Source organism: Hevea brasiliensis, unplaced genomic scaffold (genome assembly GCF_030052815.1).
Source record: "Hevea brasiliensis isolate MT/VB/25A 57/8 unplaced genomic scaffold, ASM3005281v1 Scaf1, whole genome shotgun sequence".
Classification (NCBI taxonomy): domain Eukaryota; kingdom Viridiplantae; phylum Streptophyta; class Magnoliopsida; order Malpighiales; family Euphorbiaceae; genus Hevea; species Hevea brasiliensis.
In genome coordinates this window covers 2740876-2812964 of record NW_026614585.1, presented here as the reverse complement: position 1 = coordinate 2812964, position 72089 = coordinate 2740876, and the positions used below count along the sequence as shown (strand labels likewise).

The following is a 72089-nucleotide window of genomic DNA, read 5'->3' as shown; positions in this document are numbered from 1 at the left end:
TCCATTCTGGCACTGGTAGTGGATGTAACAACCCATTTGGTACTTGATGCTCTGCCTTTACTTGCAGACAAGTCAGGCATTTGGATACAAACTCTGCCACATCTCTTTTTAAACCCATCCACCAGTAATGCTCCTTTAGCCCTCTATACATTTTTGCACCACCAGGATGCATAGCAAAAGGACACTCATGTGCTTCCTTCAAAATGATTTGCCTCAAATCAACATTATTAGGAACACATATTATACCCTGGTGTAGCAGTAGACCATCATTTCTGATTGAGAACTCTAGTTTCTTGCCCTGCCGGACTTCTTCCAATAGCTTATGATACCTTTCATTATTCTGAGCAGCCATTCTGATCTGATCAATTAACACTGGTTGTACATGCCATGCAACTGCTGTCTGTCCTTCATCATTAATCTCTAAACTAGCATGTAATGATCTCAACTCATGTACCAAAGACAAAGGAGTAACCTGTAGACTTTCCATAGTCTTGCGATTTAGGGCGTCAGCCACAACATTAGCTTTCCCTGGCTGATAGTCTATTTGACAATCATAGTCTTTTATCAACTCTAACCATCTCCTCAGTCTCAAATTTAACTCTTTCTGGGTGCCCAAATACTTCAAACTCTTATGATCTGTGTAGATGTAACACTTCTCCCCATACAAATAATGTCTCCAGATCTTAAGAGCAAACACAATAGCTGCAAGCTCCAAATCATGTGTTGGATAGTTCCTCACATGCGGTTTTAGCTGGCGTGATGCATAGGCAATAACATTTCGATCTTGCATCAACACACAACCTAACCCATTGTGAGAAGCATCGCTGTAAATTGTATATTCTTTACCCGGTGTAGGTAAAGTCAGGACTGGAGCCTCAGTCAAACATCTTTTCAATTCATCAAAACTTTGCTGGCATTTGTCCGTCCATTGAAATTTCACATCCTTTCTAAGTAGCTTGGTCAATGGAGATGCCAACATGGAGAATCCCTTCACAAATTAACGGTAGTATCCAGCTAACCCCAGAAAACTGCGAATCTCTGTGACATTTCTCGGTGGCTTTCAATTAAGGACAGCTTCAATCTTGCTAAGATCTACTTTAATACCCTCTGTTGATACTATGTGCCCCAAAAAGGATATCTCCTTCAGCCAAAATTCACACTTCGACAGTTTGGCATAAAGCTGTTTCTCCCTCAAAGTCTGTAGTACAATCCGTAGATGTCTATCATGCTCTTCTGCATTCCTCGAATAGACTAATATATCATTAATAAATACCACAACAAACTGGTCGAGGTATGTTCTAAAGATAGTGTTCATCAGATCTATAAAAGCAGCCGGAGCATTAGTTAACCCGAATGGCATAACCAACAACTCATAATGGCCATAGAGGGTTCTGAAGGCAGTTTTAGGAATACTATGCTCTTGTACTCTCAACTGATAATAACCTGATCTCAGGTCAATTTTGGAGAACACAGTTGCACCTCTCAACTGATCAAATAAGTCATCAATGCGGGGCAATGGGTATCTGTTCTTTATTGTCACCTTATTCAGCTGCCGATAGTCAATGCATAACCAGAGAGTGCCATCCTTCTTCTTTACAAACAACACCGGCGCTCCCCAAGGTGAAACACTAGGGCGAATGAAGCCCTTATCAAGCAGCTCTTGCAACTGTATTTTCAATTCTTTTAGTTCTGCTGGTGCCATTCTGTATGGTGTTATGGAGATTGGGTCCACACCAGGCATAACATCAATTTCAAATTTCACTTCTCTTTCTGGAGGTAATCCTGGCAATTCATCAGGAAACACATCCGGAAAGTCACATACAGTAGGAATGTCCCTCAGTGCTGGACTCCCCACTTGGGTGTCTATCACATGTGCCAAGTAAGCCTTACACCCTTTCTTAATCATTTTCTTGGCCAGTGCAGCTGAAATGATATTTGAAGGTAATAATTGTCTCTCTCCATGTATTACTACATCACCATACTGAGGAAGACCAAAAGTGATTGTCTTCAGTCTACAGTCAATCATCGCATGATGCCTGGCTAACCAATCCATGCCCAAGATAATGTTATAATCTCTGAAGGTCATTTCAATTAAATCAGATAGAAAAGTATGTCCTTGGATCACTAAAGGACAGTCCCTATATAGCCTATTTACCCTGACCTTCTGGCCTAATGGACTAGTTACTAGCACATCATAATCCATTGGTACACGCTGAATAGCAGTAGAACACATCACACTAGCACTAACATACGAATGTGGGGAGCCAGGATCAAAAAACACATGTACATCTTGGTCAAGGATGGAAAAATTACCAGTTACAACATTTGATGTTTCAGCCTCCTCCCTCTGACGCATGGTATACACTCTGGCCCAGTGCGCCCAGTGCTGGCTGGTTAACAGTGCTTTGTCTTCCAGGAGTGTTACCAGGACCCCTACCTCTGCCTCTACCTCTAGCAGCTGACTGTGACCCTCTAGGTGCAGAGACTTGGGCTGATCCTTCAGATGTAGCAAAAGATCCAGACTAGCGCGGACTAGTGCAATCTTTAGCGAAATGTCCGCTCCCTCCACAGTTAAAACATGCACTGGTGGCCTTGAAACAAACCCCACCATGAGTTCTACCACAAGTTTCACACTGCAGGACTGATAGAGCTCCTCGGGGTGTCTGGTCTGTGACCGGGCCAGGGGTGGTCGTTGGCCAGAAAATCTACCTCTGCCAGATCTACGGAGCTAGATCCCCCAAACTGTTTCCTCTTTCCAGAACCACTCTCAGATGCTTGTCCCATAGTCTTTTCAGTCTTCTCTTTTTATTGTGTACCCTTCTTCACTGCCCCTTCTGATTCTATCCTTTCCAGTTCTGGGGCCTGTGAGATCAATTCAGCAAAATTCTGATGTCGAAAACCCACGACTTGCATTCTCAAATTCAGCCTTAATCCAGACTCAAACCTCTTACATCTGTCTCTGGGGGTGGAGACTAAACTTCCAGCATAGTGGCTTAGCCTTGAGAAGTTTCTCTCATATTCTGCCATGGTTCTGTCCCCTTGTTTCAAACTCAAGAATTCTTGTAATTTCATATCTACATATGCATCACGAACCCATTTCTGCCTGAATTCCCTCAGGAAGTCTGTCTATGTCAGCACAGGTGGTTCAACCAGGCTATGGGGGATGGTCTTCCACCATTCATATGCATCACCTTGTAACAAGGAAACAGAATACTCGAACTTCATCTCTTTCGTACACTGCAGTTTTCTGAAAACTCGTTCCATTCTTTCCAACCAACATTACGCCTCCGGTGGATCCACGGTGCCTTTAAACTCGGTGGCCCCAAATTTCATCAATTTTTCATATTCTTTGGTGAGAAATTTTGTGGTTGTGCTCTGTCTTGGCATTTGAGCTTGGGGTGGCACATTACCCACCATTTGCTGGAAAAACGCAGCCATCTGCTGTACAAATTGAGCAGGGAACTATGGTGCTGGAGCAGGAGCTGGAATGGCTGACCCACTCACGTTCTGGAGTGCTAGGGCTTCCCCTTGAACCTCAGCCTCAACAGATTGTTCTTCGGAATGATCTCCTCCTTCCATTCCGTTTTCCAAAATTTTCTACTTCCTGAGATCAAACACAAGGAGGTTGACCTCCGTTAGTGCATATTCATGATGTAAATATGTCATATGTATCAATTAAAGACACTTGAATAGTTGTACTTATCAATAAAATGTTCATACACATAGTCAAAATTTATTGAAAAACCATGCTTTGATACCACTAAAACATGTCACACCTTACCCCTATGTAAGGCATAACATGATCCCGTAGAATACTTAATGAACTACCGAACTTCACCTACCGATAACTCATTAAGTACCCTACAAGGGATTTTAAAACGATTTTCTTACATTTTGGAAGTGGTGAGCATTTTGGTAGGAATTAAAGCCATTTATTCAAAGTTTAAATACTAGCAAAATTTTTTGTCCATTTTAATTTTACCGCAAATTTTATAAAAATTTTAACAGAGTTCCGTTTGTATTTGGAGAAAACCGTTCTTCAAATACCTAAAAAAAAAAACACTTCCAAAAATTTTCCACAACTCCCATCCTCCAATAAATCTCAATCAACTCCATTCAAATCACTTCAAGGTAATTTCACAATCCAAATCAAAATTTATGATCTCAAAATATTTAACAACTCCATTCACAAGGCATAAAGTATGAAATTCACATGTACAATTATTAATTTACAGAAGGAAATCCAAAAATAATATGATTACAATTTATTTACAACTGCTCAACTTACATTGATACATACAACATTACTATATTTACATGAAAATTAACTACAAGGGTATAAAATAATACTCGTACAAAAAGATCAGTGGAGGCCTCAATTCAATAGCAGCTCACTCTGCTGCTTTCTCCTTGCCCTTATCTGCGACAGCAAAATAAGCTATCGCCGAGTATAAAATACTCAGTGGTGCACAATAAAAATTTAAAATGCAATACATAAATCGTTCATTGATGAAACACAATTTGAATACTTCCCAATCACATTTCACAAATATCAAAGCTCATAATAACACCATTTAGTCAAATAATTTATTAAACACAGTGTTGCCAAAATCATATACACTTAAGCCATGACACAAAATTTCTGATCAATGCCGTGTTGTACATCACGACAAAGCAATCTACAACCCCATTAATCGAAATCAATGAGGGAGGTGGCTAGCTAGCTAATGAGTACTCATCCAATCTCAACCTCAATTGGCAAGCCAGAGAGGGAGGAAAATAAATGATCTCAATCTCATAAATAGAGGAGAAATAATGTGATACTGTCATGCTAAGTGTGAACATAAAATCAATTCAAAACAATTTATTCAAATAATTTATTGAAAATCTGGTAAATTTTCAAAGTCATATTCACAATCATAAATGGCAACACAATTCGTAGTTAACTCAAGAAAAATCAAATTTTCAAGAATCATATATTTAAATAATAATTACTGTGCACAGACCTGACGTGAGTCGTCTCTAGGCCTTGACTCAGTCTCTCAGAGCTTCCAAGTCATTTTCAGCTGAAACACACAATTTCACAGTGTTTCAGTACCATAACTTAGCATAAATCCAAAAATAAATTTCACTTCATTTTTACCTAGCTTTAATATGCTAATTTCGACGTTCTCGAAGTTTTTGTGTTTCGGGTTACTATTTACTACACTATTCAAGTCAAATTGTTGACTTTTTAAGGCTTAATAGGTATGGGAACTCCAACTTCACCCACATACCACATTTTGGTCATTAAATTTGTTGGTTTTGGTCATTTTCTCAAAGCTCAAGTCATTTTGGCAAAATTGTCAAATTTTCAGTTTTGGTGTCCCTAATTGCACTGTTCCATTGGTCAACCTACTGTTGGAATTTGATAAAACTTTCTTCATAGAAAATGTTCCTTATTGTCTTAAGTTTATTCTCATTTTTGGATCACCCCAATTGGAGTTTTGTAGCTCAAGTTATGGCCATTTGAACCAGGGCTGCCGGGTTAGACACAACCCAGATTTTCTGGGCAAATTTTGGTGCTGGCAGTTTTGGGTCACCAACTTGGGGTGGCCAAATGGCTTGGTTGCTGGCAGAATTTGGACTTGTGTTCTTCATAAAAGTTTTAGGTCTATATCTCATCTAACCACTGGTAAAATTTCAGGTCATTTGGACCTGCCTAGCTCGAGTTATGACCAAATGAACAAACACTGTTCATTTGGTCAGTTTTTACAGTGGCAGACTGCACTTATCCAACTTTGGTCAATTTGTTCACTAGGTTTTGGTCACTTTTTGGGCATGGTAACTAAATGAAAATTGTGTCATTTTATGTCTATTTTCATCCCCAATTGGTGCCATATCAATTGGACTTGTAAAATTTCATTTGTGGTTCTTCAAAGTTGACTTGGTCATGCTGCCAGCAGCATGACTATACACCCTCCGAATTTAACTTAATTTCCAACCATTCCCACACAACTCATTTGGTCACAATTGACCATTTTTCACTTCACAACAGGTCAAACACATCATTTACTCATTTCTCCAAATTTTTGCCTCAAAACCCTAGGCCTCCAAACCCTAATCACACTAAATTGTTGCATTTAATCACATTTAAGCATTTCAATCTTACTGCCATTCTCATACAAGTTTACTAACACTTTTAATTCATTCAAAACACATCATACCCTCATACATCCATGGCTGGCCAAAATTTCAGTTTGGTCCTCCCCACATATTTTTATTTCATTTCATTAATTTCTAAGTTCATCTAAGTAACTAATTATGCATTTAAAAAAAAAAAATGAAAGTTAGCATACTAACCTTTCTTAAAACTTCAAATCTCTATCTTTTGTTCTTCTTTCTTCTTTGAATCTTCTTCTTAAGTTGAGATTACAAGCTCTAGTAAGGTTTTTAGGGGGGTTATGAAGGTTGAGTGAAGAAATTTAAGCTTGAGTATAAGCTTAAATGAAGAAACTTTCATGGAGGAATTAGGGTGAGAGTGAGACGGCAAAGGGAGAAAGAAGATGACTATTTGATTTTTTTTTTCTTTTCATTTATCTATTTTGGCTTATGGAAGACCACAAAAAAAAATCTAATTATTTAATTTATTAATTATACACTTATGGCATCATGCATAATGTCATGCATGATGTCATCACCTTTACTTTTTCATTTTCCCCTTTTTTTTTTCTATTAGTTCTTTAATTTAATTCTCGATTCCGAAATTTTCTTTTCTTCGATTTTATTTGACAGTTAGGTCAGGAGTCAGCTCTCGGGGTCAATTGACCAAATTGCCCCTCGCCGGTTCATCCCGGTTTGCAAATAATTCCATATTTCTTAGGCTCCACGACCTAATTATTTGGTAGCTTAACGATTCTTTTTCGTGATTTTCTCTTTTCCACTGTGTTCATAAGGGTCCTAAGGACCGCAGTGTCACATTTTACAGTTCGAAATTTGAGTTTAAAATGACTTCGCAGTCGTTCTCTAGGAGGTCACCCATCGCTGTGACTCTCGGCTCGTTTAACTTCTTATGTTCCGTTTTTCTTATTTATACTTAACTAATTGAACATTACTAATTATTTGTGTTTATGGTTTCTCTAGTTGTCTTAAGTATGGTTCTAATCCCCTTAATTGTCCGGACCGAAACCGGTCACCGGAACAGTGAAATATACCAGGCTATACAAATAGGGGTGTTACAATTCTCCCCCCCTTAAATAAATTTCGTCTCGAAATTTTACTTGGTGTCAATCTCTGAACAGCTGTGGGTGTTGTCTCCTATTGTCCTCCTCTCATTCCCAAGTAGCCTCCTGGCCTGAATGATGGTTCCACAGCACTTTTACCAATGGTATCTGCTTGTTCCGTAGCTGCTTCACCTCATAAGCTAGAATCTTTATGGGTTCTTCTTCATATGTGAGGTTTGGATTCACTTCAATTTCTTCTACTGGTAGAACATGAGATGGGTCTGATCGATACTCCTCAACATAGACACATGGAAGACGTTATGTATCTTCTCCAACTCTGGAGGTAGTGCCAAATGATAAGCCAAAGGACCCACTCTTTCCAATACCTCATATGGCCCGAAAAAACGAGGACTTAGTTTCCCCTTCCTGCCGAATCTCATAATCCTCTTCCAAGGAGAAACCTTGAGGAAAACTTTCTCACCCACTGCATACTCAATATCCCTTCTTTTCGAATCAATATAGGACTTTTGACAGTCTGATGCAGCTTTAAGTCGATCTTTAATCACCCTAATTTTCTCTTCAGTCTGTTAAACAATTTCAAGTCCAATCATTTTTCTTTCACCCACGTCATCCCAACAAAACGGGGTTCTACATTTTCTGCCATACAAAGCTTCATATGGAGGCATCCCAATGCTTGATTGGTAGCTGTTGTTGTAAGCAAACTCAATCAAAGGCAAGTGTGTATCCCAACTACCCTCAAACTCAATCACACAAGCCCGTAGCATGTCCTCCAATATCTGAATTACCCTCTCGGGTGGCCATGCATGCGTGGGTGGAATGCGATCTTGAAGTTCAATCTAGTTCCTAGGGCTCTCTGAAGACTACCCCAGAATCTAGAAGTGAACCTAGGATCTTTGTCTGATACAATGGATGCTGGCACTCCATGAAGTCTCACAATCTCGTCAATGTACAACCTGGCCAATCTGTCCAAACTGTAGTCCATTCGAATTGGCAGAAAATGAGCAGACTTAGTCAGTCTATCGACAATGACCCATACTACATCATGACTCTTCTGTGTCTTTGGAAGTCCCATTACAAAATCCATTGTTATTCTCTCCCATTTCCATTCTGGCACTGGTAGTGGATGTAACAACCCAGTTGGTACTTGATGCTCTACCTTTACTTGCTGACAAGTCAGGCATTTGGATACAAACTCTGCTACATCTCTTTTTAAACCCATCCACCAGTAATGCTCCTTTAGCCCTCTATACATTTTTGTACCACCAGGGTGCATAGCAAAAGGAGACTCATGTGCTTCCTTTAAAATGATCTGCCTTAAATCAACATTATTAGGAACACATATTCTACCCTGGTGTAGTAGTAGACCATCATTTCTGATTGAGAACTCTGGTTTCTTGCCCTGCCGGACTTCTTCCAACAGCTTATGATACCTTTCATCATTACGGCGACCATTACGATCTGAACAATTAACTGCTTGTGTACATACCATGCTACTCTGGCATGCGCCCCTCACCATTAATCTCTAAACTGGCATGTAATGATCTCAACTCATGTACCAAAGACAAAGGAGTAACCTGTAGACTTGCCATAGTCTTGCGATTTAGGGCATCAGCCACAACATTAGCTTTCCCTGGCTGATAGTCTATTCGGCAATCATAGTCTTTTATCAACTCTAACCATCTCCTCTGTCTCAAATTCAACTCTTTTTGGGTGCCCAAATACTTCAAACTCTTATTATCTGTGTAGATGTAACACTTCTCCCCATACAAATAATGTCTCCAGATCTTAAGAGCAAACACAATAGCTGCAAGCTCCAAATCATGTGTTGGATAATTCCTCTCATGCGGTTTTAGCTGGCGTGATGCATAGGCAATAACATTTTGATCTTGCATCAACACACAACCTAACCCATTGTGAGAAGCATAGCTGTAAATTGTATATTCTTTACCCGGTGTAGGTAAAGTCAGGACTGGAGCCTCAGTCAAACATCTTTTCAATTCACCAAAACTTTGCTGGCATTTGTCCGTCCACTGAAATTTCACATCCTTTCTAAGTAGCTTGGTCAATGGAGATGCCAACATGGAGAATCCCTTCACAAATCGATGGTAGTATCCATTAACTTGAACTGCGAATCTTTGTGACATTTCTGGGTGGCTTCCAATTAAGGACAGCTTCAATCTTGCTAGGATCTACCTTAATACCCTCTGTTGATACTATGTGCCCTAAAAAGGATATCTCCTTCAGCCAAAATTCACACTTCGAAAGTTTGGCATATAGCTGTTTCTCCCTTAAAGTCTGTAGTACAATCCGCAGATGTCTATCATGCTCTTCTGCATTCCTCAAATTGACCAATATATCATCAATAAATACGACAACAAACTGCTCGAGGTATGGTCTGAAGATAGTGTTCATCAGATCCATAAAAGCAGCCGGAGCATTAGTTAACCCGAATGGCATAACCAAGAACTCACAATGGCCATAGCAGGTTCTGAAGGCAGTTTTAGGAATACTCTGCTCTTGTACTCTCAATTGATAATAACCTGATCTCAGGTCAATTTTGGAGAACACAGTTGCACCTCTCAACTGATCAAATAAGTCATCAATGCGGGGCAATGGGTATCTGTTCTTTATTGTCACCTTATTCAGCTGCCGATAGTCAATGCATAACCGGAGAGTGCCATCCTTCTTCTTTACAAACAACACCAGCGCTCCCCAAGGTGTAACACTAGGGCGAATGAAGCCCTTATCAAGCAGCTCTTGCAACTGTATTTTCAATTCTTTTAGTTCTGCTGGTGCCATTCTGTATGGTGTTATGGAGATTAGGTCCACACCAGGCATAACATCAATTTCAAATTGCACTTCTCTTTCTGGAGGTAGTCCTGGCAATTCATCAGGAAACACATCCGGAAAGTCACATCTGATAGGAATGTCCTCGATCTTTGGACTCCCCACTTGGGTGTCTATCACATGTGCCAAGTACGCCTCACACCCTTTCTTAATCATTTTCTTGGCCAATGCAGCTGAAATGATGTTTGAAGGTAATAACTGTCTCTCTCCATGTATTACTACATCACCATACTGAGGAAGACCAAAAGTGACTGTCTTCAGTCTACAGTCAATCATCGCATGATGCCTAGCTAACCAATCCATGCCCAAGATAATGTCATAATCTCTGAAGGTCATTTCAATTAAATCAGATAGAAAAGTATGTCCTTGGATCACCAAAGAATAGTCCCTATATAGCCTATTTACTCTGACCTCCTGGCTTAATGGACTAGTTACTAGCACATCATAGTCCATTGGTACACGCTGAATAGCAGTAGAACACATCACACTAGCACTAACATACGAATGTGTGGAGCCAGGATCAAATAACACATGTACATCTTGGTCAAGGATGGAAAATTTACCAGTTACAACATTTGATGTTTCAGCCTCCTCCCTCTGACGCATGGTATACACTCTAACTGGTGCGCCACTGGGTACTGGCTGGTTAATAGTGCTTTGACTTTCAGGAGTGTTACCAGGACCCCTACCTCTGCCTCTACCTCTAGCAGCTGACTGTGACCCTCTAGGTGCAGAGACTTGGGCTGATCCTTCAGATGTAGCAAAAGATCCAGACCGACGCGGGCTAGTGCAATCTTTAGCGAAATGTCCGCTCCCTCCACAGTTAAAACATGCACCGGTGGCCTTAAAACAAACCCCACCATGAGTTCTACCATAAGTTTCACACTGCCGGACTGATAGAGCTCCTCGGGGTGTCTGCTGGGTCTGCTGACCAGACCGGGGTGGTCGTTGGCCAGAAAATCTGCCGCAGCCAGATCTACGGGAGCTGGATCTCCCAAACTGTTTCCTCTTTCCAGAACCACTCTTAGATGCTTGTCCCATAGTCTTTTCAGTCTTCTCTTTTTCTTGTGTACCCTTCTTCACTGCCCTTTCTGATTCTATCCTTTCCAGTTCCAGGGCCTGTGAGATCAATTCAGCAAAATTCTGATGTCGAAAGCCCATGACTTGCATTCTCAAATTCGGCCTTAATCCGGACTCAAACCTCTTACATCTGTCTCTGGGGGTGGAGAATAATCTTCCAGCATAGTGGCTTAACCTTAAGAAGTTTCTCTCATATTCTGCTATGGTTCTGTCCCCTTGTTTCAAACTCAAGAATTCTTGTAATTTCATATCTACATATGCATCAGGAACCCATTTCTGCCTGAATTCCCTCAGGAAGTCTGTCTATGTCAGCACAGGTGGCTTAACCAGGCTGTGGGGGATGGTCTTCCACCATTCATATGCATCCCCTTGTAAAAAGGAAACAGAATAGTCGAACTTCATCTCTTCCGTACACTGCAGTTTTCTAAAAACTCGTTCCATTCTTTCCAACCACTGTTTTGCCTCCAGTGGATCCACAGTGCCTTTAAACTCGGTGGCCCCAAATTTCATCAATTTTTCATATTGCCGAGCAGAGGGCTGTGGTTGCGCTACAGGTACTGGCATTTGAGCTTGGGGTGGCACATTACCCGCCATTTGCTGGAAAAATGTAGCCATCTGCTGTACAAATTGAGCAGGGAACTGTGGTGCTGGAGCAGGAGTTGGAGTGGCTGACCCACTCACGTTCTGGAGTGCTGGGGCTTCCACTTGAACCTCAGCCTCTACAGATTGTTCTTCGGAATAATCTCCTCCTTCCATTCCGTTTTCCAAAATTTTCTACTTCCTGAGATCAAACACAAGGAGGTTGACCTCCGTTAGTGCATATTCATGATGTAAATATGTCATATGTATCAATTAAATACACTTGAGCAGTTGTACTTATCAATAAAATGTTCATACACATAGTCAAAATTTATTGAAAAACCATGCTCTGATACCACTAAAACATGTCACACCTTACCCCTATGTAAGGCATAACATGATCCCGTAGAATACTTAATGAACTTCCGAACTTCACTTACCGATAACTCATTAAGTACCCTACAAGGGATTTTAAAACGATTTTCTTACATTTTGGAAGTGGTGAGCATTTTGGTAGGAATTAAAACCATTTATTCAAAGTTTAAATACTAGTAAAAATTTTTGTCCATTTTAATTTTGCCGCAAATTTTATAAAAATTTTGACAGAGTTCCGTTTGTATTTGGAGAAAACCGTTCTTCAAATACCTAAAAAAAAAACACTTCCAAAACTTTTTCACAACTCCCATCCTCCAATAAATCTCAATCAACTCAATTCAAATCACTTCAAGGTAATTCCACAATCCAAATCAAAATTTATGATTTCAAAATATTTAACAACTCCATTCACAAGGCATAAAATATGAAATTTACATGTACAATTATTAATTTACAGAAGGAAATCCAAAAATAATATGATTACAATTTATTTACAACTGCTCAACTTACATTGATACATACAACATTACTATATTTACATGAAAATTAACTACAAGGGTATAAAATAATACCCGTACAAAAAGATCAGTGGAGGCCTCAATTCAATAGCAGCTCACTCTGCTGCTTTCTCCTTGCTCTTATCTGCGACAGCAAAATAAGCTATCGCCGAGTATAAAATACTCAGTGGTGCACAATAAAAATTTAAAATGCAATACATAAATCGTTCATTGATGAAACACAATTTGAATACTTCCCAATCATATTTCACAAATATCAAAGCTCATAATAACACCATTTAGTCAAATAATTTATTAAACACAGTGTTGCCAAAATCATATACACTTAAGCCATGACACAAAATTTCCGATCAATGCCGTGTTGTACACCACGACAAAGCAATCTACAACCCCATTAATCGAAATCAATGAGGGAGGTGGCTAGCTAGCTAATGAGTACTCATCCGATCTCATCCTCAACTGGCAAGCCAGAGAGGGAGGAAAATAAACGATCTCAACCCCATAAATGGAGGAGGAATAATGTGATATTGTCATGCTAAGTGTGAACATAAAATCAATTCAAAACAATTTATTCAAATAATTTATTGAAAATCTGGTAAATTTTCAAAGTCATATTCACAATCATAAATGGCAACACAATTCGTAATTAACTCAAGAAAAATCAAATTTTCAAGAATCATATATTTAAACAACAATTACTGTGCACAGACTTGACGTGAGTCGCCTCTAGGCCTTGACTCAGTCTCTCAGAGCTTCCAAGTCTTTTTCTGCTAAAACACACAATTTCACAGTGTTTCAGTACCATAACTTAGCATAAATCCAAAAATAAATTTCACTTCATTTTTACCTAGCTTTAATGTGCTAATTTCGACGTTCTCAAAGTTTTTGTGTTTCGAGTTACTATTCACTACACTATTCAAGTCAAATTGTTGACTTTTTAAGGCTTAATAGGTATGGGAACTCCAACTTCACCCACATACCACATTTTGGTCATTAAATTTGTTGGTTTTGGTCATTTTCTCAAAGCTTAAGTCCTTTTGGCAAAATTGTCAAATTTTCAGTTTTGGTGTCCCTAATTGCACTATTCCATTGGTCAATCTACTGTTGGAATTTGACAAAACTTTATTCATAGAAAATGTTCCTTATTGTCTTAAGTTTATTCTCATTTTTGGATCACCCCAATTGGAGTTTTGTAGCTTAAGTTATGGCCATTTGAACCAGGGTTGCCGGGTTAGACACAACCCAGATTTTCTGGGCAAATTTTGGTGCTGGCAGTTTTGGGTCACCAACTTGGGGTGGCCAAATGGCTTGGTTGCTGGCAGAATGTGGACTTGTGTTCTTCATGAAAGTTTTAGGTCTATATCTCATCTAACCACTGGTAAAATTTCAGGTCATTTGGACCTGCCTAGCTCGAGTTATGACCAAATGAACAGACACTGTTCATTTGGTCAGTTTTTACAGTGGTAGACTGCACTTATCCAACTTTGGTCAATTTGTTCACTAGGTTTTGGTCACTTTTTGGGCATGGTTACTAAACGAAAATTGTGTCATTTTATGTCTATTTTCATCCCCAATTGGTGCCATATCAATTGGACTTGTAAAATTTCATTTTTGGTCCTTCAAAGTTGACTTGGTCATGCTGCCAGCAGCATGACTATACACCCTCCGAATTTAACTTAATTTCCAACCATTCCCACACAACTCATTTGGTCACAATTGACCATTTTTCACTTAACAACAGGTCAAACACATCATTTACTCATTTCTCCAAATTTTTGCCTCAAAACCCTAGGCCTCCAAACCCTAATCACACTAAATTGTTGCATTTAATCACATTTAAGTATTTCAATCTTACTGCCATTCTCATACAAGTTTACTAACACTTTTAATTCATTCAAAACACATCATACCCTCATACATCCATGGCTGGCCAAAATTTCAGTTTGGTCCTCCCCACATATTTTTATTTCATTTCATTAATTTCTAAGTTCATCTAAGTAACTAATTATGCATTAAAGAAAAAAAATGAAAGTTAGCATACTAACCTTTCTTAAAACTTCAAATCTCTATCTTTTGTTCTTCTTTCTTCTTTCAATATTCTTCTTAAGTTGAGATTACAAGCTCTAGTAAGGTTTTTAGGGGGGTTATGAAGGTTGAGTGAAGAAATTTAAGCTTGAGTATAAGCTTAAATGAAGAAACTTTCATGGAGGAATTAGGGAGAGAGTGAGATGGCAAAGGGAGAAAGAAGATGACTATTTGATTTTTTTTTCTTTTCGTTTATCTATTTTGGCTTATGGAAGACCACAAAAGAAATCTAATTAATTAATTTATTAATTATACACTTATGGCATCATGCATGATGTCATCACCTTTACTTTTTCATTTTCCCCTTTTTTTTTCTATTTGTTCTTTAATTTAATTCTCGATTCCAAAATTTTCTTTTCTCCGATTTTATTTGACAGTTAGGTCAGGAGTCAGCTCTCGGGGTCAATTGATCAAATTGTCCCTCGCCGGTTCATCCCGGTTTGCAAATAATTCCATATTTCTTCCGGCTCCCTGACCTAATTATTTGACTGGCTTAACAGTTCTTTTTCGTGATTTTCTATTTTCCACTGTGTTTATAAGGGTCTTAAGGACCGTAGCGTCACATTTTACGGTTCGAAATTTGAGTTTAAAATGACTTCGCAGTCGTTCCCGAGGAGGCCACCCATCGTTGTGACTTTCGGCTCGTTTAACTTTTTATGTTCTATTTTTCTTATTTATACTTAACTAATTGAACATTACTAATTATTTGTATTTATGGTTTCTCTAGTTGTCTTAAGTATGGTTCTAATCCCCTTAATTGTCTGGACCGACACCGGTCACCGGAATAGTGAAATATACCAGGCTATACAAATAGGGGTGTTACAGAACTCTTCAGGGTAGAAACTTGGGCTCATCCTTCTGACGTGGTAGATGATCCATAACGGCATGGACTTACACAATCCTTAGCAAAATGACCAGTCCCTCCACAATTAAAATAGGCTCCTGTTGCTCGATAGCATTCTCCCCCTATGAATCTTGCCACAAGTCTCACAGGGGCGGGGAGGTTGTGAACCCCTGCTTGATTGCTGACCAGACCTAAGGGGTCTCTGCCCAAAGAATCTGACCCTTCCAAACCTTCCACTGAAGGAACGGAAGCGTGAAAAACACAAGATTATACCATTGAATTCAAAAATTTTCACCTAGGGTCACATGCACCATGCAAGATTTATTTTTATCTATTTGATTTCAATAATAAACAACATATTAAAACTCTTTTAATATGTTTTTGGATCTGTATTTGCCATTTAAGATTTTAAAATTAATCAGATTAATTTTAGAACCCTAGATTAAATCAAGAACGATTACACTAACCTCTTGAAGTCTTTGCGGCGTGTCTGCGCCTTTGAAAGTCGTCTTGAGGACACGGATGTTGTCCCTCTAGCTTGTCCACACCAAGAACACCTATGGAAGCCCTTGAACAGCTTCTAAAGCCTTTTCTATTAATTAGAAATTCAAGTTCGCCTTTTAAGAGATTAGAGATGTAAGCAGGACACTAGAAACAATTTCTAGTGTTCTTAATTCAAGAGATTGATGGCTAATCTCTTTGAATTGATGAGAGATGAAGAGAAATAGCTGGAGGCTCAAAGTGGCGTGACATATGAGAGGAGAGGCTGCTGGTTGTGTTTTCTTTTCATAACCCCACTTAAATAGCTAGGTTAACACATTAAACCCTAGCCACATGTCACCTTTTGATTAGCTCTAGGTTTAAGTGACCCAATCACATTGTGCCAAGTGTCACACCTCTATTTAATCATGATTTTAATCATCTTACATGATTAAAAATATTTTGCAAGCTTATGTGTTATGCCATGTGTCACCATCTCATGGTGCCACGTGTCCTGTACAAAATGACCAAAATGCCCTGTGTCTTAATTTTGAGTTCTTAACCCAAAATAATTATTTTCTTCTTCTAATTAATTTATATCAAATATAAATTAATTAATTAATCTCTATTAATTAATTTCTCATCAATTAAATTCATATTTAAACACTTTAAATATAAATTTTATTTATACTACATCGATAATCTAGATTTGGTTTCAAGTCATGCTAGGGACTTTGCAATTTTATTGCAAACCAAATCTATTTAATTAATCAATTAAACTCTTTAATTAATTAATTAAATCATATTTAATTAGGTGATTACTTGTGTATGTGTGTGACTTAATTGTCTCATCTCTAATTGTCAATGAGTCATGATATCAACTCTTAATATCATGATAACTCTTTCTTTCCATAAATGATTTCTCTAAATCTTTTTATGATCCCCATAGTCCATGGTTAACACCTAGCATAGCATGCCATGGCCACCCAATTAGTAATAAGATTTACCTTAAATGAACCTATAATCATATGTTACCATGCACTAGAATCTCTCTGTTACAAAATCCCAACTCAAGTGAGTCATGGTTTATGTCAAACTCCATTTGCTATGAATATTATGTTCTCTTTTAATTCCAGTTCTTGATTAAAAGATTTTCTCATCGAAACTCTTTTACGAATAAATCTATCTGTCTGGCAGGAACTTGAAACATCAAGAACAATTAAATGAACATAGGATTTTATCTCTATTTACTTAGAGAACATATTCCATCTTGATCAACACCTACCTCCATATATAACTAGCGAGCCAACACATGCCCATATACCCATACATAGTACAAGTATGAAAGCGATATCAAACTCAAACTACCTATATACAAGATAAGCATGCTATCTCAGTCTAAAGATTATATGCCGATATGATTTATGACAAAACATTGACAAGAGTAAACTCCATGTGCTTGTCATAAGTGTCACAGTTCGCCTACTTATCATGTATAAGTGCCTATCATGTTTGTTATATGGCATGAGACTCACCATTCCATCTTATTTATATCTCATATAAATAACTTGGGAACAAACATGAATACAATCTTTCGGATAAGTCATGTCCTTATTATGAAGTATCCTCGATTGTGAACCGCTGGATCATACATTGTGCTAGAAATATTGTCACTCATATTCTTAACAACTTAAGCATAATATTTCTAACAAAATATCAATGGACCTTTTCTATTACACATAAATATATTATGTAATCGAAAAAGTGGAAATGCCTTTTATTAATTAAATTATGTACAAGATACATACTAAATGATATGCTCTAGGCATACTACTAACAATCTCCCACTAGCACTAGAGCCATTCATTACAATACCTTAGACCCATCTTCTCAAGATGTCGGTGTTAGTAGTATGCCCTAGAGCATATCATTTAGTATGTATCTTGTACATATTTTTATTAATAAAAGGCATTTCCACTTTTCCGTTACATAATATATTTATGTGTAATATAAAAGGTCCATTGATATTTTGTTAGAAATATTATTCTTAAGTTGTTAAGAATATGAGTGACAGTATTTCTAGCACAAAGTATCATAAATAGGTTCACAATCGAGGATACTTCATAATAAGGACATGACTTATCCAGAAAGATTGTATTCATGTTTGTTCCCAAGTTATTTATATGAGATATAAATAAGATGGAATGGTCAGTCTCATGCCATATAACAAACATGATAGGCACTTATAAATGATAAGTAGGCGAACTGGACACTTATGACAAGCACATGGAGTTTACTCTTGTCAATGTTTTGTCATAAATCATATCGATGGATATAATCTTTGACCTGAGATAGCACGCTTATCTTGTATATAGGTAGTTTGAGTTTGATAACTTTGCATACTTGTACTATGTATGGTATATGGGCATGTGTTGGCTCTACTAGTTATATATGGAGGTAGGTGTTGATCAAGATGGAATCTGCTCTCTAAGTAAATAGAGATAAAATCTATGTTCATTTAATTGTTCTTGATGTTTCAAGTTCTGCCAGACAGATAGATTTATTCGAAAGAGTTTTCGATGAGAAAATCTTTTAATCAAGAACTGAATTAAAAGAGAACATAATATTCATAGCAAATGGAGTTTGACATAAACCATGACTCCTTTGAGTTGGATTTTGTAACAGAGAGATTCTAGTGCATGGTAACATATGATTATAGGTTCATTTAAGGTAAATCTTATTACTAATTGGGTGGCCATGGCATGCTATGCTAGGTGTTAACCATGGTCTATGAGGTTCATAAAATGATTTAGAGAAATCATTTAAGGTAAGAAAGAGTTCGATGATATTAAGAGTTGATATCATGTCTCATTGCCAATTAGTGATGAGACTAGTTAGTCACACACATACACAAGTTATCAACTATTTAAATATGATTTAATTAATTAATTAAAGAGTTTAATTGATTAATTAAATAGATTTGGTTTGCAATTAAATTGCAAAGTCCCTAGCATGACTTGAAACCAAATCTAGATTATCGATGTGTAGTATAAATTAAATTTATATTTAAAGTGTTTAAATATGAATTTAATTGATGAGAAATTAATTAATAGAGATTAATTAATTAATTTATATTTGATATAAATTAATTAGAAGAAGAAAATAATTATTTTGGGTTAAGAACTCAAAATTAAGACATTGGGCATTTTGGTCATTTTTGCGTGACACGTGGCACCATGAGATGGTGACACATGGCATAACACATAAGCTTGCCAAATATTTTTAATCATGTAAGATGATTAAAATCAAGATTAAATATAGGTTTGACACTTGGCACAATGTGATTGGGTCACTTAAACCTAGAGCTAATCAAAGGTGACATGTGGCTAGGGTTTAATGTGTTAACCTAGCTATTTAAGTGTGGTTATGAAAGAAAACAGAACCAGCAGCCTCTCCTCATATGTCACGCCACTTTGAGCCTCTCCAGCTATTTCTCTTCATCTCTCATCAATTCAAAGAGATTAGCCATCAATCTCTTGAATTAAGAACACTAGAAATTGTTTCTAGTGTCCTGTTGCATCTCTAATCTCTTAAAAGGCAGAACTTGAATTTCTAATTAATAGAAAAGGTTTTAGAAGCTGTTCAAGGGCTGCCATAGGTGTTCTTGGTGTGGACAAGCTAGAGGGACAACATCCGTGTCCTCAAGACGATCTCAAAGGCGCAGACACGCCATGACATCAAGAGGTTAGTGTAATCGTTCTTGATTTAATCTAGGGTTCTAAAATTAATCTGATTAATTTTAAAATCTTAAATGGCAAATACAGATCCAAAAACATATTAAAAGAGTTTTAATATGTTGTTTATCATTGAAATCAAATAGATAAAAATAAATCTTGCATGGTGCTTGTGACCCTAGGTGAAAATTTTTAAATTCAATGGTATAATCTTGTGTTTTTCACGCCTGCCTTCAATTGGTATCAGAGCCACTATATTTGCCATTTAGATTGTTGATTATATAATTTAAATGTGTGTTTGATCATGAGATCAAGAGATTCATTGCTGGTTGGATCATGAGATGTGGCGTCACACATGGTGAAGCCACCATTGGTGGCGGCAACAATGGTTCCTTGGGTGGTTCAAGATTTGGCTTTTAATTCTGCAATTGTTGTATGATCTAAGGCCTATTCTTTGACTAATTAAAGTGTTTAATTAGTTGTTTTAATCACACAATTAAATTATGATTCAAATCAGAATTTTAAAAATTGTTTGAATGTGATTCAAATCTGAATTTTAAATGTTGATTGAATGTGATTCAAATCTGAATTTTTAAAGTTGTTTGAATCATATTTAAATCTGATTTTTTAAAATTGATTCAATAAAATTCAGATCTGATTTTTTAAAAAATATTTGAATGAGATTCAAATCTGATTTTTTAAAAAATGTTTGAATGTGATTCAAATCTGAATTTTTGAAGTTGTTTGAATGTGATTCAAATCTGAATTTTTAAATTTGTTTGAATGAGATTCAAATCTGAATTTTTAAATTTATTTGAATCATATTCAAATCTGGATTTTTAAGTTGAATATGAGATATTCAATTTAATTTAAGTATGTATGTTTTATTTAATTGTTAAATAGTGATATGCATGATGGATGATCATGGACTATAAAAGACCAATGTGATTGGATTTATTTCTTTTATGTTTCTTTGGGATTGTAAATTAATTAATTTATTTTAATTTATTATGGGCATGTATTATTAAGTTTGTAATATTTTTTGGGTTGTAATTTCATTTATTTAAGTTCTTGTAAATTCGCCTTGGTATGCCAAGGATTACTCTGTAATATTGGATTGCAAGAAGTTCAAGGAGGTCAAGAGCATTGGTGGGACCAGTGGGAGGAATTCAATATCAAGTGTTGATTATGTACTCCTTCAGCAACTCTTGTAAAATGAATGAATGAAATGCACCTAGGAATGCCCTGATTCAATTCTTGGTGTCTCAGAATTGAATCCCTTAGAAAGTCCATGATCATACCATATTTACTGCTTATCCATGAATGCATGAGATGTATGGGAATGTATGCAATTATATGATATATGCATGCTAAATGGATAATGTGCAAAGTGAGACCTTAATAGTAATTAGGATGGCTATAAAATCTTCCAAACAAATGATTAAGTTGGAAATGCTATAATTAAAGTAATTATAACATAAGCCCTCCATTGGGGCAATTATTTTAAGAAATTTTAAATAGTTGCATGAGATGCAATTAATTTAAGAGATTTTCTTAAGAATAATTGTTAAGCATGAGATGTTGTAAATATGTAAATGGTTTGGTGGCCAATATTGGATGTACCTGAGGACATTAAAATTATTTGCATAATTATCGCTCAATGTGATCAACTTAACTAATGCAAGATAAGTCAATATTGGATGTACCTGAGATTTTGAGCATTAGGGGCTAGTAAAAGGATTGAACCTCACATGAGATGTGATGGGCAAGGAGTTGCTAACTTATAGTTTATTGTAATTCCAATAATGGATGTACCTGAGGATGATCAATAGAATTATAAGAATTCAATCTCCCACTAGAAATCCATCCAACTAGGATTTCGCTTACTTTGGAAGTGTAGGATTCGCTAAGTTAGTGGGAGGACCAATTTGATTAAAAGACCATAATCATTTTGGTTAATTACATGATACATTTACTAATTAATCTGGTTATTTTCTGCAGCTTAATTTTCTCGATAAAATGAGCACAAAACAACCACCACCATCCAATATCCTTGCAAGCATACTTGATCACAACAGGTTGACAGGACCTAATCTGTCTGATTGGCTAAGAAATTTGAAACTTGTCCTGAACCTTGAACATATAGGATATGTTCTCTATTCAAATGTTCCTGGTCCCTTACCTCCAGAGGCCACACAAGAGGAACATGAAACTTTGGACAAGTGGAAGGAGCATGATATGAGAGCTAAGTGTTGCATGCTTGCTTCAATGAGTAATGAGTTACAGAAGAAACATGAGAACATGAAGAGTGCTAGTGAGATCCTCCTTCACCTACAAGAGTTGTATGGTGAGCACAAAGAGAATGCTAGGTATGAGATATCTAAACAGTTATTCCGTATGAGGATGTCCGAGGGATGTAATGTTGGGGATCATGTCCACAAGATGATTGGTGATTGAGCAGCTTGGAACATCTTGACTTCAACATGGATTTCCAACTACAAACGGATTTGATCCTTCATCCCATCCTCGAGTCTTTGGGAATTTTGTGACAAATTTCCATATGACTAAACAGGAATGCACCTTAGCTGAATTACTCAACATGCTGGTTATTGCCCAAAAGAATATGCCAGGCAATAAAGGAAAAGAGGTAGCTTTGGTTGCATCTTCTTCCACTGGAAAGTCCAACAAGAAGAAGGCAATAAGAAAAAGAAACTTCAGATTCCTGGTCCTTCCAAGAAAATAGCTAAACAGAAAGGGAAGACCAAAGCTGACAAAGGCAAAGGAAAGTGTTTCCACTGCCAACAGGAAAGTGTTTCCATTGCTAACAGGAAAGTGTTTCTATTGCCAGTAAGAAAGTGTTTCCACTAGCCAGAGTATAGCAATCTAAATGAATGCAATGCCATGGTGAAAACCAACTCAAGTTCAAAATATATTTGGCACTTAAGGTTATGTCATTTTGTAGAAGATAGGATTACAAAATTGGAGAAAATGGGGATTTTATCCTCATTGGGCTCTAAGCCTACTCCAACTTGTGAATCTTGCCTTCAGGGCAAAATGACTAGATCACCCTTTGTTGGACAAGGGCTAAGAGCTGAAAATATTTTGGAGCTAATACGTAGTGATGTATGTGGTCCATTTAAAGAAATGGCTAGAGGGGGCTCTCATTATTTTATTACCTTTACTGATGATAAATCAAGATTTGGGTATTTGTATTTGATGAAATACAAACATGAATCCTTTGAAAAGTTCAAAGAATTTAAATCTGAAGTAGAAAATCAAACAGGAAAAAATATTAAAGCTCTTCGATCAGATCGTGGAGGTGAATATTTGAGTCTCGAATTTGATGAATACTTGAGAGAGTATGGCATTGTTTCTTAGTCGACTCCTCCAGGAACGCCACAACTGAATGGTGTATCTGAAAGGAGAAATCGTACCCTATTGGATATGGTACGTAGTATGATGAGCTATACTGATATGCCAATCTCCTTTTGGGGATTTGCATTAGAATCAGCTTTATATATTCTGAATAGGATTCCATCAAAATCAGTTTCTTCCACACCTTATGAGATATGGCATGGAAGAAAACCAAGTCTTAAGCATGTTAAGATTTGGGGTTGTCCAGCTTATATCAAAAAGTCAACACCGATAAATTGGAGACCAGATCGTAAAAGGTCGATTTGTTGGATATCCGAAAGATAGTTTTGGATATTATTTTTATTTGCCTACTTCACAAAAGGTTGTGATAAGTAGAGATGCCACATTTCTTGAACAACAGTTTGTTCAAGAAGGAGGCAAAGGAAGGCAAACAGAGTTAGAATTGGAGAATTCTGACCAACCAACAGATCAGATGGATATAAATCCATCTAGTGAACCTATACCCATTGATGAAACATCTACAGCTATTCCTCGTAGAACAACCACGGTATCTCACCCACCAGTGAGATATGGTTTTCTTCATGAAGAAGAACAAGAGTTGTCTACTCATGAAGAAGTAGATCATGGAGATGATCCACTTACCTATGAAGAAGCTATATCAGATATAGACTCTTCAAAATGGATTGATGCTATGAAATCCGAGATTGATTCCATGTATAAGAATCAAGTTTGGGATCTTGTTGACCCACCTGAAGGTATTGTACCTATAGGGAACAAATGGGTTTTCAAGAAGAAAATTGGTTCTGATGGAAAGGTAGAGACCTATAAGGCAAGGCTAGTAGCGAAAGGGTTTCGCCAAAGGCAAGGAATAGACTATGAGGAGACTTTCTACTTTGTTGCCATGCTTAAATCAATTAGGATTTTATTAGCAATAGCTGCATACTATGATTATGAGATTTGGCAGATGGATGTCAAAACAGCTTTTCTCAATGGATACATTGAAGAAAACATTTTCATGAAACAACCTAGGGGATTTGAATCCCAAGATGGTTCCAAGGTATGCAAGCTAAAGCGATCCATTTATGGGTTGAAACAAGCTTCGAGGAGTTGGAAAATCCGTTTTGATGAAGCCATTAAATCCTTTGGTTTTATCAAAAATGAGGATGAGCCATGTGTATATAAGAAGGTTAGTGACAGAGCTATCACTTTCCTTGTCTTATATGTGGATGACATACTGTTGATAGGTGATGACACAGGTATGTTGACAACTATAAAGGTATGGTTGTCAAATACATTCTCCATGAAAGACTTAGGGGAGGCAACCTATATTCTTGGGATTCGCATCTATAGAGATAGAGCGAAAAGAATAATTGGTATATCCCAAAGTCTATACTTGGAAAAGGTGTTAAAGAGGTTTAACATGCTTGATTCCAAGAGAGGATTGTTACCAGTGAGACATGGTATCCACCTTTCTAAAGAGATGTCTCCAAAGACACCTGAAGAAAGAGATAAGATGGCCAGGATTCCATATGCTTCGGCTATTGGAAGTTTAATGTATGCAATGTTGTGTACTAGGCCGGATATCGCATATGCTGTTAGTTTGACTAGCAGGTATCAATCCAATCCAAGTTTGGAACATCGATAGTCACAAGAATATTCTTTAGTAATTAAGAAGAACTAAGGATTTATTCGTGTTTTATGGAGGTGGAGACTTGCTATTGGTTGGTTATACTGATTCTGATTTCCAATCAGATATCGATGATAGAAAGTCTACCTCTGGATATTTGTTCATTTGTAATGGTTGTGCAATCGGTTGGAAGAGTTCCAAACAGAGCACGATCGCAGATTCCACTCATCGAGGTGAGTATATTGTTGCATCGATGTCGCAAAGGAAGTCGCTTTGGATAAAGAAGTTCGTGATGTAACTTACAGAGTTCCTTCCATTGAGTCGCCAGCTCCACTACACCGTGACAACAATGGAGCAATCATACAAAGCTAAGGAACTAAGGTCTCACCCAAAATCCAAACACATAGAAAGGCACTACCACATTATCGGACATATAGTTGGGCAAAGGCGATATAGTCATGCGAGAATAACATCACCGAAAAATTCATGATCCATGTACTAAGCCTTTGTCACAAGCTCGCTTAGACCGACATCTTGAGAAGATGGGTCTAAGGTATTGTAATGAATGGCTCTAGTGCTAGTGGGAGATTGTTAGTAGTATGCCCTAGAGCATATCATTTAGTATGTATCTTGTACATATTTTTATTAATAAAAGGCATTTCCACTTTTCCGCTTACATAATATATTTATGTGTAATAGAAAAGGTCCATTGATATTTTGTTAGGAATATTATTCTTAAGTTGTTAAGAATATGAGTGACAATATTTCTAGCACAAAGTATCATAAATAGGTTCACAATCGAGGATACTTCATAATAAGGACATGACTTATCCGTAAAGATTGTATTCATGTTTGTTCCCAAGTTATTTATATGAGATATAAATAAGATGGAATGGTGAGTCTCATGCCATATAACAAACATGATAGGCACTTATAAATGATAAGTAGGTCGAACCAGTGACACTTATGACACGCACATGGAGTTTACTCTTGTCAATGTTTTGTCATAAATCATATCGATGGATATAATCTTTAGACACGAGATAGCACGTTATCTTGTATATAGGTAGTTTGAGTTTGATATCGCTTTCATACTTGTACTATGTATGGGTATATGGGCATGTGTTGGCTCCTACTAGTTATATATGGAGGTAGGTGTTGATCAAGATGGAATCTGCCTCTAAGTAAATAGAGATAAAATCCTATGTTCATTTAATTGTTCTTGATGTTTCAAGTTCTGCCAGACAGATAGATTTATTCGTAAAAGAGTTTCGATGAGAAAATCTTTTAATCAAGAACTGGAATTAAAAGAGAACATAATATTCATAGCAAATGGAGTTTGACATAAACCATGACTCACTTGAGTTGGGATTTTGTAACAGAGATTCTAGTGCATGGTAACATATGATTATAGGTTCATTTAAGGTAAATCTTATTACTAATTGGGTGGCCATGGCATGCTATGCTAGGTGTTAACCATGGTCTATGAGGTTCATAAAATGATTTAGAGAAATCATTTATGTTAAGAAAGAGTTCGATGATATTAAGAGTTGATATCATGTCTCATTGCCAATTAGTGATGAGCCTAGTAAGTCACACACATACACAAGTTATCACCTATTTAAATATGATTTAATTAATTAATTAAAGAGTTTAATTGATTAATTAAATAGATTTGGTTTGCAATTAAATTGCAAAGTCCCTAGCATGACTTGAAACCAAATCTAGATTATTGGATGTGTAGTATAAATTAAATTTATATTTAAAGTGTTTAAATATGAATTTAATTGATGAGAAATTAATTAATAGAGATTAATTAATTAATTTATATTTGATATAAATTAATTAGAAGAAGAAAATAATTATTTTGGGTTAAGAACTCAAAATTAAGACATAGGGGCATTTTGGTCATTTTGCAGTGTGACACGTGGCACCATGAGATGGTGACACATGGCATAACACATAAGCTTGCCAAATATTTTTAATCATGTAAGATGATTAAAATCAAGATTAAATATAGGTTTGACACTTGGCACAATGTGATTGGGTCACTTAAACCTAGAGCTAATCAAAAGGTGACATGTGGCTAGGGTTTAATGTGTTAACCTAGTTATTTAAGTGTGGTTATGAAAAGAAAACAGAACCAGCAGCCTCTCCTCTCATATGTCACGCCACTTTGAGCCTCTCCAGCTATTTCTCTTCATCTCTCATCAATTCAAAGAGATTAGCCATCAATCTCTTGAATTAAGAACACTAGAAATTGTTTCTAGTGTCCTGTTTGCATCTCTAATCTCTTAAAAGGCAGAACTTGAATTTCTAATTAATAGAAAAGGCTTTAGAAGCTGTTCAAAGGCTGCCATAGGTGTTCTTGGTGTGGACAAGCTAGAGGGACAACATCTGGTGTCCTGAAGACGAATCTCAAAGGCGCAGACACGCTGCAGCACATCAAGAGGTTAGTGTAATCGTTCTTGATTTAATCTAGGGTTCTAAAATTAATCTGATTAATTTTAAAATCTTAAATGGCAAATACAGATCCAAAAACATATTAAAAGAGTTTTAATATGTTGTTTATCATTGAAATCAAATAGATAAAAATAAATCTTGCATGGTGCTTGTGACCTTAGGTGAAAATTTTTGAATTCAATGGTATAATCTTGTGTTTTTCACGCTTCCGTTCCTTCAGTCAGTCTAACTGAGCTTGTGACAAAGGCTTAGTGAATGGATCAGCTAAATTTTTCAGCTGATGTTATTTTTCTGCATGGCTATATCGCCTTTGCCCAACTATATGTCTGATAATGTGGTAGTGCCTTTCTATGTGTTTGGATTTTGGTGAGACCTTAGTTCCTTAGCTCAGTATGATCGCTCCATTATTGTCACAAGGTAGTGGAACCGCCGACTCAATGGAAGGAACTACTGTAAGTTCTGTCACGAACTTCTTTATCCAAACAGCTTCCTTTGCGATCTCGATGCAGAATATACTCGACCTCAAGAGTGGAATCTGCAATGCGTGCTCGCTTGGAACTCTTCCAACCGATCGCACCTCCATTACAAATGAACACATATCTAGAGGTAGACTTTCTATCATCGATATCCGATTGGAAATCGTAATCAAGTATAACCATCCAATTGTAAGTCTCCACTCCATAAATCAAGAATAAATCCTTAGTTCTTCTCAAGTACTTAAGGATATTCTTGACAGACTATCCAAATGTTCCAAACTGGATTGGATTGATACTTGCTAGTCAAACTAAAGATATGCGATATCCGCCTAGTACACAACATTGCATACATTAAACTTCCAATAGCCGAAGCATATGGAATCCTGGCCATCTTATCTCTTTCTTCAGGTGTCTTTGGAGACATCTCTTTAGAAAGGTGGATACCATGTCTCACTGGTAACAATCCTCTCTTGGAATCAAGCATGTTAAACCTCTTTAACACCTTTTCCAAGTATAGACTTTGGGATAAACCAATTATTCTTTTCGCTCTATCTCTATAGATGCAAATCCCAAGAATATAGGTTGCCTCCCCTAAGTCTTTCATGGAGAATGTATTTGACAACCATACCTTTATAGTCACAACATACCGTATCATTACCCATCAACAAGATGTCATCCACATATAAGACAAGGAAAGTGATAGCAATCACTAACCTTCTTATATACACATGGCTCATCCTCATTTTTGATAAAACCAAAAGATTTAATGGCTTCATCAAAACGGATGTTCCAACTCCTCGAAGCTTGTTTCAACCCATAAATGGATCGCTTTAGCTTGCATACCTTGGAACCATCTTGGGATTCAAATCCCTTAGGTTGTTCCATGAAAATGTTTTCTTCAATGTATCCATTGAGAAAAGCTGTTTTGACATCCATCTGCCAAATCTCATAATCATAGTATGCAGCTATTGCTAATAAAATCCTAATTGATTTAAGCATGGCAACAAAGTAGAAAGTCTCCTCATAGTCTATTCCTTGCCTTTGGCGAAACCCTTTCGCTACTTGCCTTGCCTTATAGGTCTCTACCTTTCCATCATAACCTATTTTCTTCTTGAAAACCAATTTGTTACCTATAGGTACAATACCTTTAGGTTGGTCTACATGATCCCAAACTTGATTCTTATAAATGTAATCAATCTGATTTCATAGCATCAATCCATTTTGAAGTCTCTATATCCGATATAGCTTCGTCATAGGTAAGTGGTTCATCATCATGATCTACTACTTCATGAGTAGACAACTCTTGTTCTCCTTCATGAAGAAAACCATATCTCACCGGTGGGTGAGATACCCTCGGTTGTTCTACGAGGAACAAATTGTAGATGTTTCATCAATGGGTATAGGTTGACTAGATGGATCTATATCCATCCGATCTGCTGGTTGGTCGAATTCTCCAATTCTAACTCTATTTGCCTTCCTTTGCCTCCTTCTTGAACAAACCGTTGTTCAAGAAATGTGGCATCTCTACTTATCACAACCTTTTGTGAAGTAGGCAAATAAAAATAATATCCAAAACTATCTTTGGATATCCAACAAATCGACCTTTTCTCGATCCGGTCTCCAATTTATCGGTGTTCACTTTTGATATAAGTCGACAACCCCAAATCTTAACATGCTTAAGACTTGGTTTTCTTCCATGCCATATCTCATAAGGTGTGGAAGAAACCGATTTTGATGGAATCCTATTCAATATATAAAGTGATTCTAATGCAAATCCCCAAAAGGAGATTGGCATATTAGTATAGCTCATCATACTACGCACCATATCCAATAGGGTACGATTTCTCCTTTCGATACACCATTCACCGTATGCGTTCTGGAGGAGTCACTAAGAAACAATGCCATGCTCTCTCAAGTATTCATCAAATTCAAGACTCAAATATTCACCTCCACGATCCGATCGAAGAGCTTTAATATTTTTTCCTGTTTGATTTACTACTTGATTTAAATTCCTTAAACTTTTCAAAGGATTCATGTTTGTATTTCATCAAATACAAATACCCAAACCTTGATTTATCATCAAGAAAGGTAATAAAATAATGAAAGCCCTCTAGCCTTTTCTTTAAATGGACCACATACATCACTATGTATTAGCTCCAAAATATTTTCACTCTTAGCCCTTGTCCAACAAAGGGTGATCTAGTCATTTTGCCTCAAGGCAAGATTCACAAGTTGAGTAGGCTCAGAGCCCAATGAGGATAGAATCCCCATTTTCTCCAATTTTGCAATCCTATCTTCCGCAACATGACCTAACCTTAAGTGCCAAGTATATTTTGAACTTGAGTTGGTTTTCACCATGGCATTGCTTTCATTTAGATTGCTACACTGCCGCTGGAAACACTTTCATCGGCAATGGAAACACTTTCCTGCTAAGTGGAAACACTTTCCTTTGCCTTCATCACTTTAGTTTTACTTTTCTGTTTAGCTATTTTCTTGGAAGGACCAGAATCGAGGTTTCTTTTTCTTATTGCCTTTCTTCTTGTTGGACTTTCCACAGAAGAAGATGCAACCAAAGCTACCTCTTTTCTTTATTGCACGGCATATTCTTTTGGGCAATAACCAGCATGTTGAGTAATTCAACTAAGGTGCATTCCTGTTTAGTCATATGGAAATTTGTCACAAAATTCCTAAAAGACTCATGAAGGGACTGAAGGATCAAATCCGTTTGTAGTTGGAAATCCATGTTGAAGTCAAGATGTTCCAACTGCTCAATCACCAATCATCTTGTGGACATGATCCCCAACATTCTCGCCCTCGCACATCCTCATACGGAATAACCGTTTAGATATCTCATACCTAGCATTCCCGCTGTGCTCACCATACAACTCTTGTAGGTGAAGGAGGATCTCACTAGCACTCTTCATGTTCTCATGTTGCTTCTGTAACTCAGTACTCATGGAAGCAAGCATGTAACACTTAGCTCTCATATCATGCTCCTTCCACTTGTCCAAAGTTTCATGTTCCTCTTGTGTGGCCTCTGGAGGTAAGGGACCAGAACATTTGAATATAGAACATATCCTATATGTTCAAGGTTCAGGACAAGTTTCAAATTTCTTAGCCAATCGCATGCATTAGGTCCTCAACTGTTGTGATCAAGTATGCTTGCAAGGATATTGGATGGTGGTGGTTGTTTTGTGCTCATTTTTATCGTAAAATTAATCGCAGAAAATAACCAGATTAATTAGTAAATGTATCATGTAATTAACCAAAATGATTATGGTCTTTTAATCAAATTGGTCCTCCCACTAACTTATCGAATCCTACAATTCAAAAGTAGAAAACGGAATACCTAGTTGGATGGATTTCTAGTGGGTGATTGAATTCTTATAATTATATTGATCATACTCATGTACATCCATTATTGGAATTACAATAAACTATAAGTTAGCAACTCCTTGCCCATCACTTCTAATGTTAGGTTCAATCCTTTACTAGTCCCTAATGCTCAAAATCTCGTACATCCAATATTGACTTATCTTGCATTAGTTAAGTTGATCCCATTGAGCCAAAAATTATGCAAATAATTTTAATGTCCTCAGGTACATCCAATATTGGCCACCAAACCATTTACATATTTACAACATCTCATGCTTAACAATTATTCTTAAGAAAATCTCTTAAATTAATTGCATCTCATGCAACTATTTAAAATTTCTTAAAATAATTGCCCCAATGGAGGGCTTATGTTATAATTACTTTAATTATAGCATTTCCAACTTAATCATTTGTTTGGAAGATTTTATAGCCATCCTAATTACTATTAAGGTCTCACTTTGCACATTATCCATTTAGCATGCATATATCATATAATTGCATACATTCCCATACATCTCATGCATTCATGGATAAGCTGTAAATATGGTATGATCATGGACTTTCTAAGGGATTCAATTTGAGCCACCAAGAATTGAATCGGGCATTCCTAGGTGCATTTCATTCATTCATTTTACAAGAGTTGCTGAAGGAGTACATAATCAACACTTGATCTTGAATTCCTCCCACCGGTCCCACCAATGCTCTTGACCTCCTTGAACTTCTTGCAATCCAATATTACATAGTAATCCTTGGCATACCAAGGCGAATTTACAAGAACTTAAATAAATGAAATTACAACCCAAAAATATTACAAACTTAATAATATATGCCCAAAATAAATTAAAATAAATTAATTTACAATCCCAAAGAAACATAAAAGAAATAAATCCAATCACATTGGTCTTTTATAGTCCATGATCATCCATCATGCATATCACTATTTAACAATTAAATAAAACATACATACTTATATTAAATTGAATATCTCATATTCAACTTAAAAATCCAGATTTGAATATGATTCAAATAAATTTAAAAATTCAGATTTGAATCTCATTCAAACAAATTTAAAAATTCAGATTTGAATCACATTCAAACAACTTCAAAAATTCAGATTTGAATCACATTCAAATATTTTTTAAAAAATCAGATTTGAATCACATTCAAATATTTTTTAAAAAATCAGATCTGAATTTTAATCAATTTTAAAAAATCAGATTTAAATATGATTCAAACAACTTTAAAAATTCAGATTTGAATCACATTCAAACAACTTTTAAAATTCAGATTTGAATCACATTCAAACATTTTTTTAAAATTCTGATTTGAATCATAATTTAATTGTGTGATTAAAACAACTAATTAAACACTTTAATTAGTCAAAGAATAGGCCTTAGATCATACAACAATTGCAGAATTAAAAGCCAAACCTTGAATCACCCATGGAACCATTGTTGCCGCCACCATTGGTGGCTTCACCATGTGTGACGCCACACCTCTCTCTTAATCCAACCAGCAATGAATCAATCATCTTATGATCAAATCACACAATTAAATCATATAATCAACAATCTAAATGGCAAATATAGTGGCTCTGATACCAATTGAAGGAACGGAAGCGTGAAAAACACAAGATTATACCATTGAATTCAAAAATTTTCACCTAGGGTCACATGCACCATGCAAGATTTATTTTTATCTATTTGATTTCAATAATAAACAACATATTAAAACTCTTTTAATATGTTTTTGGATCTGTATTTGCCATTTAAGATTTTAAAATTAATCAGATTAATTTTAGAACCCTAGATTAAATCAAGAACGATTACACTAACCTCTTGAAGTGTCAGCAATGTTCGCGCTTTGAAATTCGTCTTGAGACACCGATGTTGTCCCTCTAGCTTGTCCACACCAAGAACACCTATGGCAGCCCTTGAACAGCTTCTAAAGCCTTTTCTATTAATTAGAAATTCAAGTTCTGCTTTTAAGAGATTAGAGATGTAAACAGACACTAGAAACAATTTCTAGTGTTCTTAATTCAAGAGATTGATGGCTAATCTCTTTGAATTGATGAGAGATGAAGAGAAATAGCTGGAGAGGCTCAAAGTGGCGTGACATATGAGAGGAGAGGCTGCTGGTTGTGTTTTCTTTTCATAACCCCACTTAAATAGCTAGGTTAACACATTAAACCCTAGCCACATGTCACCTTTTGATTAGCTCTAGGTTTAAGTGACCCAATCACATTGTGCCAAGTGTCAAACCTATATTTAATCTTGATTTTAATCATCTTACATGATTAAAAATATTTGGCAAGCTTATGTGTTATGCCATGTGTCACCATCTCATGGTGCCACGTGTCACACGCAAAATGACCAAAATGCCCTCGTGTCTTAATTTTGAGTTCTTAACCCAAAATAATTATTTTCTTCTTCTAATTAATTTATATCAAATATAAATTAATTAATTAATCTCTATTAATTAATTTCTCATCAATTAAATTCATATTTAAACACTTTAAATATAAATTTAATTTATACTACATCCAATAATCTAGATTTGGTTTCAAGTCATGCTAGGGACTTTGCAATTTTATTGCAAACCAAATCTATTTAATTAATCAATTAAACTCTTTAATTAATTAATTAAATCATATTTAAATAGGTGATAACTTGTGTATGTGTGTGACTTACTAGGCTCATCACTAATTGGCAATGAGACATGATATCAACTCTTAATATCATCAGAACTCTTTATTACCATAAATGATTTCTCTAAATCATTTTATGAACCTCATAGACCATGGTTAACACCTAGCATAGCATGCCATGGCCACCCAATTAGTAATAAGATTTACCTTAAATGAACCTATAATCATATGTTACCATGCACTAGAATCTCTCTGTTACAAAATCCCAACTCAAGCTGGAGTCATGGTTTATGTCAAACTCCATTTGCTATGAATATTATGTTCTCTTTTAATTCCAGTTCTTGATTAAAAGATTTTTCTCATCGTAAACTCTTTCTCAATATATCTATCTGTCCTGGCCAGTAACTTGAAACATCAAGAACAATTAAATGAACATAGGATTTTATCTCTATTTACTTAGAGGAACAGATTCCATCTTGATCAACACCTACCTCCATATATAACTAGCAGGAGCCAACACATGCCCATATACCCATACATAGTACAAGTATGAAAGCAGTATCAAACTCAAACTACCTATATACAAGATAACTGTGCTATCTCAGGTCTAAAGATTATATGCACTGATATGATTTATGACAAAACATTGACAAGAGTAAACTCCATGTGCTTGTCATAAGTGTCACTGGTTCGGCCTACTTATCATGTATAAGTGCCTATCATGTTTGTTATATGGCATGAGACTCACCATTCCATCTTATTTATATCTCATATAAATAACTTGGGAACAAACATGAATACAATCTTTCTGGATAAGTCATGTCCTTATTATGAAGTATCCTCGATTGTGAACCTATTTATGATACTTTGTACTAGAAATATTGTCACTCATATTCTTAACAACTTAAGAATAATATTTCTAACAAAATATCAATGGACCTTTTCTATTACACATAAATATATTATGTAAACGGAAAAGTGGAAATGCCTTTTATTAATAAAATTATGTACAAGATACATACTAAATGATATGCTCTAGGGCATACTACTAACATCCACCTCGACCTCTGCTAGGTCCACCAAATTTCTTCCTCTTCCCAGAAGTACCACAAGGACTTTGTTCAACTGATTTTCCCCCCTTGTCTTTCTCTGATTTTTCAACTTTCTCTGATTTTTCTTTATTGGGGTCGCTTCTAATTCAATTCTTTCCAACTCAAGTGCTTGAGAAATGAGCTCTGAAAAATTAGTGTGTCTGAATCCCACTACTTGCATCCTCAAACTGGGCTTCAAACCCGTCTCAAATCTCTTGCACATTTCCTTGCTGGTAGAAAGGAGACTCCCAGCATAGTGGCTTAGGCGGGAGAACCTTTTTTTTTTCTTTTCTTTTATAAATTTTTATCCTTTAGGAAGACCAATAATTATCCAAAATTATAATTTTTCATTATAATGTTTATTGCATTATGCATGATGTCATGCATGATGTCATCACTTTTCACTTTTCCTTTTTCTTTTTTTTTCTATTTATTTTTTCATTAGTTCTTTAATTTAATTACAAACTCTGAAATTTTCTTTTCTCCGATTTTATTTGACAGTTAGGTCAGGAGTCAGCCCTAGGGGTCAATTGACCAAATTGCCCCTTGTAGATTCGACCCGGTTTGCAAATTATTCAATTTTCTTTCGAATCCCTAACCTAATTATTTGACCGGCTTAATAATTCTTTTTTGTGATTTTCTCTTTTCCACTATGTTCGTAATAGTCCTAAGGACCGCAGCGTCAAATTTTACGGTTCGAAATTTGAGTTTAAATCGACCTCGCAGTCCTTCCCGAGAAGGTCACCCATCGCTGTGACTCTCGGCTCATTTAACTTTTTATGCTTTGTTTTTCTTCTTTATATTTAACTATTTGACAATTACTAATTATTTGCGTTTAGGGCTTAACTAGGTGTCTTAGACGTGGTTCTACTTCTCTTAATTGTCTGGACTGAAACCGGTCACCGGAATAGTAAAATATACCAGGCTATGCCAATAGGGGTGTTACAATTCTCCCTCCCTTAAAAGAAATTTTGTCCTCGAAATTTTGCCCACTATCTATCCTCAATTAGTCATATGTGTTATTTTCTCATATTTTTCTCTTATTTCCATGTAGCCTCATCGTCGGAATGATGGTCCGTAGCACTTTAACCAACGCTATTTACTCATCGAATGCTTACCTCGTGTGCCCAGTTTCTTATGAACTTCTGTCATAAGTTAGATTCAAATTCATTTCAATTTTAGAGGTAAGCAAATCTGTGCTAATGGATCTACTTTTTCTAGGACCTTGTATGATCCTATGGGTGAGAACATAGTTTTACTCTTTTCTTATCAAATCTCTTAATCATTTGATGTAACCTTCAGTTTAGCTTAGAATATTTTCGTCTTTTCTTGTTGTTGTTTTAGCAATTATTTTCCTTTGTAGTCTTTTTTTTTTTTTTTCTATCGATATTATATAGCTTATTTTGCACTGATGTGTAATTATTACTTTTTTTTGTACTAAACTATAACCTTTCAATATTCTAACTTCAGAGTTTTAAATCCCAGGTTAGGATTTTCAAACTCCTTTCCAATAAGAAAACTTTATCTTATCATAACTATACCAAAACAGATGCCGTTTGCAACTATTCTTATCCTTGTGTACTATTGGGTAGTACGTAGCTCTACACAAAAAATTCCAAGTCAGTATTGTAATCTGCAGCTTACAGTACAAACATCAAGAATATTGCATAGTTACTACTATACATCCCAATAGATCAAACTTCCCTATATCTTATTCTTTCAAATTCACTAATATCTTAAACTTATTTTGTTTATGGTACCCATTGATACCTATTAGCAGTAATACCTTTACCTGCATCTAAGGCAGCTACATTACTATAACTTACTTTCAGGTTCTCTTACCCTACCCAATTAGGCTTACTAATTAACTTTATAAATTCTTGTATGCTAGCAAATATTTCTCTCTGACAAACTCTTTCAAAATTAATTTTAAAAAGACTAATCATTAACATATCAAATTTTTTTTTTATACATATACATATCTTAATTAAGAATTGAGAAAATACCGGTAACCATGTCAGAAGTCTCATCCTCATCCCTCTGTCGCATAGTGTATACTCTCACTGGACCATCACCTTGTCTTGGTTGATTCACAGTACTCTGACTTCTAGGTATACTACCCCTACCTTTGCCTCTACCTCTACCAACTGCTGGTGAACTCTTCGGGGTAGAAACTTGGGCTGGTCCTTCTGACGTGGTAGATGATCCATAATGGCGTGGACTTACACAATCCTTAGCAAAATGACCACTCCCTCCACAATTAAAACAGGCTCCTGTTGCCCAATAGCATTCTCCCCCATGAATCTTGCCGTAAGTCTCATAGGGTCGGGGAGGTTTTGAACCCCGCCGATCACACTGCACGTAGGGGGTCTCTGTCAAGAGAATCTGCCCCTTCCAAACCTTTCACCTCGACCTCTGCTAGGTCCACCAAATTTCTTCCTCTTCCCAGAAGTACCACAAGGACTTTGTTCAACTGATTTTTCCCCCTTGTCTTTCTTTGATTTTTCAACTTTCTTTGATTTTTCTTTTGCTGGGGACACTTCTGATTCAATTCTTTCCAACTCAAGTGCTTGAGAAATGAGCTCTGAAAAATTAGTGTGTTTGAATCCCGCTACTTGCATCCTCAAATTGGGCTTCAAACCCATCTCAAATCTCTTGCGCCTTTCCTTGCTGGTAGAAAGGAGACTCCCAGCATAGTGGCTTAGGTAGGAGAACTCCCTCTCATATTCTGCCACTGATCGGTTGCCTTGCTTCAAACTCAAAAATTCGTGTAGCTCTAATACCACTAAAACATGTCACACCTTACCCCTCTATAAGGCATAACATGATTCCGTAGAATACCTAATGAACTACCGAACATTACCTATCGATAATCATTAAGTGCCCTACAAGGGATTTTAAAACCATTTTCTTACATTTTGGAAGTGGTGAGCATTTTAGTAGGAATTAAAAACATTTAATTTAAGTTTCAAAACTAGTAAAAATTTTTGTCCATTTTTATTTGTCCGCAAATTTTGAAAAAATTTCGACAGAGTGCCCTCTGTATTTGGAGAAAACAGTTCTTCAAAAACTTGTAAAAACACTTCCAATAATTATTTTTAACCCCATTTGCAACCACCAAACTTCAACTCAACAGCAACAGCAACACTTCAATTCAAAACCCAAATTTCAAATTAAGAATTGATATCTCAAAACATTTCATAATCTCATGCATATTGCATTTTAAATATTTAATTTACATTCATAAGTTAATTTACAGACGCAAAATCTAAAAAATAATATTATTATACATTAACTGTACAACTGCTCAATCTACCTTAATACATATGACACCAAACCATTTACATCAAAATAATTACAAAGGTATTAACAAATGCCCATACAAAAATTCTTCAACTGTGCTCCTCTCTGACTGTAGTAGCTCACTCTGCTGCTATGTCCTTTTCTCTATCTGCGACCACAAAGAAAGCTATCGCTAAGTATAAAAATACTCAGTGGTGCACAATAAAATACAAATTCATAATATAAAACATTTATGAACAATTCATAATTCAAAAATCCCACAATCACATTTCACAATTTTTCAAAGCTTAATATATCACAAATTTGATCAAACAATTTAATAATCATAGTGTTGCCAATCAAATACACAACTTAGGCCATGACACAAAATTTCCAAACATGCCGTGTTGTACACCATGACAAGGCAAACTCACCCCACTAATCGAAATCAATGAGGGAGGTGGCTAGCTAGCTAATGAGTACTCATCTAAACTCACCCCTCAGACTGGGAAGCCAGAGAGGGAGAAAAGTAATCAAATATTAAACTCACCCCACAAGTGGAGGAGGAACATATTAATATTGCCATGCCAAGTATGAATTAAAAATAATTTAAATCAAGTTATTCAAATATTTTATGCAAAACACAATAAATTTTCAAAGTCAAATTTTCATTCCCAAAGTGGCAGCATAGTAGTTGTCAAAACCAATAATTAACACAATAATTTCACAATGCATAACTAAACAAATTTTCTATGAGAAAATGATAAATTAAGGTTTATTGTGCACAAACTTGACGTGAGTCGTCTCTAGGCCTTGACTCAGTCTCTTAGACCTTTCGGGTCTTTTTCAGCTGAAACACAAAATTTATAGTGTCTTAGTATCTTTGCCTCACAATAATTCCAATAATCAATTCATATATGTTCAATTCTAGTCCTAATATTCTTAAACTTACATTCTTGAAAATTTTCATGTTAACGTTACTATTCATGGTACTATTCAAGTCAAAATATTGACTTTCTTATGCTTAATAGGTATGGGAAATCTAACTATACTCACATACCACATTTTGGTTACCAAACTTATTGGTTTTGGTCATTTTCTCAAAACTTAAGTCTTTTAGGCAAAATTGTAATTTTTCAATTTTAGTGTCTTATGTTGCACTACTCCATTTGTAACACCCCTATTTGTATAGCCCGGTATATTTCACTGTTCCGGTGACCGGTGTTGGTCTGGACAATTAAAGGGATTAGAGCCACACTTTAAACAACTAGAGAAGCCATAAATACAAATAATTAGTAATTTCCAATTAGTTAAGTATAAATAAGAAAAACAGAACATAAGAGGTTAAACGAGCCGAGAGTCACAGCGATGGGTGACCTCCTCGGGAACGACTGCGAAGTCATTTTAAACTCAAATTTCGAACCGTAAAATGTGACGCCGCGGTCCTTAGGATCCTTATGAACACAGTGGAAAAGAGAAAATCATGAAAAAGAACTGTTAAGCCAGTCAAATAATTAGGTCAGGGAGCCGGAAGAAATATGGAATTATTTGCAAACCGGGATGAACCGGCGAGGGGCAATTTGGTCAATTGGCCCCTAGAGCTGACTCCTGACCTAACTATCAAATAAAATCGGAGAAAAGAGAATTTCAGAATCGAAAATTAAATTAAAGAACTAATAGAAAAATAGAAAAAAAAAGAGGAAAATGAAAAAGTAAAAAGGTGATGACATCATGCATGACCTCATGCATGATGTCATAAAAGAATCAATTAAATTGAATTATTAAATTTGGATTTTGTGGTCTTCCATAAGCAAAATTAATAAAGGAAAACAAAAGAAAAAAAAATAGAAAAATCTCTTCTTCTTCTCCTTGGTACCGCCTCACTTCTTCCCTCTCATCTCCATGAAAAACTCTCCATTAGAGCTTGCACTCAAGCTTTAATTTGTTCACTCAACCTTAATAAATCCCCTAAAAACCTTGTTAGAACTTGCAATCTCAACTTAAGAACAAGAAAGAAAGAGGAAAGAAGGAGAACAATTGAAGATTTGGTGTTTAAGTTGAGGTTAGTATGTTAACTTGTCATTTTTCCATTTTAAATGCTTAATTGGTTGTTGAAATGAGCTTGGAATTAATGAAATGAAAACAAATATGGGGGGGGGGGGGGGGGATGACCAAACAGAATTTTCGGTCAGCTTGAGAGGAGTATGATTTGCATGAATTTGATGGGTTTGAATGAGTTATGGACCTCCCTTAGTTGAATGATTATAGTTGGGAACTTTGAAATTACTAATGGTAATTAAGTAGTGAGATTAGGGTTTGGAGGCCTAGGGTTTTGAGGCAAATTTTGGAGAAATTCTTAAATGATGACTTTGACCTATTGTGAAGTGAAAAATGGTCAATAATGACCAAAGGAGATGTGTGGGAATTGTTAGAATGGAAGTCAAATTCGTAGGGTAAATGGTCATGCTACTGGTAGCATGACCAAGCCAACTTTGAAGGACCAAAACGGAAATTTTACAAGTCCAATTGATATGCCACCAATTGGGGATGGAAATAGACATAAAATGACACAATTTTCATTGAGGAACCATGCCCAAAAACTGACCAAAACCTAGTGAACCAATTGACCAAAATTGGTTAAGAGCAGTCTGCCACTGTACAAACTGACCAAATGAACAGTATTTGTTCATTTGGTCATAACTCGAGATAGACAGGTCAAATTGACCTGAAATTTTACCAGTGGTTAGATGAAATATATACCTAAAACTTTCGTGAAGAACACCAACCCAAATTATGCCATTAACCTAATCAAATCACTGAGCAAAGTTGGTGACCTGAATCTGCAGAACTGCAGATTGCCATATGAACAGTAAAGTTTCAATGGCTATAACTCTCTCTAGGAAACTCCGATTTAGGTGATTCTTGAATCGATGGAAACCTAAGACATAGTAGAACATTTCATATGAAGAAAATTAGACCAAATTATGGACTTAACTTGATCAAATTACTGAATGAAGTTGGATAAACAAATCTGCAGAACCAAATTCTGCAGCATGAACAGTAATAGTAATTTGCTTATAACTTGAGCTAAAAAACTCCAATTGGGGTGATCTAAAAATGAGAATAAACTTAAGACAATAAGAAACATTTTCTATGAAGGAAGTTTTGCCAAATTCCAACAGTAGATTGACCAATGGAATAGTGCAACTTGGAGCACTAAAACTGAAAATTTGACAATTTGGCCAAAAGGATTTAAGCTTTGAGAAAATGACCAAAACCAACAAGTTTAATGACCAAAATGTGGTATGTGGGTGAAGTTGGAGTTCCCATACCTATTAAGCCTTAAAAAGTCAACAAATTGACTTGAATAGTATAGTGAATAGTACCCGAAACACGAAAACTTCGAGAACGTCGAATTTAACGCAGTAGAACTAGAAAAAAATGAAGTTAAATTTATTTTTGGACTTATGTTAAGTTATGGTACTGAAACACTATGAAACTGTGTGTTTCAGTTGAAAAAGATTTGGAGGCTCGAAGAGACTGAGTCAAGGCCTAGAGGCGACTCCAGTCAGATCTGTGTACAATAATTCTTGTTTAAATATTTTATTCTCGAAAATTTAACTTTTGTGATTAATTGTGTACTATGTTGCCATTTTATGATCGCAAATATGACTTTGGAAATTGATCAAATTTCTCACAAATTATTTAAATAAATTGTTTTGAATTGATTTTATGTTCACACTTAGCATGACAGTATCACATTATTCCTCCTCCATTTATGGGGTTGAGATCATTTATTTTCCTCCTTCTCTGGCTTGCCAGTTGAGGTTGAGATCGGATGAGTACTCATTAGCTAGCTAGCCACCTCCCTCATTGATTTCGATTAATGGGGTTGAGATTGCTTTGTCGTGGTGTACAACACGGCATTGATCGGAAATTTTGTGTCATGGCTTAAGTTGTGTATGACTTTGGCAACACTGTGTTTATGAAATCGTTTGACTAAATTGGGTTATTATGAGCTTTGATAATTTGAGAAATATTTAAATTGTGTTTCACCAATGAATGATTTATGTATTGCATTTTAAATTTTTATTGTGCACCACTGAGTATTTTTATACTCAGCGATAGCTTATTTTGCTGTCGCAGATAAGAGCAAGGAGAAAGCAGCGGAGTGAGCTGCTATTGAATTGTGGACCCCTGATCATTTTGTACGGGTATTATTTTATACCCTTGTAAATAATTTTGATGTAAATATAGAAATTTTGTATGTATCAATGTAAGTCGAGCAGTTTGTAAGTAAATTGTAATAATATTATTTTAGATTTTCTTCTGTAAATTTAATATTTGTACATATGTATTTCCTGCTTTATGCCTTGTGAATGAAGTATTAAATATTTTGAGATGATGAATTTTGATTTGGTTTGTGGAATTACTTTGAAGTGATTTGAATTGAACTGAGTTGAGATTTATTGGTGGTTGGAAGTTGTGAAAAAATTTTGGAAGTGTTTTTCTCAGGTATTTGAAGAACTGTTTTCTCTAATTACAAACGAAACTCTGTCAAAATTTTTATAAAATTTGAGGCAAAATTAAAATGGACAAAAATTTTTACTAGTATTTAAACTTTGAATAAATGGTTTTAATTCCTACTAAAATGCTCACCACTCCCAAAATGTAAGAAAATCATTTTAAAATCCCTTGTAGGATACTTAATGAGTTATCGGTAGGTGAAGTTCGGTAGTTCATTAAGTATTCTATGGGATCATGTTATACCTTACAGAGGGGTAAGGTGTGACACCATTGGTCATTTTGCTGTTAGAATTTGACTAAGTTTTCTTCATAGAAATTCTTCCTTATTATCTTAACTTTATTTCCCTTTTTGAATCACTCCATTTGGAGTTTTGTAGCTCAAGTTATAGCCATTTGAATCATGGCTGCCGGATTGAACTTAACCCAGATTTCTAGGCAAATTCTGGTTTTGGCAGTTTTAGGTCACCAACTTTGGGTGGCTAAATGACTTGATTAAGGGCATAATTTGGGTTTGTGTTCTTCATGAAAGTTTTAGGTCTACATCTCAGCTTTAACTGGTAAATTTTCAGGTCATTTAGACCTGCCTAGCCCAAGTTATGGCCAAATGAACAAATACTGTTCATTTGGTCATTTTTGTACAGGGCAGAATACCTAAGTCCGTATTTGTTCACTATACTATGGTCACTTTTTGAGCATGATTCTTGAATGAAAAATTTGTCATTTTGTGTCTAGTTTCATTCCCAACTGGCCTCACACCAATTGGGTTGGTAAAGTTTCAGTTTTGGTCCCTGAAAGGGACCTTGGTCTTGCTGCCTGCATAATGGCCCTAAGCAATCCGAATTTCCATTCAATTCCAATACTTCCAACATATCACAATTGGTCACAAATGACCATTTTTCAGCTCAAACTAGGTCAAACACACCATTTGACCAATTCTTCAATTTTTGGCTTCCAAAACCCTAGGTCCAAACCCTAATTCACACAATTTGTTACATTTAACCAATTCAACACATATAACATACCTCATCAACTCAATCAAGCTTAGATACAATTTTAATTCCATCAAAACACATGTATATTCATATCAAACCCTAGGTAGCCAAAATTACCTTAGTCCTCCAACACTTGTTTTTATTTCATTTTATGTTAATTTCTAAGTTCATTTAACTATAAACACAAGAATTAAACCAAAAGTTTCAAGTTTGGATCACTAACCATAGTGCAGAATTTTCTTTCGTCTTCAACTTCTTCCTTTCTTCTTTCTTTCTCCTTAACCCTTGTTTTCTAGTTGCCCAAATAAAATTTAGTTATGGTAGGATAATTTTCTATGGTGAGATTTGTTGTCTTCAAGCTCAAAGATGAGCTTTAATGGAGGATTTGAGAGGAAGAGGGTAAGCGACTGATCATATTCCTCACCATATCCTTAAGCGTTTTGTTTCGTCTTTCAGCAACACCATTCATAGTGGCCGAACCCGGCATTGTGTACTATGGGATGATACCGCATTCCTTTAGGAATTTCGTAAATGGACCTGGACATTGTTCGCCTAATCCTTCATATCTACCATAATAATTACCACTACGGTCAGATCTAACGCTTTTAATCTTTTTGTTGATTTGATTCTCAACTTCAGCTTTACAACTTTTGAACATGTCCAGTGATTGCGATTTCTCATGAATGAGATAAAGGTAGCCATATTGTGAAAAATCGTCTATGAACGTTATGAAATATTGTTGACCATTCCAAGAAGCCGTAGGGAATGGTCCACAAATATTTGTATGTATTAGTTCCAAGATGTCTGATTTCCTGTAGGCACCAAATCTCCTAACATTTATTTGTTTCCACTTAATGCAATTCACACACATATCAAAATCTGAAAAATCAAGGGGATCGAGAATACTGTCAGACACAAGTCTCTCAGTTCTCTTTTTAGAGATGTGACCTAATCTCTTGTGCCACAACGAAGTTGAATTCTCACTAGTTAATTTACATTCTTTACCCCTTACATTAACGTGCAAGGATTCATTGAATGAAGCAATTGTATCAAGCAAATATAGATTATCATAACCTGATAAAGAGCTGAAACCAACCAAATTTGATTTTTGAAAAAGATAAAATTTTCCATTTCTAAATGAACAACAATAACCAAATTTGTCCAATACTGAAATAGAAAAAACATTTTGTCTAAAGGATGGCACAACAAAAGTCTCAATCAAATCCAAATAATAACCAGTTCTGAATAATAATTTAAAAGTTCTAATTGCTTCGACCTCTGCCAACTTGCCATCACCAACATAGATGTATCTTTCACCATCATTTGGCTTTCGATAATTCAAGCAACCCTGCATGGACACACTGATGTGAGTTGTTGCACTAGAATCTATCCACCATGTGTGTTTAAGTACTAAAGCCAAGTTAAACTTAGAACAAACAAAGTTAAGAACCATACCATTCTTTGCTTGCCATGCATGATAGTTGGTACATTGCTTCTTTTTATAACCTATCGCTCCACAGAAGAAACAACCATCTTGAGTTGGTTCCTTATGTTGTTTCTTCTGCAGTGCTATTTTCGCAGCTTCCTTTTTCTTCTTTCTCTTATTGTCTTTCCTTTTGTCCTTTTTGGTGGAGGCCAAGTGAGCACTCGGTGTCTTTTCTTACTTCAATCTATCTTCCACCTAAACACAGTGTGAGATGAGGTCATTAAGGGACCAAGAGTCCTTTTGATAGTTATAGCTCACTTTCAACTGACTGAACTATGCTGGAAGGGATATCGAAACCAAATGTACTAACAAGTCTTCAGATAAATCCAACTTGAGTGCCTTTAATTTTGAAGCAAGATTAGACATTTTCATAATGTACTCTCTTATATTTCCTTTGCCTATGTACCTCTTAGAGATCATCCTTTGCTAAGATTGTACTAGCTTTAGCCTTTTCATTCTTAGCAAATCTCTTCTCAAGGTCCTCAAGGAAAGCTTTAGCTGTATCCACCTGATCGGACATAGTGCCCCTAAAAGCTTCTAGAATGGCATGCTTAATGACCATAAGACTTATATGATTAGACTTTTCCCACTTTTCCATCTCCCTCTTTTCATCAGAGGTACTCTTATCAGTGAGATTAGTAGGTTTAGGAACTCTTAATGCAAGGTCTAGATCCATGACTCTAAGAGTGATCATTACACTCTCTTGCCATGCCTTAAAATTTGTACCATTTAGCATAGGAATGGAGTTGATACTAGCAGTGATATTAGTAATAGGAGCAGAAACTGAATTAAGAACAAAACAAATAAACCAAACAAACTCACATAAGTACCAAAACAAAAAAAAATGGAATAGTAAATTTAAATAATGGCAAAACCCCTCTCAAGATACTGAGTATGTGACACCCCTTACCATCTACAGTGTAGCCGAGCAAGATATGCCACACAGTGTGTCGGAGCGCCATATTTTATTCCATAACAATTTACCCTTCTTAATTTACTTATCTATTTATCACCAAGTGTAAAGTTTTACCAATTATATCATTTATTTACAATTTGATTAATCTGAATTTTCCATAAATTTTTATAGAAAATCCGACAGAGTGCTGGCTGTAAATTGGAAAAACAGTTCTTTTGAACTTGTTAAAAAAAAAACACTTCCAATATGGTTTTCAGATCCAGAACTTCAATATACACACATATCAACTTAATCTCCAAATCTCAACACAATTTTCAAAATTTTGTTCACATCACTATTTGAATTAATTTCCTGATTAACTCCTCAACATTTTATTTTTCATAACAAGATATACTGATAATTACAATAACATGAATTTTCATATATTTACATTATCATATGATTTCATGAGTTTGTAATTACAATCAAGAACTAGTACAAAATGCAAAGTACAAAATACAACCCAAAATCCTAATATCCTACCAAGTGCACTGTAGATATGAGGTGACTCTGGACTCTACGCAAATCTAACTAATCACCTGGTCTGAGGTCTGCTGGACTCCCCAGCTATGTCTCTAGTATCCGCGCGTGGCAAAAGCAACGCACTAAGCAATTCTGCTTAGTGGTGCCAATATAAAATAAAATAGCTAAAATAAAATGGATGTGCAGAATGTATGTTGACATTTTTGTAGATTAAGTTCCCGGCAGTTATTGTAGTATTATTTGATTAAAATTTAGTAAGATTTATTTTGATTGCCTAAGTAACCTATACTAGTCGACTGGTCTGGATAAACGGGTAAACTAACACTAGGTACCAAGTACCTCGGGCTATCACACCATCGGTCACATTGTGTCTCCCAGTGTGCAACAGAATAGCTAATAAGCTGTAGTGAACATTGGGCACAAGGCCAAGTATCACACTGATATCAGAGTGGCTAAAAGCCATAAAATCACAGAATGGCATAATGCCATATGCAGTACTGCTAACTGAACCCTATTGGCATGCCAACCTATCCAAACTAATCATTCAAGGCATATTAGGGCATTTTACACAGTTAATGATTCAATTATTTAATTTTATAATGTAGATGTCACTATTCACTTGACTAAATTCACTCAAAGGTTGACTTTTTAATTTATAATAGATTTGTTGAACCTAAGTTCACTAAGATATCACATTTTGGTGTACAAAAGGGTTGGCATTAGTTGCCAAACAATACTTCAAACCAATGGAGAATAATTCAGAAATTTCAGTTTTGAGTGTTAAAGTTTACTATTCCATTAGGCCATCCTACAGTGAGAATTTGGCCAAATGTTCTACATCAAAATTGTTCCTTATTGTGTCTAGTTACATTTCTTTTTTTAAATCACTCCATTTGGAGTTTTTTTTAGCTCAAGTTATGGCCTAAACACCATAAAGGGTCGGATTGCAATTTTTCCATAATTTCTGGGCAGAATCCATTTTGCTGTTTTTGTACACTGACTGCATGTCAGTTTTTGAATATGTTATGGTCAAAATTTGGGTTTGTTTTCTTCATGAAAGTTGTAGGGCTATGTCACAGCTTTCTACTGGTAAAAGTTTAGGTCAATTGAACTTTTCTACACTGAGTTATGACCATTTGAACAAATACTGTTCATTTAGTCATTTTCCAGGGACAGCATGTTGGTCATTCGGATTAGGGTAGTTTTTAGGTCAACTTAGGTTGGGTTTCTAGGTAGGGTTTCCTTACCAAAGTTGTGCCATTATGGGTCTAGTTTCATATTCAATTGGCCTTGCACCAATTGCACCTACACCTTTCAAGTTACAGCTGCCCAAACTTGCTGGACTCACACCCAGCCCTGTAGGTCACCAAGGGCAGCATGCCTAAGTTAAATTCCATTGTCCTAAATCACTTCAATTCCTCCTCACACATAGTCAAATAGTCACTAATTGACCATTACAATGTTCATATACCATTACATGAGCAAACCCTAATTTTGTTCAAGTGTCCAAGATTTCAAGTTCCATTCATGCATTACACTTGCACTTAAATGTTTAAACACTCATCTAATGTCAAGGGCAGCTCACATACCACTTTGTTTCAAGGAAATTCATGAAAGCCTAACCATCCCTAAGCTGCCGAACTTGTAGGGATGAATACACATAAATTATATTCTGGTTTTCTTACAATTTCCACTTGACTCATGGCCTTAAACATGAATTAAGCAAGTAAAGGAGGAGATTGGACACTAACCTTGAATGGAGTCAATTCCAAGCTTACAACAACTCTTCCTTTTTCTTCTTTTTACTCCCAAAATCTTTTCTAAGATAAAATATTAAGGTTTTGTATTGGACACTTAGGGTTTAGTTGAAAGAAACTAAGGAAATGAAGCTTAATAACCATGAAAATAGAGGAGAGAGATGAGGAATGAATTTCGGCCAAAAGAAGAAAAAGGTGGCTGCTAGCTTTTTCTAGAGCTTTTGATTTCTTTTCTTTCTTTTTAATGTATTATAAGTGATTTTATTGCATTTGATTGGCACATAAATTTTAAATGGCCTCATGCTTACCTCATTGAATTAATATTATCTCTTTTCCTTTTTTTTTTTACTACTCACTTTCAATTTCATTTTTAGCAATGTTTATTCATATTTGATATCATAAAATTTATGCACTTAATTGGACAAGTTGGTCAAAAATCATCTCTGAAGATAAAATGACTAAATTGCCCTCCGTTTGGCTTAACGAGCTAAAATTGTGTGTATCGATTGATTAAATTTTCTTTGTGTTTTCTTAGCATTTTATTATCATTGAAACCCCAATAATCCTTCCATGAGGTCCCAAAATTTTTTCATGAGGTTTTCTCCGCGTCTAGGGTTACTAACGGCCCTCGCCGTCATTTCCCGTTAGGGTCACTCATCACTGGGGCTACGACTCATTTAACCTTAGTGCATTTCATTTCTAAAAATTTTCCTTAATTTTTCTTATCATTATTTGGTTTATTTATAACTCCTCACTTTAGTCTAATTATAATTTCAAACATTTTAGCTACCTGGATTGACCTTGGTCACCGAAACAGTAGAACGTACGGACTGGCTAAAATGAGGATGTTACAGCTCTTCCCCTCTAAAAAAAATTTCGTCCTCTAAATTTACCTGATGCAAACAGTTGAGGGAACTGTTGCCTCATCGTCTCTTCACTTTCCCAAGTTGTCTCCTCGGTATTATGGTGCCTCCAAAGTACTTTTACCTGTGGAATTTGTTTATTTCTCAGTTCCTTCACTTCCCGAGCCAGTATCCATATGGGTTCTTCTGCATATGTCAAATTTGGTTGGATTTTAATCTCTTCCATGGAGATGACATGTGAAGGGTCTGAGCAGTATCTTCTTAGCATAGACACATGAAATACATTGTAGATCTTATCCAGTTCTAGTGGTAAAGCTAACCGATAGCCCACTGGTCCCACACGTTCAATGACTTCATATGGGCCAATGAACCTAGGGCTTAACTTACCCTTTCTTCCAAATCTCAGTACCATCTTCCATGGTGAGACTTTGAGAAACACTTTGTCACCTACTGCATACTCTATCAACTTTCTCTTCAAGTCGGCATAAGATTTATGTCTATCTGAGACAATCTTCAAATTAGCTTTGATTATCTTTACTTTCTCCTCAGTCAGTTTCACCAGGTCTGGTCCGACCAGCTTATCTTCGCCCAATTTAGTCCAACGTACTGGGGTTCTACACTTTCTTCCATGCAGTGCTTCATACGGGGCCATTTGAATGATAGCTTGGTAGCTATTATTATATGCGAATTCTGCCGGTGGGAGATATCTATCACAACTCTCCTCAAACTCAATGACACAACTCCTCAGCATATCCTTAAGGATCTATCACATAATTCACATTGTTACTATCATTTCAATTTATTATTTATAAAAATTCAATTAATTTTTAGGTTTACCTAAATTACTCGTTCCGACTGTCCATCCGTTTGAGGATGAAAAGCCGTGCTAAAGTAGAGTTGTGTGCCTAAGGCTTCTTGCAACTTTTTCCAAAATCTTGATTTAAACCTTGGGTCTCGATCAGATATGATGGAAAGTAGGATCCTGTGCAGTCTAACTATCTCACTGATATACAACTCTGCTAACTTCTCCAGTGAGTAGGTAGTCCTAACTGGTAGAAAATGTGCTGACTTCGTCAATCTATCCACTATTACCCACTCTGCATCATGCTTCTTCTGGGTGAAAGGTAAACCACTCACAAAATCCATAGTGACCTGGTCCCATTTTCATTCAGGTATGCTTATAGGCTGTAGTAATCTTGATGGAACTTGATGTTCTGCTTTAACTTGCTGACATGTCAAGCACCTAATAACATAGTCAGCTATATCCTTCTTCATACCAGGCCACCAATAATGAGGCTTTAGATCATTATACATTTTTGTACTTCCCAGGTTCATAACATAAACACTGGTGTGTGCTTCTTTCAGAATACTAGTATTCAATTCCCCATCATTTAGAACACACACTCTTCCTTTGTAGTATAGACACCCATCTATTTTCACCTCATAATCAGTTTCCTTCCCCTCTGAGATTTTTCCCATAATAGCCATTAATTTTTCATCTGTCTTCTACCCATCTTGTATCTGCTGTAGTAGGTTTGGTCTCACTTGTAACTCAGCCAAAATAGCTCCATCTTGAGCTAGGGACAGATAGGCTTTTAGTGATTTTAAAGCTGTGATGGACTTTCTGGTCAAGGCATCAGCAACTACATTTGCCTTCCCAGGATGGTAGTCTATTACACAATCATAGTCCTTTAAGAACTCAATCCATCGCCTCTGTCTAAGGTTGAGCTCCTTCTAGGTTGGCAAGTATTTTAGACTTTTGTGGTCTGTATATATGTAGCACTTTTCACCATACAAATAATGCCTCCATATCTTCAGTGTGAAGATAATTGCTACTAGCTCCAGATCATGAGTAGCGTAATTTTGTTCATGTGGCCTTAACTGCCTGGAAGTATAGGCGACCACTTTTCCCTCTTGCATCAATACACACCCTAACCCATTATACGAGGCATCACTGTAGACCACAAAGTCCTTTCTTTCCCGTCATTGGCTTTGTTAACACTGGTGCCTCTATCAACATATCCTTCAGCCTCTCAAAACTGGCTTGGCACTTGTCGTTCCAGCTAAATTTAACATTTTTATATAACAACTTGGTCATTGGAGCAGCTATGAGAGAGAACCCCTTCACAAATCTTTTGTAACACCCAGCTAGCCCCAAGAAACTTCTGACCTCAGTTATATTTCTGGGAGGCTTCCATTCCATCACTGCTTCTATCTTCTTAGGATCCACTCTAATCCCCTCAGCTGATACTATGTGTCCAAGGAAGGAGATCTCACTCATCCAAAAGTCACACTTGGACAGCTTAGCATACAGCTTCTTTTCTTGTAGGGTTTGCAGAACAATCCTCAAATTTTTATCGTGTTCTTCCCTAGTCTTGGAATACACCAGAATATCATTAGTAAAGACCACTACAAACCGATCTAGATATGGATGGAAGATACGGTTCATAAGGTCCGTGAATGCTGCTGGTGCATTTGTTAACCCAAATGGCATCATTAGGAATTCATAATGCCCATACTGGGTTCTGAATGTAGTTTTAGACACATCTGCATCCTTTACCCTCAATTGATGATACCCTGATCTGAGATCAATTTTTGAAAATATACCGGTTCCCTTCAACTGATCAAACAGATCATCAATTCTGGGTAACAGATATTTATTCTTCACAGTTACTTTATTCAATTGCTAGTAATCAATACACAATCTTAAGGTTCCATCGTTCTTTTTCAAAAACAGCACCGGAGCTCCCCATGGTGACACACTGGGGGGTATAAACCCCTTATCTAGTAACTCCTACAACTAGACTTTTAGCTCCTTCAATTCAGTGGGTGCCATCCTATAAGGAGCAATAGAAATTGGTGTTGTACCCGGCATTACCTCAATAGCAAATTTGACTTCCCTTCCTGGTGGTAAATCAGGCAATTCTTCAGGAAACACATCTGGGACGTCTCTTACTGTGGGTATATCACACAGGTTTGGCTTAGCCTGCCTAGTATCAAGAACATGTGCTAGGTAGGCTTCACAGCCTTTTCTCATCAATCTTCTTACAACTGTGGCTGAGATAACATTGGACAGGAAATCTGTCCTTTCACCTACAACTGAAATCTCATTACCCTCAGGAGTTTTCTGAGAAATCCTCTTCAGTTTACAATCAACTATTGCCTGATGACGTGATAACCAGTCCATTCCCAAAATCATGTCAAACTCGTGGAAGGGTAATTCAATTAGGTCTGCCGATAATTCATACTCCTAAATCCTCAACAGGCAACCTTTATACACCTTATTCACTACCACACTGTGGCCTAGTGGATTTGTGACCAAAATGTCTTTATCACTCTCCTCTACTGAAACTCCCCTCTCTATGGGTAGCTTGATGCAGATATATGAATGGGTAGATCCTGGATCCACCAATGCATGCACAGGTAAAGTGTAGAGGAAGAATGTACCCCTGATAATATCTGGGGCATCTTGCTCTTCCTGGGCTCTCACAGCATAAGCTCTGGCAGGTGCTCTGGCCTCTGGCCACTCGGCTAACTCAGATGTAGGCCTCAGTGATAGATCAGCTGCCTTAGATTTACCAGACTTCCTACCCCTTTGAGGTGTAGGGGAAGGCCTATTTGCTTGTGTTGGGTCAACTGTAGTAGTCCTCTTCGAGCAATTTTTAATCTGATGTTCTGTAGACCCACACCATAAGCAAGCACTAGTCACTCGCCAATAGTCCCCCTTATGCCACTTCTAGCAGTATGGACAGGCAGAAGATGCTGGGGCTGGTCCCCTGAATAGTGTCCCTGGAGAGCTACCCACTGATGGTGTGGACTAGCCTCTCCAAGGTGTGAACTGTGGTCTGGGTCCCTGGGACTGACCCTGACCTTGTGATTGTCCCGAACTCTGAGCAGGAGGACCCTTAAATTTCTTACTGGGAGTAGAGAATGAACTAGACTGACCTGGACCCCTCTTCTGCTGTCTTTCCCTTATGTTTTGCTCACTTATTCTGACTCTTTCTACTTTTAATACAGCATCAACTAATTTGGCAAAATTCATAATCTCTAATGCTGTTATCATGACCTTGATATAGTCATTTAGCCCTTCTTCAAATCTTCTGTACCTCTCAGCCTCTGTAGGGACAATCTCCCTCCCATACCGGCTCAGCTTGACAAATTCACGCTCATATTCTACTACTGATAGCTGTCTCTATCTCAGATTAATAAATTCTCTTCTTCTCTCTTCTAGATACACTTTACTGACATACTTCTTCCTAAACTCTGTGAGGAAGAAATCCCAGGTAATCTGATCCGGTTGCACCTCAGTGGATACTGTGTCCCACCACTGGTATGCATCATCTTGAAGTAGGGACACAACACCCCCTAGGTTCTACTTGGGGGGTACAATGAAGCTGTTTCAACACTCTCACAGTTCTATCCAGCCAATTTTCAGCTGTCATGGGGTCATCCTCCTTCTTCCCAAAGAAATCTACCGCCCCATGTTTTCGTAGTTTTTCCAGATAGGACTTTTATAGCGGAGGTGGTGGAATTGCCCCCATCATTTGCCAGTAAAATTCAGTCATTTGCTGAAATAACACAATCTGAGGTTGGGCAGGTGCCTCAGCTGCTGGTCGAGCAGTTTCTCCCCTACCTCCTGATTCAGCCCTTGGTGGAGCATGATTCACCACCTCTTTAACAACTACTCTTTAAGAAGTAGGATCCATATCCTAATCAAAATAAGAAAACAAACAGATCTGCATCAGTGTCACCTCAACACTTACAAATGCAATGCAATGGTATGCACGCTATCTAGGCCCAGAAACGCCTAAATCGATGCTCTGATACCATTAAATGTGACACCCCTTACCCATCTACAGTGTAGCCAAGCAAGATATGCCACACAGTGTGCCGGAGCGCCATATCTTATTCCATAACAATTTACCCTTCTTAATTCATTTATTTATTTATCACCAAGTGCAAAGTTTTACCAATTATATCATTTATTTACAATTTGATTAATTTGAATTTTCAGTAAATTTTTATAGAAAATCCGGTAGAGTGTCGGCTATAAATTGGAAAAACAGTTCTTTTAAACCTGTTAAAAAAAACACTTCCAATATGGTTTTCATATCCAGAACTCCAATATACATACATATCAACTCAATCTCCAAATCTCAACACAATTTTCAAAATTTTGTTCACATCACAATTTGAATTAATTTCCTGAATAACTCCTCAACATTTTATTTTTCATAACAAGATATACTGATAATTACAATAACAAGAATTTTAATATATTTAAATTATCATATGATTTCATGAGTTTGTAATTACAATCAAGAACTAGTACAAAATGCAAAGTACAAAATACAACCCAAAATCCTAATATCCTACCAAGTGCACTGCAGATATGAGGTGACTCTGGACTCTGCACAAATCTGACTAATCACCCGGTCTGAGGTCTGCTGGACTCTCCAGCTATGTCTCTAACACCTGCGCATGGCAAAAGCGACACGCTAAGCAATTCTGCTTAGTGGTGCTAACATAAAATAAAATAGCTAAAATAAAATGGATGTGCAGAATGTATGCTAACATTTTTATAGATTAAGTTCCTGGCAGTTATTGTAGTATTATTTAATTAAAATTTAGTAAGATTTATTTTGATTGCCCGAGTAACCTATACTAGTCGACTGGACTAGATAAACGAGTAAACTGGCACTGGGTACCAAGTACCTCGGGCCATCACACCATCGGTCACATTGTGTCTCCCGGTGTGCAACAGAACAGCTAATAAGCTATAGTAAACATTGGGCACTAGGCCAAGTATCACACTGATATCAGAATGGCTACAAGCCATAAAATCATAGAATGGCATAATGCCATGTGCAGTACTACAAACTGAACCCTATTGGCATGCCAACCTATCCAAACCAATCATTTTATGCATACTAGGGCATTTTACACAGTTAATGATTCAATTATTTATTTTTATAATGTAGATGTCACTATTCACTTGACTAAATTCACTCAAACGTTGACTTTTTAATTTATAATAGATTTTTTAACCCTAAGTTCACCAAGATACCACATTTTGGTTTACAAAAGTGTTGGCATTAGTTGCCAAAAAATACTTAAAACCAATGGAGAATAATTTAGAAATTTCAGTTTTGAGTGTTAAAGTTTACTATTCCATTAGACCATTCTACAGCGAGAATTTGGTCAAATGTTCTTCACCAAAATTGTTCTTTATTGTGTCTAGTTACATTTCTTTTTTTGAATCACTCCATTTGGAGTTTTTTAGCTCAAGTTATGGCCTAAACACCATAACTGGCAGCATTGTAATTTTTTCAGAATTTCTGGGCAAAATCCATTATGCTGTTTTTGTACATTGACTACAGGTCAGTTTTTGTACATGTTATGGTCAGAATTTGGGTTTGTTTTTTTCATGAAAGTTGTAGGGCTATGTCTCATCCTTCTACTGGTAAAATTTCAGGTCAATTGAACTTTTTTACACTGAGTTATGACCATACAAATATTATTTATTTGGTCATTTTCCAGGGACAGCATGTTGGTCACCCAGATTAGGGTAGTTTATAGGTCAACTTGGGTTAGTTTTCTGGGTAGGGTTTCTTCACCAAAGTTATGCCATTATGGGTCTAGTTTCATGTCCATTTGGCCTTACTCCAATTGCTCCTACACCTTTCAAGTTACAGCTACCCAAACTTGTTGGACTCACACCCAGCCCTGCAGGTCACCAAGGGCAGCATGCCTAAGCTAAATTCCATTGTCCTAAATGACTTCAATTCCTCCTCACACATAGTCAAATGGTCACTAATTGACCATTACAATGTTCATATACTATTACATGAGCAAACCCTAATTTTGTTCAAGTGTCTAAGTTTTCAAGTTCCATTCATGAATTACACTTGCACTTAAATGTTTAAACACTCATCTCATGTCAAAGGCAGCTCACATACCACTTTGTTTCAAGGAAATTCATAAAATCCTAACCATCCCTAAGCTGCCAAACTTATAGGGATGAATACACATAAATTATATTCTGTTTTTTTTACGATTTTCACTTGACTTATGGCCTTAAACATGAATTAAGCAAGAAATGGAAGAGATTGGACACTAACCTTGAATGGATTCAATTCCAAGCTTACGAAAACTCTTCCTTTTTACTTCTTTTTGCTCTCAAAATCTTCTCTAAGATAAAATATTAAGGTTTTGTGTTGGACACTTAGGGTTTAGTTGAAAGAAACTAAGGAAATGAAGCTTGATAACTATGAAAATGGAGGAGAGAGATGAGGAATGAATTTCGGCCAAAAGAAGAAAAAGGTGGCTGCTAGTTTTTTCTAGAGTTTTTTTTATTTCTTTTCTTTCTTTTTAATGTATTATAAGTGATTTTATTGCATTTGATTGGCCCATAAATTTTAAATGACCTCATGCTTAGCTCATTAAATCAATATTATCTCTTTTTGTTTTTTTTTTCTTTACTACTCACTTTCAATTTCTTTTTTAGCAATGTTTATTCATATTTGATATCATAAAATTTATGTACTTAATTGGACAAGTTGGTCAAAAATCATCTCTGAAGACAAAATGACCAAAATGCTCTCCGTTTGGCTTAACGAGCTAAAATTGTGTCTACCGATTGATTAAATTTTCTTTGTGTTTTCTTAGCATTTTATTGTCATTGAAACCACAAAAATCCTTCCCTGAGGTCCCAAAAATTTTTTCATGAGGTTTTCCCCGGGTCTAGGGTTACTAACGGCCCTCGCCGTCACTTCTTGTTAGGGTCACTCATTACTAGGGCTACGGCTTATTTAACCTTAGTGCATTTCATTTGTAAAAATTTTCCTTTATTTTTCTTATCATTAGTTGGTTTATTTATAACTCCTCACTCTAGTCTAATTATAATTTCAAGTATTCTAGCTGCCCGGATTGACTTTGGTTACCGAAACAGTAGAACGTACGGACTAGCCAAAGTGAGGATGTTACAGCTCTTCCCCTCTAATAAAAATTTCGTCCTCGAAATTTACTTGATGCAAATAGTTGAGGAAACTGTTGCCTCATCGTCTCTTCACTTTCCCAAGTTGCCTCCTCGGTATTATGGTGCCTCCAAAGTACTTTTACCTGTGGAATTTGTTTATTTTTCAGTTCCTTCACTTCCTGAGCCAGTATCTGTATGGGTTCTTCTGCATATGTCAAATCTGGTTGGATTTCAATCTCTTCCATAGAGATGACATGTGAAGGGTCTGAGCGGTATCTTCTTAGCATAGACACATGAAATACAATGTGGATCTTATCCAGTTCTGGTGGTAAAGCTAATTGATAGGCCACTGGTCCCACACGTTCAATGACTTCATATGGGCCAATGAACCTAGGGCTTAACTTACCCTTTCTTCCAAATCTCAGTGCCTTTTTCCATGGTGAGACTTTTAGAAAAACTTTGTCACCTACTGCATACTCTATCTCTTTTCTCTTCAAGTCAGCATAAGATTTCTGTCTATCTGAGGCAATCTTCAAATTAGCTTTGATTATATTTACTTTATCCTCAGTCTATTTCACCAGGTCTGGTCCTACCAGCTTATCTTCGCCCAATTTAGTTTAACATACTGGGGTTCTACACTTCCTTCCATACAGCGCTTCATACGGGGCCATTTAAATGCTAGCTTATTAGCTATTATTATATGCAAATTCTGCTAGTAGGAGATATCTATCCCAACTCTCCTCAAACTCAATGACATAACTCCTCAGCATATCTTTAAGGATCTATCACATAATTCACATTGTTACTATCATTTCAATTTATTATTTGTAAAAATTCAAATAATTTTTAGGTTTACCTAAATTACTCATTCCGACTGTCCATCCGTCTGAGAATGAAAAGTCGTGCTCAAGTGGAGTTGTGTGCCCAAGGCTTCTTACAACTTTTTCCAAAATCTTGATGTAAACCTTGGGTCTCGATTAGATATGATGGAAAGTGGGATCCTGTTCAATCTAACTATCTCACTGATATACAACTCTGCTAACTTCTCCAGTGAGTAGGTAGTCCTAACTGGCAGAAACTATGCTGACTTCGTCAATCTATCCACCATCACCTACACTGCATCATGCTTCTTCTGGGTGAAAGGTAGACCACTCACAAAATCCATAGTGACCGGTCCCATTTTCATTCAGGTATGCTTATAGGCTATAGTAATCTTGATGGAACTTGATGTTCTGTTTTAACTTGCTGACATGTCAAGCACCTAATAACATAGTCAGCTATATCCTTCTTCATACCAGGCCACTAATAATGAGGCTTTAGATCATTATACATTTTTGTGTTTCCCGGGTGCATGACATAAACACTGGTGTGTGCTTCTTTCAGAATACTAGTCTTCAATTCCCCATCATCTGGTACACATGCTCTTCCTTTGTAGTATAGACACCCATATGCTTTCACCTCATAATCAGTTTCCTTCCCCTCTGAGATTTTTCCCATAATAGCCATTAATTTTTCATCTGCCTTCTGCCCATCTTGTATCTACTGTAGTAGGTTTGGCCTCACTTGTAACTCAGCCAAAATAACTTTATCTTGAGCTAGGGACAGATAGGCTTTTAGTGATCCTAAAACTGTGATGGACTTTTTGCTCAAGGCATCAGCAACTACATTTGCCTTCCCAGGATGGTAGTCTATTACACAATCATAGTCCTTTAGGAACTCAATCCATCGCCTCTGTCTAAGGTTGAGCTCCTTCTGGGTTGGCAAGTATTTTAGACTTTTGTGGTCTGTATATATGTAGCACTTTTCACCATACAAATAATGCCTCCATATCTTCAGTGCGAAGATAATTGCTGCTAGCTCCAGATCATGAGTAGGGTAGTTTTGTTCATGTGGCCTTAACTGCCTGGAAGCATAGGCGACCTGTGACACCCCTTACCCGACTACAGTGTAGCCGAGCAAGTTATACCACTCAGTGTGCCGGAGCACTCTATTTTATCTGATTTCATTACAGTTCTTAATTTATTTATTCAAAAACTTTATTGAAGATTTAGGCTATTTTTACTAAGTGTCAAAATCTAACTAAATTGGAAATTTCAAAAATTTTAACGATAATCCGACAAAGAGTCACTGTAATTTGGACTATGATTATTCCAACACCAAAGACAATTTCAATATATACTCAATTTCTCAAACTTAATAGTCTCAAAATTTTCAAACATAATGTATCTCAATACAAGATTATCCAGATTTCTCAGAAATCTCATTAGATTTTCAATATCTCAATATTCACAAGTATAATCTCATTATAACTTAAATTCAATTCACATACTAAAATACTTACTTTGAATAGCTTCCATAATTCATAGGTTAATTACATGAGTTTATTTTGTACAAGATATACAAATAATTTACAATGTGCTAGGAATGAACAATATACATAACATGTATAAAATGAGCCCTATCTACATGCATTGCTGAGGAGGTGATAATCTTGAACTCTTCTGACACTTCTGCAGATCTGGACTCCAAAAATCTCAGTCGACAGTCTACTGGTTTTACCTTCAGTACCTGCGTGAGGAAGCAATTCCATCGCGCTAAGCATTTCTGCTTAGTGGTGCAATAATATAACCAGAAATAATATATATACAAGTAAAGAAAGAAATAAATGATAATTCAGATACTCAAGAATCAATTTAATTTGGTATGGTATTTCCAGTATCAACGATCTTATATACTAGTTTGTTCCTCTTTGGAAGTGCTTAGTTTATAACTTTTCAGAATACTAGCGGGTATATAATTTATTCTATCGTATTGTATTTCAAGTCCATGCATTTCTGTAATTTATATTTTTGTTATGTTTCTTTTGCTAATCTCTTTTGCTTATTCATTCAATACTTAATTTAATTGTCTTTGGATTTTCATTATACTTAACTTAACTTAGTGCTGAATTGAATAATACTTTAATTGATCGCCAAGTAACCTATACTAGACAGTATTTCGATAACGGTCGTTGGCCTTTGGACACCATGGTGCCTCGGGCCGTCATACCATGGGACGCAGAACATCAACCATGTATGCAGTCAGTATGGCTAAAAAGCCATGATAACACATAATCGGGCATAAAAGCCATGAATACGGGCATAAAAGCCATGAATACGGGCATAAAGCCAGGCATAAAGCCTTTCCCAGTACTGCTAACACAATACCCTATTGGCATGCCAAACTATCCAAACTAATCTTGTTAGGTATACTAGGGTATTTGATATTTTAAAATGTTAATATATTGTGCTTTATAACTTCATTATTTCATGATAAATTTCAATCATAATTCATACATTCATTTGATCATTTATATGATCACAATTCACATCAATTATCCTTATATACCATTGTACTCAAAATACTTCTCCTCTTTACAATAATGAGAACTAATGTCTCATTCATACATTAATATGGTTTATTTATCCATTCATTATGTTATTCATATTGATCCCAATTCTAAACAATGGTTCACATGTACCATTGTATTCAAAACATTTTTCCTTTCTCATTTATACATTCAAGAGTCTACTTATGTAATTACAAATTTTATATTTCAAGTTGAGTTACTAATATTTTATGAATTCCATTTGTGAAGGGCATATATGCCCTAACTATCTATTCACATCAATTAGGTGACTTATTTTTCATGTTTCAAGTAATCCATAAATATTTCATGGATTTCAAATTTATGGCCTAAATTTCTTTTTAACAATTTTGACTAGGATGCATAGTCCATATTTGTCATACAATTCTAAGCATTTAAGCTTAGAATTGGTTCTAGGTCTTCATCTTAATTCACTAATCATTTTGATTACTATTCACCTTACTAGTCAACCAAAATGTTGACCTTTTTATACTTAATGAATATATTAATTCTTATTACACCAAGATCCCACATTTTGAGTTTTACATTTGCTAGTATTAATTGCCAATTGCAATTTAAAGTCCCCTAGATGCATTTCTAATTTCAAATTTTGAATTTCAAGTTTTGGTGTCACTATTCATTTTATTAGTCAACTAAAATGTTGACTTTTGCATAAACAATAGGTACGTTGGTTTTAGTACTCCCAACATACCAAATTTTGTATTCAAAACTTGTTGGTTTTGGTCACTTTCTCAAAGCTTAGGTCATTTTGGCAAAATTGCCAATTTTTTGATTTTGGTGTCACTATTCACCTCATTGGTCAACAAAAATGTTGACTTTTGGATAGAAAATAGGTGTATTGGTTTTAACACCCCAAACATACCACATTTTGTATTTAAAACTTGTTGGTATTGGTTGCCAATACCATTTCTAAGCTTAATGCTAATTGAACAAAATTTTCAGATTTGGTGCTTCATCTTTATTGTTCCATTTGATATTTCTACAGTGGGAATTTGAGGAAATGGTAAACATAAAAGTTGCTCCTTATTTTGTCTAGTTGAATTTCCTTTTTTGAATCACTCCATTTGGAGTTTTTTAGCTCAAGTTATGGCCAAAATAAGTTTACTGTTCACGTGTACTGTTCATGCTGAGATTTTGGGTCTGGCAGATTTTTGGTCCAACTTTGGTCAGTAATTTGATCAAGTTAAGTTCATAATTTGGTCTAACTTTCTTCTTATGAAATGTTCTACCATACCTTAGGTTTCCATCGGTTCAAGAATCGCCTAAATCCGAGTTTTCTAGAGAGAGTTATAGCCATCCAAACATTACTGCTCAAGTGAAAATCTGCAGAGTTGCAGGTTTGATAACTTAACTTTGCCCAATAATTTGAATGGGTTAATGGCATAATTTGGGGTAATGTTCTTCATGAAAGTTGTTTGTCTATATCCTATCTTGTTGCTGTAAAAATTTCAGGTCAATTTGACCATTCTACAGTGAGTTATGGCCAAATGAACAGTTACTATTCATTTGGTCATTTCTGCAGGTGCTGTTGCAGGGTATCCGGATTGGGGCCAACTTTTGGTCCTTTTGCTTTAGTCTTTTGGGCATGGTTTCTTCAGCAAAAATGTGCCATTATAAGCCTAGTTTCATGTACAATTGGCCAAACATCAATTGGACTAACACAGCCCAAGTTATGGCAGTCCAAGTGAACTGAATTTTCAGTCACTCTGCTGCACTAACAAGGCAGCCTACACATTCACTTGGCTATACTATTTTTCAGTCCAATTCATGGTCAACATACCTGAAATGGTCACTAATTGACCATTAAGATGTTCTCTAACAATTTCCTAAGCCAAGTCAATTTTTCACTTCTCAAAACCCTAGTTTTCCCTTATGATTCACACATACACCTAATTAAGCACTTCCATTCATTATTTATGTGTATATACACCTTAAACATAATCTCTAATTCATTCTAAGTCCATTAAAACCATCAAAAACACTCCACCTTTGTTCCTTCCTTAGGACAGCCGAAATTCATAGGGTCCATATACATAGATTCCATTCATTTAATTTACAAAACCTTACTCACTTTAAGTCTTTAACATGAATTAAAAGAGATTTAAGTGTAAATAGGCACTAACCTTTAAGTGGCAGATTTTTCAAGCTACCCAAACTCCTTCTTTCTTCTTCTTTTGGCTGCCTAGAGGTTGCTTAGGATGTGGGGACAAGTTTTAGTGAAGATAACTTAGGGTTTTGAGGTGAGAAAGGGTGTGGATTCAAGCTTTGTAAGCATGAAAATGGAGAAGGGAAAAGAGAAGCATGAAACGTTTTATTGGGGAAGAAGAGTAGCTGCAGAAAATTCTCTAAAATGGTCTTCTTTTTCTGCCCATTTATGTATTATAAATGTCTTCCTTTAATTTGATTGGCTAAGGGATTCTAATTACATCAAGCTTATGTCATTAATGTCTTTTTATTTGATTTTTCTTTCTTCTTTCTTTAACTCATTTCTAATTAAATTTTTACTAATATTTATTCATATTTTAGATCATAATAATTATTTACTTAACTGGACAAGTCGGCCAAAAATCACCTCTGAAGGCAAAATGACCAAAATGCCCTCCGTTTGGCTTAACGGGTCAAAATTGTCTGTACCGATTGAAAAATTTTTCTAAGTATTTTCTTGGAATTCCAATGCCATAGAAACCTCAATGACCCTTCTCTAGAGTCCCAAAAATTATTTTATAATTTTTCCCCCGGGTCTAGGGCTCCTCGTTACGAGAACCGCAACTTACCTCTGGTTACCCATCGCTTGGGCACCGGCTCTTTTGACTTAACTGTATTTTATTTCTAAAATTTTTACTAAATTTTTCTCATTAATATTTGAGTTAATTATGGTCCCTCACTTTGATTTGAATATTTTTCCGGACGTTCTAGCTGTCCGGACCGACACCGGTCATCGGAACAGTAGACTGTGCGGAATTGCTACCGGGAGGATGTTACACGACCAATTTTCCCTCTTGCATCAATACACATCGTAACCCATTATGCGAGCCATAACTGTAGACCCCAAAGTCTTTTCCCGTCGCTGGCTGTGTTAACACTGGTCCCTCTATCAACATAGCCTTTAGCCTCTCAAAACTGGCTTGGTACTTATCGTTCCAGCCAAATTTCACTTTTTTATGTAACAACTTGGTCATTGGAGCAGCTATGAGAGAGAACCCCTTCACAAATCTTCTGTAATACCCAGCTAGCCCCAAGAAACTTCTAACCTCAATTGTATTTCTGGGAGGCTTCCATTCCATCACTGCTTCTATCTTCTTGGGATCCACTCTAATCCCCTCAGCTGACACTATGTGTCCAAGGAAGGAGATCTCACTCATCCAGAAGTCACACTTGGACAGCTCAGCATACAGTTTCTTTTCGCGCAGCGTTTGTAGAATAATCCTCAAATGTTCATCGTGTTCTTCCCTGGTCTTGGAATACACTAGAATATCATCAATAAATACCACTACAAACCGATCTACATATGGATGGAAGATACGGTTCATAAGGTCCATGAATGCTACTGGTGCATTTGTTAACCCAAACGGCATCACTAGGAATTCATAATGCCCATACTGGGTTCTGAATGCAGTTTTAGACACATCTGCATCCTTTACCCTCAGCTAATGATACCCTGATCTGAGATCAATTTTTGAAAATACACCGGCTCCCTTTAACTGATCAAACAGATCGTCAATTTTGGGCAACAGATATTTATTCTCCACAGTTACTTTATTCAACTGCTGTAATCAATACACAATCTTAAGGTTCCATCCTTCTTTTTCTCAAACAGCACCGGAGCTCCCCATGGTGACAAACTGGGGCATATGAACCCCTTATCTAGTAACTCCTGCAACTAGATTTTCAGCTCCTTCAATTTAGTGGGTGCCATCCTATAAGGAGTAATAGAAATTGGTGCTGTACCCAGCATTACCTCAGTAGCAAATTTGACTTTCCTTTCTGGTGGTAAACCAGGCAATTCTTCAGGAAACACATATGGGAAGTCTCTTACTGTGGGTATATCACACAGGTTTGTCTTAAACTGCCTAGTATCAACAACATGTGCTAGGTAGGCTTCGCAGCCTTTTCTCATCAATCTACTTGAAACTGTGGCTGAGATAACATTGGACAGGAAATCTGTCCTTTCACCCACAACTGAAATCTCATTACCCTTAGGAGATTTCAGAGAAATCCTCTTCAGTTTACAATCAACTATTGCCTGATGATGTGATAACCAGTCCATTCCCAAAATCATGTCAAACTCGTGGAAGGGTAATCCAATTAAGTCTGTCGAGAATTCATATCCCTGAATCCTTAATGGGCAACCTTTGTACATCTTATTCACTACCACACTGTGGCCTAGTGGATTTGTGACTAGAATGTCTTGATCACTCTCCTCTACTGAAACTCCCCTCTTTACGGGTAGCTTGATGTAGATATATAAATGGGTAGATCTTGGATCCACCAATGCATGCACAGGTAAAGTGTAGAGGAAGAACGTACCCCTGATAACATTTGGGGCATCTTGCTCTTCTTGGGCTCTCATAGCATAAGCTCTGGCAGGTTCTCTGGCCTCTGGCCTCTCAGCTGACTCAGATGTAGGCCTCAGTGATGGACCAGCTGCCTCAGATTTACCGGACTTTCTACCCCTTTGAGGTGTAGGGGCAAGCCTATCTTCTTGTGTTGGGGCAACTGTAGTAGTCCTCTTTGAGCAATTTTTAATCTGATGTTCTATAGACCCAGACCATAAGCAAGCACTAGTCACTCACCAATAGTCCCCCTTTTGCCACTTCTGGCAGTATGGACAGGCAGAAGATGCTGGGGCTGGTCCCTTGAACACTGTCCTTGGAGAACTACCCACTAATGGTGTGGACTGGCCTCTCCTAGGTGTGAACTATGGTCTGGGTCCCTGGGATTGACCCTGACCTTGTGGTTGTCCTGAACTCTGAGCAGGAGGACCCTTAAATTTCTTACTGGGAGCAGAGAATGAATTGGACTGACCTTGACCCCTCTTCTGTTGTCTTTCCCTTCTGTTTTGCTCATTTATTCTGACTCTTTCTACTTTCAATGCAACATCAACTAATTTGGCAAAATCCGTAATCTCTAATGCTGTTATCATGACCTTGATATTGTTATTTAGCCCTTCTTCAAATCTTCTGCACCTCTCAGCCTCTGTAGGGACTATTTGCCTCCCATACTGGCTCAGCCTGACAAATTTACGCTCATATTCTACCACTGATAGCTGTCTCTATCTCAGACTGATAAATTCTCTTCTTCTCTCTTCTAGATTCACTTTACTGAAATACTTCTTCCTAAACTCTGTGAGGAAGAAATTCCAGGTAATCTAATCAGGTTGCACCTCAGTGGATACTGTGTCCCACCACTGGTATGCATCATCTTGAAGTAGGGACACAGCGCCCTCCAGGTTCTGCTCATGGGTGCAATGAAGCTGTTTCAACACTCTCACAGTTCTATCTCACATGTTTTCGTAGTTTTTCTAGATGGGACTTTTGTGGTGGTAGTGGAGGTTGTGGCTATGGTTGTGGTGGTGGAATTGCCCTCATCATTTGCCAGTAAAATTCAGTCATTTGCTAAAATAACGCAAGCTGAGGTTAGGCATGTGCCTCAGCTACTGGTGGAGCAGTTTCTCCCCTGCCTCCTGATTTAGCCCTTGGTGGGGCATGACTCTCCATCTCTTCATCAACTGAACTTTGAGAAGTAGGATCCATATCCTAATCAAAATAAGAAAACAAACAGATCTGCAGTAGTGTCACCTCAACACTTACAAATGCAATGCAATGGTATGCACGCTATCTAGGCCCAGAAACGCCTAAATCGATGCTCTGATACCACTAAATGTGACACCCCTTACCCATCTACAATTTAGCCGAGTAAGATATGCCACACAGTGTGCCGGAGCGCCATATCTTATTCCATAACAATTTACCCTTCTTAATTCATTTATCTATTTATCACCAAGTGCAAAGTTTTACCAATTATATCATTTATTTACAATTTGATTAATCTTAATTTTTCATAAATTTTTATAGAAAATCCAGCAGAGTGCTAGCTGTAAATAGGAAAAATAGTTCTTTTGAATTTGTTAAAAAAAAACACTTCCAATATGGCTTTTAGATCCAGAACTCCAATATACATACATATCAACTCAATCTCCAAATCTCAACACAATTTTCAAAATTTTGTTCACATCACAATTTGAATTAATTTCCTGAATAACTCCTCAACATTTTATTTTTCATAACAAGATATATTGATAATTACAATAATATGAATTTTCATATATTTACATTATCATATAATTTCATGAGTTTGTAATTACAATCAAGAACTAGTACAAAATGCAAAGTACAAAATACAACCCAAAATCCTAATATCCTACCAAGTGCACTGCAGATATGAGGTAACTCTGGACTCTGCGCAAATCTGACTAATCACCCGGTCCGAAGTCTGCTGAACTCCCCAGCTATATCTCCAGTACCTGCGCGTGGCAAAGTGACACGCTAAGCAATTCTGCTTAGTGGTGCCAATATAAAAGAAAATAACTAAAATAAAATGGATGTGCAGAATGTATGCTGACATTTTTATAGATTAAGTTTCTGACAATTATTGTAGTATTATTTGATTAAAATTTAGTAAGATTTATTTTGATTGTCCGAGTAACCTATACTAGTCGACTGGACTAGATAAACGGGTAAACTGGCACTAGGTACCAAGTACCTCGAGCCATCACACCATCGGTCACATTGTGTCTCCCGGTGTGCAACAGAACGACTAATAAGTTGTAGTAAACATTGGGCACAAGGCCAAGTATCACACTGATATCAGAATGACTAAAAGCCATAAAATCACATAATGGCATAATGCCATGTGCAGTACTGCTAACTGAACCCTATTGGCATGCAAACCTATCCAAACCAATCATTCTAGGCATACTAGGGCATTTTACACAGTTAATGATTCAATTTTTATTTTTATAATGTAAAGGTCACTATTCACTGAACTAAATTCATTCAAAGGTTGACTTTTAAATTTATAATAGATTTGTTGAACCTAAGTTCACCAAGATACCATATTTTGGTTTACAAAAGTGTTGGCATTAGTTGCCAAACAATACTTAAAACCAATGGAGAATAATTCAGAAAGTTCAGTTTTGAGTGTTAAAGTTCACTATTCCATTAGGCCATTCTACAGTGAGAATTTGGCCAAATGTTCTCCATCAAAATTATTCCTTATTATGTCTAGTTACATTTTTTTGAATCACTCCATTTTAAGTTTCGTAGCTTAAGTTATGGCCTAAACACCATAACTAGCCAGATTGCAATTTTTTTAGAATTTCTGGGCAAAATCCATTATGCTGTTTTTGTACATTGACTGCAGGTCAGTTTTTGAATATGTTATGGTCAAAATTTGGGTTTATTTTCTGCATAAAAGTTGTAGGGCTATGTCTCATCTTTCTACTGGTAAAATTTCAAGTCAATTGAACATTTCTACACTGAGTTATGACCATTTGAACAAATACTGTTCATTTGGTCATTTTCTAGGGACAACATGTTGGTTACCTGTATTAGGGTAGTTTTTAGGTCAACTTGGGTTGGTTTTCTGGGTAGGGTTAAGTTGTGCCATTATGGGTCTAGTTTCATGTCCAATTGGCCTTACATCAATTGCACCTACACCTTTCAAATTACAGCTGCCCAAACTTGCTGGACTCACACCCAGCCCTGCAGGTCACCAAGGGCAGCATGCCTAAACTAAATTCCATTGTCCTAAATCACTTCAATTCCTCCTCACACATAGTCAAATGGTCACTAATTGACCATTACAATGTTCATATACCATTACATGAGAAAACCCTAATTTTGTTCAAGTGTCTAAATTTTCAAGTTCCATTCATGCATTACACTTGCACTTAAATGTTTAAACACTCATCTCATGTTAAGGGCAGCTCACATACCACTTTGTTTCAAGGAAATTAATGAAATCCTAACCATCCCTAAGCTGTCAAACTTGTAGGATGAATACACATAAATTATATTCTATTTTTCTTATAATTTCCACTTGATTCATGGCCTTAAACATGAATTAAGCAAGAAATGGAGGAGATTGGACACTAACCTTGAATGGAGTCAATTCCAAGCTTACAACAACTCTTCCTTTTTACTTCTTTTTGCTCCCAAAATCTTCTCTAAGATAAAATATTAAGGTTTTGTGTTGGACACTTAGGGTTTAGTTGAAAGAAACTAAGGAAATGAAGCTTGATAACCATGAAAATGGAGGAGAGAGATGAGGAATGAATTTCGGCCAAAAGATGAAGAAGGTGGCTGCTAGCTTTTTCTAGAGTTTTTGATTTCTTTTCTTTCTTTTTAATGTATTATAAGTGATTTTATTGCATTTGATTGGCCCATAAATTTTAAATGACCTCATGCTTACCTCATTAAATCAATATTATCTCTTTTTTTTTTCTTTAATACTCACTTTCAATTTCATTTTTAGCAATGTTTATTCATATTTGATATCATAAAATTTATGTGCTTAATTGGACAGGTTGGTCAAAAATCATATATGAAGACGAAATGACTAAAATGCCCTCCATTTGGTGTAATGAGCTAAAATTATGTGTACCGATTGATTAAATTTTTCTTGTGTTTTCTTAGCATTTTATTGTCATTGAAACCCTAATAATCCTTTCCTGAGGTCCCAAAAATTTTTTCATGAATTTTTCCCTGGGTCTAGGGTTACTAACGGCCCTCGCTGTCACTTCACGTTAGGGTCACTCATCACTGGGGCTACGGCTCATTTAACCTTAGTGTATTTCATTTTTAAAAATTTTCCTTAATTTTTCTTATTATTATTTGGTTTATTTATAACTCCTCACTCTAGTCTAATTATAATTTCAAATATTCTAGCTGTCCAGACCGACCTTGGTCATGGGAACAGGAGAGCGTATGGACTAGCTAAAGTGAGGATGTTACAGGGCACTCCATTAATATTTCATCTTTGGACAAAATTTTAACTTGTAAGTGATATCTTGATGTAGTAATCAAACACTAATAATAAGATAACATGTCGAACAATAAATCTTCCTTTGGGCCGATTCATTACTCACATGCAAAAACCAAATAATTATCACGTATTTATTACCACAAGTGCATGTGCAATCATGCTAAATATAGATTTTCCTTTAGGCCAATCAATATTCACATAAATTACATACAACCGTTTATATATTTCAAAATAAATTAATTTATTTCCACAGAGGTCATTTTGGCTGTAACACCTCTTACCCGATCTATAATGTAGTCGAGCAAGGAATGCTACATTCTATGTCAGAGCACCTTATCTTATCTTATTTTATTTACAATTTATTTTAATGTCATTTTTTTTTTAAACTCAATTGCCATACTTTATTCATTATTACTTTATTTTCTTTAATTATTTATATTCGAATATTTAAATAGAGAAACCGACGGAGTTTTCCCTGTTTTATTAACATTTGCCGTATTACACTAATCACCTGTTTAAAAATTTCATCAATAATATCATATCTCCACTTCATAATCTCATCATAATTCTTAAATCCAAATCATCAAACCATTCAAATTCTCATTCATTCTACTTAATTCACACATGAAATTTTCAAATTTACTAATTTACATCATATGCAAATTTAATTACATAAATTCATAATTTACATTACAAAATTTAATAAATATTTACAATGCACAAAATACACTACTGTGGTCTGGTAGACCCTACCAAAATGCACTGCGTAAGGAGGTAACACTATTCGACAATGATGCAGATCTAAACTCCAAAATCCTAGTCTGATGTCTATTGGGCTTTATCTTCAATACCTACGCGTGAAAAAATCCAACGCGCTAAGCATTTCTGCTTAGTGGTGCAATAATATAATGAAAATATAATACACAAATAAAAATACTAATTTCATGGTTGTAGTACTTATAAGAAAAATATATAATTAATGAATTATGAACTAGTTGAAGGCTAATTATAATTTTGGATATTAATTCTTTCTAGCATCTTATTGGTTGATCCTATAATGATCTTAAACCTCATTTTTCATTTTACTCATTTTACCGATCTTTAGGAATATTTATCCTATTAGGATCTTTCTTTTTCTTTATCTTGATATTCAATTTCCTTACTTCATTTCAACACATATTATAACGCTCTCACTTTACCCTCACTTTAGGTAGTCCATACATTCTACTGTTTCGATGACTAACATCTGTTCGGACAGCCAGAATGTCTGGAACTACACTCAAACTAGAGTGAGGAAACATAAATTGACTGAATAAAGACTAAGTAAAATTAAAGAAAAGTAAAAGAAGCGAAGTACAATTCGATTAAATGAGCCAAGGTCATGGCGATGGGTGACTGTACTGGGAAGCAACTGTGAAGATAATTGCTAACCCCAGACCCGTGAGGAACCCTAGGAAATAATTTTTGGAACAAAATTAGAGGATTTATGAAGATTAAATGATATTTAAAATGTTAAAGAAAATTTAGGAAAATTAGTTAATTGGTATAGATAAAAAAAAACCTGATGAGCCTAATGAAGGGCATTTTGGTCATTTCAACCCTAGAGTTGAATTTTAACCTAAATGTCAAATAAAATGAGAGAAATTAAAATACATCAAATGAATATAAAACATGAATTTATGTAATAGAAAAAGGGAAAAGAAAAGGAAAAGACAGAAATAAAAATTAAATTGAATTATGAGGTAAGCATAACATAAGATGACATAATTAAAATATTAAGCCAATTAAACTTAGACATACATATATATATAAGAAAACTTCAATTAATTCATTCTTATCTTATTTTAACTTCTTCTTCCTCCCTTAAAGCACCTTAGCTGAAACCCCATGGAAGACCTCTTCCATGTTTCTTCAAGCTTCCAATCTTGAATTTCCATGCCATTCCACCATAAAACCTTTAGACCACTTTACAAAAAATTGATCTTGCACCTTGAGAAAGCTAGTGGCTGCCAATAAAGTAAAAGAAATTGAAGATTTACAAGTTAAGAAATTGGTCAACTTGAGGTTACTGCAAGAATTTCCTTACCTCTCTTCTCTACTTGTTGTAAGTATGTGGAAAGGAGTTGGTATTGCATGAAATTGAAAGAAAAAGATAAGGAATTTGAAACCCTAATTTTCAGCGGCTATGAGGGCATTTAGCATTGATGAATTTTGATTGAATTAAATTGTCTATGGGTGTTATTGATAACCATATATGATAGATATGTTAATCTTGTAACATCCTCATTTTTGTAGCCCATACATCCTACTATTCCGACAGCTAATGTCTGTGCCGAAAAGTCAGAATGTCTGTAACTACACTTAATTGACAGTGAGGAAGCATAAAATAATGAAATATATGATGAGAAAAATTAATAAAAAATAAAAGAGATAAAATGTGACTATGTTAAATGAGTCGAATCCGTAGCGAAAGGT

The 72089-nt window shown here is 36.2% G+C and overlaps 1 protein-coding gene across 1 annotated transcript; it reads right to left on the bottom strand.

The window, feature by feature from the left end:
• Positions 1–45515: 45515 nt before the first annotated feature.
• On the bottom strand, positions 45516–66322 carry LOC131176354 (uncharacterized). Its single transcript, XM_058141444.1, has 2 exons — positions 66250–66322; positions 45516–45889 (listed from the first exon to the last, which is right to left on the bottom strand). The coding sequence occupies exons 1-2, from the start codon at positions 66320–66322 to the stop codon at positions 45516–45518; spliced, it is 447 nt and encodes a 148-aa protein (XP_057997427.1).
• Between the last annotated feature and the right edge of the window lie 5767 nt (positions 66323–72089).

What these genes read in the sequence shown, in the direction of transcription:
- LOC131176354 (XM_058141444.1), bottom strand. Translation starts at nt 66,322, where the DNA reads ATGGATCCTACTTCTCAAAGTTCAGTTGATGAAGAGATGGAGAGTCAT. An exon ending in ACCAAGGGCTAAATCAGGAG is followed by an intron (nt 45,890 to 66,249) that starts GCAGGGGAGAAA and finishes TTCTTAATTCAG; the next exon opens with TTTCTGCTCCTATTACTAAT.